The 72089-nt window shown below is 39.8% G+C and overlaps 1 protein-coding gene and 4 long non-coding RNA genes across 6 annotated transcripts; all 5 read right to left on the reverse strand.

The window, feature by feature from the left end:
* Positions 1-13813: 13813 nt before the first annotated feature.
* On the reverse strand, positions 13814-14754 carry LOC124287204. The gene is made up of 2 exons (XR_006901220.1): positions 14718-14754; positions 13814-14024 (listed from the first exon to the last, which is right to left on the reverse strand). It is a non-coding gene; the product is annotated as an uncharacterized LOC124287204 (long non-coding RNA).
* Positions 14755-14784: 30 nt separating this feature from the next.
* On the reverse strand, positions 14785-16737 carry LOC124287201. Its single transcript, XR_006901217.1, has 3 exons — positions 16659-16737; positions 15407-15525; positions 14785-14886 (listed from the first exon to the last, which is right to left on the reverse strand). It is a non-coding gene; the product is annotated as an uncharacterized LOC124287201 (long non-coding RNA).
* Positions 16738-18739: 2002 nt separating this feature from the next.
* On the reverse strand, positions 18740-21829 carry LOC124287198. Its single transcript, XR_006901216.1, has 3 exons — positions 21743-21829; positions 20287-20360; positions 18740-18973 (listed from the first exon to the last, which is right to left on the reverse strand). It is a non-coding gene; the product is annotated as an uncharacterized LOC124287198 (long non-coding RNA).
* An 8596-nt stretch (positions 21830-30425) lies between these two features.
* LOC124287187 lies at positions 30426-53418 on the reverse strand. 2 transcript variants are annotated; one of them, XR_006901214.1, is made up of 6 exons: positions 53338-53418; positions 35437-35510; positions 34184-34488; positions 32764-32882; positions 32086-32254; positions 30426-30637 (listed from the first exon to the last, which is right to left on the reverse strand). It is a non-coding gene; the product is annotated as an uncharacterized LOC124287187 (long non-coding RNA). The 2 variants fall into 2 exon arrangements; XR_006901215.1 differs by lacking the exon at positions 53338-53418 and adding an exon at positions 43629-43689.
* A 6797-nt stretch (positions 53419-60215) lies between these two features.
* Positions 60216-69281, reverse strand: LOC124287211. Its single transcript, XM_046723713.1, has 10 exons — positions 69135-69281; positions 67904-68002; positions 66575-66685; positions 66283-66328; positions 65330-65373; positions 65074-65160; positions 63499-63544; positions 63243-63286; positions 63014-63094; positions 60216-62568 (listed from the first exon to the last, which is right to left on the reverse strand). The coding sequence occupies exons 2-10, from the start codon at positions 67983-67985 to the stop codon at positions 62468-62470; spliced, it is 642 nt and encodes a 213-aa protein (XP_046579669.1). The 5' UTR covers positions 67986-68002; positions 69135-69281; the 3' UTR covers positions 60216-62467.
* Positions 69282-72089: the final 2808 nt, after the last annotated feature.

Genomic DNA, 72089 nt, shown 5'->3' on the forward strand with positions numbered 1-72089 from the left:
ATTAGAACCAGAGGTTACGTAGGAAAGATGTGACAGGAGTAACCTCTGTGGGAAGAGAATGCTGAACCGTATGATCCTGAAAAAACGACAAAATGATTGGAATCCATGTTGATTTATGATGATAATTGCTAATTTAAAAGCCCAATCATTTTCATACAAGACAATGTCTACAAGTATGACCCTGGAATGTTTAATGTTGAATTTATTGGTGAATGTCAATATTCAAAATGTCATTTTGTGTGTCTTACACGATTCAAGGTCAATATCGAGTGTAATTTGCACTTCTCCTCCTCATACCACTGTCAGCCCCTGATCCTCTAAAGGACGGTCTTTACGCCATTCCTCGTGTACCAAAGCAGCTTCTAGTTGGGCCAGGTTCTGTACAGGAGGATCCCTTTGTAAACACGACGACCAATCATGTCCCAGATATGCAGTCCGGAGGGTTAAGATCGGGGCTCATTCAATTCGTGAGATATGTCAGGGGTGCTTAACTAAGTTCTTTGTGTAAAGCTGTATTCACAGCAACAAAGGTGAGCTTTGTAAACATGGCTAAGTTGATACACAAACACTCACTCCTGGGACAGACACACATGGGCTGGCTAATCGTCTCAGGCAACACAATTCTTTTGCAGAGTTGCTTCCCCTTGGGAGCAGATTTATACACTATTCCTATGTGGTAACATGAAAGGCGACTAGTTAACGGATCTGAAGTTCCTTCTGTTGCGTTGATAGACCATGGTGTCAAACACCAGATTGTCTGGCCGGCAGTCAGTAATTTCACATGCACGCACTCACGCACAGTTCGAATAATGATGTTTAACCTTCACAGAGATACCGACATTTTGAATACCGGTATCGGTATTTCCAGTCACCACTGCCATGAACAGATGAGAGGTCTATTTCAAGTGCGCATCAACACTTCTTTCACGAGTTACTCCCCTTATAGCAGGGCCCTCTCAATATCAGTAACGTAAGTCCCAAAACTTTCAAAATTAAATTTGAGCTTTCTACCAAATTTTTTAAACGTTAATTTTTGTTCTAATTAAATTTCGGCTAAATATGTCCTACAATCGCCATCGGCTGAAGGGATGGTAAATCCATCTAGAGTCCATGTAGGTAGCAAAGGCACTGTAAGTCCCCAAAGTCCCTGATGTGATCAACCTTTCAGTTGTTGGTGATCTATAGCCTTGTTTTATATTGTATATAGTCTTACATTATAAAGTATAAGTTTTAGTTACATACGCTAGCTTTATGTCTCTATCTGTGATACACTCAGTAGTTTCCAATCTTTCATCGTAAACAGTTTTATAGCTTCTAATATTATGGATCTTTACTGGATTATTAATTGCTCCTCGCGATATGGCTGGAAATATTGCAGATGTGACGATAAATATTAACTCACTCACCAATTCCTGGCCATCAGTAAACGAAGGCGTGAGGGCGTGCGTAGTTACGCCGCGATATTGATCTGTTTCCATCAATATCATGGGTTATACTGAGAAACACAATAAACAAGTCGCTACAACTTCGATTGCTTCTTTCTTTTGTTGTTTAACTCCACACTCAGCAATATTCCATCACAAATACGACTTTCTGTAAATACTGTACTGATTACCATGATGGGCATCTATCTACAGTGAGATACGATGGGCATCTATCTACAGTTAGATACGTTGGGCATCTGTCTACAGTGAGATACGATGGGCATCTGTCTACAGTGAGATACGATGGGCATTCGTCTACAGAGATACGATGGGCATCTGGTTCACAGTGAGATACGATGGGCATCTATCTACAGTGAGATACGATGGGCATCTGTCTGCTGTGAGATACGATGACTGTTGACGATGATCCCGCTAGTCGCCCACAGCTGACATGTTACAGAACTGGAACGCATTACTTGCCACTGTCAAAATATATGTTCCTTTCCGTAATTACTAAAAATGTATCTGCGAGGAATTTACATAACGGCGTTTAACATGAACACTATATCGTAGCATACACATTTCTATATACAGTGACGATACATGTACAATGGGATTGATATATGACACAGAAACACTAACTATCGAGTATTTGTTATAAACATAAATCTGAGCATATGATCACACTCTCAATAGTTCTGTGGAGAGAGTGAAATTAGTTTTACGCCGCTTTTAGCAATAATCCAGCAATATCACGGCGGGGGCACCAGAAATTGGATTCACACATTGTACCCATGTAGGAATAGAACCGACCTTCGGTGTGACGAGCGACCGCCATCACCACTTCCGTGGTGGCTGAACTGATATGCAGGCGGTTGATCACGTACATAAAAGTGATTAAACACTTTATCTGTATCTCGCTAGACCTTTGTCGTAATATAATAAACTAATATATCAATAAATACATTCACAAAACTTCTATAATTAAATTTCAATCTGTCAGCACAGTGTTACTGTGTAAGGGAATAGATGAATGTAAGTCTTTGTTTCCATAGACATCGCCGAGTGTATTTTATCGGACTCCATGACATGTTGAACTCATGACACATGTTGAACTCATGACACATGTTGAACTCGAGGTATCTTGCAAGGTCTGGCGTACTCATCCACGAATACATCACTGGTTGACACACGCTGCTCAGAGGTACTCATGGGCTTGTATATTTGCGCATATAATCCTGGAAATATAGTAAAAAGATACATCAAAAGAAAGTGAGTGAGCGTGTTAGGTATTACGCCGCTTCCAGCAATATCACGGCGGGGACACCAGAAATGTACTTCACACATTGTACCTATGAGGGGAATCGAACACCGGGTCTTCGGCGTGACGATCAAACGCTTTAACCACTAGGCCACCCCACCGCCCCTCAAAGAAAGAAGACGCTTACGCAATTAAAATATTTCTGCGAGGAGACATGAATGTTTATGGAGTAAGTGAAGATGAGTGAGTGAGGTGGAAGTAACGCCGGTTTGAACGGTATCCTAAGTTACACCACGGCCTGCCAGCCTCGTGTGAGGGACAAGAGCCACGCTTTTAGTTCAAAAGGATTAAACTGTCTTCAAAGGGCCAAACTGAATTAGAATCAATCGAGATCGCATATGTCAAACATGTAAGGACTTTTAATTAGTAATGTTACAAAACATTGCTTGTGCGAGGGGACTACATCTGGACTGTGACTCCTTTGAGACACTCGGTGTGGTAAACACAAGTAGAACGTGGTTGTATGACGTCACAAACAAAGTGGGCGTCACATCACAGACTGTGATGTCATAGTATAAGTTTGCCAGCCAGCAGTGTGGGTTGTCCCCATAAGGTAACTAGGGGCTACCTGGGAACGCTACATCCTAACCAGTAATGATAATGACATAAATATGCTTGGTGCTGACTTTTATCGAATGCGTTCCATAAACAAATAATGATGCTTTTTTTTACAAACAGGTCTAAACGTTATATGAATGTCCAGAATTACTGATTTTAGTTATTTTGATGAAAAACACAACCAATGGCTTTATTTGAAATGATTATTTATGTTGAACTAAGTTACACTTAGACACAGGTCTATAATATTCATAGTCATGGTTTTGCACCCACTGTGCCTGTAAATCCTAACAGCTGTGGGCGGCTCTGCACACAAATTCTGATTGGTAATATGACTGCAAATATGTGCGTTAATTTTCACAAATTATAAACAGCAAATACATGAAAATTGTTAAATAAAAATCGAGTTATAAAAATCCCTTTTGTGTGTCAACAAAAATGTCTCCTATAGATATAGATATTACACAGATAATTATATCTGATGATCTGAATAGGACTGGACCATCGTCGTTGAGACTCAATGTGAAGAAATACATACATATCTAGGAAATGTAGTATAAATTGCACATTACTGAAAGAAGAAAATTTAATATGTATAAAATAAAAACATGCAGGGAAGTACAAGTGAATCTATACCTGTGTTGGTAGGGGAGACACGCTGGGAGGGTCGGGGGGACAGGACGTCAGATGACCGGAAGTAGAGCACGTTTTCCTGCATCACTGGGGGTGGATAACGAAAATAACTGAGTTTGACAATTTGAAACAACTGAACTTTTAACTCAACTGCATTTTTCAAACAAAAATAACAAACAACTTAAGTAATCTAACCACCAAACTCTAGTTGTCTACTATGTTTGAGTTCAGTTCATTCTGGGAAATGCATTTTCTCAAATTAGAGTTAAAACTCTAACTTAAGTCAAAACTCAGACTTGAGTTTGTTTCGAGAAATCTGGGCCAGATCACAAATCAGTTGTAGTAAAGCAACGCTAAGTTGGGAGAGTCCTTGGATGGGTGACTGTGTTTGGCAGCTTGACTCTGGAGTGTTTGTAGAACTTCAGTCCTGCCCCACAACGAAACACATGTGATACATATGGTCTCACCTGTCTGTGCACGCTTTGAACATGCCCCTTTGTGGTGTGGAGTATTGCGCGGTAAAAGTTTCAACTAAAAGTACCCTCGTTATTATTATGTGAAGAAAATATCAGATTTCAGTGAGCTTGTTTATTGCGTATATCAATATTGTAATAATACCATACCTGAACTATTGTCCCATGGCGTATTTACATATTCCAAAACAGTATTCCTGAAAAAAAAACACGTTAGAAAATATGATGTACTGTCTGAAGTTTTTAATGTAAAGCCCTAACAGAATGTGTAGTATTGAGGCCGCCATGTCAGTTCATAATCAGGACTATTTACACACACTGTTCAGAATTCGACAACGCCTTGAGTGTAACAATGCGAGACAAGACTGGGTATGCTAATGTTGACAGTTAACCTTATGTCTCGCATGTAGCGGGTGTGTAAAACACATAATTTCAATAAACAGGACACATTTAAGTAAATATTAAACCATACGGTGTTGAAATGAGGTACAGTGAAATAGGCTAGTTAAATATCCTATTGAAAGAGGGCGGTTGCCGCAAGCATTTATCTCTGTGGAAGGACGGACTTGGAATACAACATGGTTAACGAGTATAACTCACACATCAGTGCCCTTGTACTTGGATCTGACATCCACTTGATGATCAAAGCTCTCTGACAGGATGCCGTCACCTGTTTGTAGGGAAAGATAACCACGGTATTTATAGCAGATGACATTTTATGTCACTTACATAATGTCAGACCACGAAACTTGTATTTGTTAATCATTATTTACCAAACTGAAAAAACATAAGATTAATATTTTGTAATAACCAAGATTCAACAATTTTCATGTATTTAATATTTTTTAATGTTACGATATCAACATACTGTCAACGATTAGGTCTTAGAATCTTGAAAAATAGATCAATTTCTGATAAGCCTGATGAAGCTGTGTTGATAGGATGCGGTTCTGAGTCTGTAATGCTCGACCACCATCACATTATGATAAATACATAAGGTCTGACCAGAGACAACACTAGCTGATATTTTGACCATAGGGGATGTCAACATTTCTCCATTAAGAAGGTCATTCTACATTACAGCCGACTTATTGTCTTGTACAACTGTGGAAGAGGTTTATATATTATTTATACGTAGAGGTTAAAATATGAATTTGTTCGGTTTGAGGTATCATTTATTCATAGCCACTTCTTTCTAAGAAATACGGCCAAAACAATCAGATGTCAATACTGCGCTTAAAAACAGACTCATGGTTCTGATGACGCCATTTTCAAAGTTTACTAGGACGTCATGTTGCTAACTATGCAGATTTGAAATGTACGCGTGGATCAGCCTCTCGTGGTGGAACTGAATTATGAATCATATAATAGCAGTGATTCACCTTCACGGTGGGGACGAGTTTCGACCCTAAGGCGCGACCGATCGAATATGGTCGCGGGTTCGAACCGAAATTCACCCTCATAATGTTACTTGCTTAGCGTGAGTGAGTATGGTGTTATGCCTCTTTGGGCAATATTCCAGCAATATCACGTCTGGGGATGCCAGCAATGAGCTTCACACATTGTACCCATGTGGGGAATCCAACCCTGGTCTTCGGCATGACGAGCCAACGCTTTAACCACTAGGCTAGCCCTCCACCCCTATTCGCTTAGCACAGTCAGAGATTGTGGTTTTTGCCAACGAGGTGAACACTTACGACATTCATAACTTGCTTCCACATCAAGCTGACACGAGATGATATGGCTGAACACACTCACCTTCCCGCAACACCTCCCTTCTTCTGGAAGTAGTTCTCATTACGATGATGATGAGTATGATGATGACAACAGCAGCCACGATTATCCCTGCTATGACTGAGATGAAGGAGGTGTGATCATCATCTGTCAAGCGAAAGTAGAATATTTTGTGAATATGCCATATATACTCAGTCTGAGCGTTACGGGAATTCAAGACAACAAGATCCGTTTCTATGTCATTCACAGTTTCCCTCCCCTGTCTCTGCTGTGTAATCGAGAGTGTGACATCCTCGTAAATATAAACTAAGCGGCAAAAAGAAAGTATAGGTTGGCAAATGTTTGTTTCCTCAAAAATATGATTCACAGTGAACAGTAGGTAGTCTGACAATTGTTTCCTAAGCACAGAGAGGAAAAATGCATAGCCGAAACGCAACACAACTCACGGTGAGGTTGGCGCGAGAAATTGGTAAAACAGGTTTTAAGCCTGCAGAACGCAATGCACGTGCCTAGGTGGTGTACAAATGTGATCACCGCACAGCATGGTAACACAGCTGATAAAGAGTATGCCGAAGAGGAAAGAGAGTGAGCGAGCCATTTGTATGGATGAAATGGGGGCAGCATAGGTGCAGATTGCCAGAAGGTTTGGGTGTACGCCACTGATGGTACCCAGGCTTCTGCAAAGTTAAAGGCAGACAGGAAGGACTGAGGAGGGCCGAGAACAGGAAGACCACCAATTACAATCCAACAGGAGGCCCTGATGGAGGAGTGGCGAAGGAATCCAAACGTCATCAACTTCTGACGTCATCGATGAGACGAGTTACGGCATGCATTGAGGCAGGTGGGGTCATACGGTACTAAGACTGTAATTGTTTCTTACATGAACTTGTAGCGAACATGACAATCATGTTTGACTGTTTATATATATCGCAGGAAAACAACATTTTCGAACCCACCAATCAATGTTCAACTACTGCTCACAAGTCACGTGTTGTCAGAACCTCGTTGAAAATGTCACTGAATGGTCATTTGTAACAATTCTCCATATGATATTATGCTTGAACCCAACATCTTGTTTTGTGTCTTTTTATGGCTCATCAAACTGGACCACTGGATTGTCTGGTCCAGACTCGATTATTTACAGAACGCCGCCATAAACCTGGAATATTGCTCACTGCCGGGTAAAACTAAACTAACTCACCCATGAATGAATGTGAGTCCCTATGTAATCCCTATGTAATCATCACATTCCAAAACCACACAAAATATACCTGCCCCAATGTCGCTTGTAGACGACGTGGGTTCTGAAAGACGACAGTTATATGCTGAAACTGGGTCGAGTTTCATTAACAATCAGCTGAGATAATTATCGCTGTTGAATCAAATTCATGATGTTCTTATTTTATTCAACTATACCCTGACCGTAAGAGTGATTAAGTGTACTCGGCAGAAGGGATGTTAAAAGTGCCAGCTTACGTGTACACTGAATTAATTATAACGTAGCTTTATTCCTTCGTAAAATAATTAGTGACGTATTTCTTCAATATCACCATATGAAGTCAGGTGTTTCTTGATCAGCTGATCGACACCCTCAGCGACCCATGATTCAGCACTTTGTCACTGAAGTCTCTCTGGGCTGTTTTATACATTTACCTGATACGCCGTTTTATAAAGAAATGTACGGAATGGAAGCGGATTTAAACAACACTCACTCACTCTTACAAGTTTACACACCTGCAGAGATTGCTGCTTTGCTCACATCATTGGGAGAAGTGGATGCAGACGTGGTCCCGCTTGAAACTATTGCAGTCGTGGATGATGTCGTGGACGATGCAACTGTACTAGATGATGACAGTGATGTCGTTGTTGGTGTTGTATCTTCATCGCTGAAACCTGCAGATTGTGTGAACTGTTTAATTGTTATATATTTATGTCATACAAGAAATTATCACATTCAGTAAAACCTCGACAAACCGATGTCACCTTTGCACTCCCAACACTAACTAGTTTTAACTACATCTAAAGGGACATTGCTCTGGAACCATACCAAGATAATCTGAACGTCTCTATGTTCGGAATTCTTTGGGAAGGGAGTTTTCAGGAGTTAGGAAATGTTGCTCAGTAATAAACTCGCGCGGATAGCGTTGTGTTTCTACAGTGTGAACAATGTAAGGAAACATAAACTAGTCGATTACAGAGCGCTGGGTTACTAAAGTGTATTTAAAATGGAACATAGACTAAAGACCATACCATAGTGCTGGGTTAATACTGTGTGATAATTGAGTGAATGAGTGGTAGGTTTAGCGCCGTTGCCACTCATATCAAGGCGAAGTAGTGGAGGAAAGCACTGCGTGATGTAGGTCTTACACGTTTCCCACTTTGGGTGCAAACACAGAACGCATGTTGCTGACAAGGCTGGAAGTATATATAATTAGGGCGGACCTACATTCGAGCCCATGACCAAAGGACGCAACTCTGCACAGCGAATTGCGGTGCCTCAGACGACGAGGCCACCCGTGCTTCTACAGTGTACTAAGTAGGGCTGTAACGATGCATCGGACCATAGGCTTATCCAGAGGGGTGTGCAGGGGTGCGGTGCTCCCCGCCCGTTTGTCCTGAAAGTTTATTAAATGATGATTCAAACTCTCGCGAAAATGAAGCGTGCACCAATCCACACAACCCCCTTCTCAAGAGTGTTCAGACCCCCATTTTTTAAAGAGCTGTTTCAGCCCCTGCGAACTATCGATGGATTGTAATTGTTGAGTCTCCGATGCATCGATAGTATGTATAACCCCCGATAGTTTAATAATTGACTTCCGTTGATAAATGCACTGTGTCAGCGTAAAATTCAGGAAATACCAGATTCGTTCATCTTGATTTAGAGTTATCCGCCCCTGTTACCTCTTAAGCAAACTTGATCTGGGTTTCAAGTTTTTTGTCAGTTTTTAAAAGAGACAGACTACTTCCGCTTGTTTTTGTTTCATATAAACTAGACATTCATAGGAAAATGAATTCAAATGAGACAATTCAAGGAGAGAAAAAAACCCATTGCAATTGTGTTGCAATAGTTGGCCGCAATAGACTATCGCTATTGCAATAGTTGTTTCCCCCTCAATAGTCACCCCTAGTACTATAAGTACGTGGGACCTGTGGTAATGTTATTGACAGTATTGTTAATCTGTCAACATTATATCTCGATATTAAGGTAGCCACGATTGTTTTGTTAATACTTACTGATAGTTATGTCATTGCTGTTTTGCCTGGTAAAATCATCACTGCACATCCACACGGAACCATTGTCTATGCTGGCGTTAATGCTGATAGATAAGTTGTGTTGATAGGCGTTATGTACCACGCTGACACGACCCTCCAGATCAGATGGGGTCACTGACCCCGATGGTGAGATGAGCACGAGGCTATTGTCTCTGTACCAGAATACTTGCATAACGAAGAAGTCCCCGTCGGCTGTTCTGCCATTGTAGTTACACATGAGTGTATACAGACCCCCGTCTGTGGCTCGGGAAGGGGAGCTCGCTAGGACTGGCTTTCTGAACGGGGATACAGTAATTGCCTCTGTTGAATAAACCATCTGGTTAACGCCAGTTGTCTGTCACAGTAGTTGTAACCAGCTCATAATAACTGCTGGTTGTTACATACGAACACGTACACACCAACAAACACACGCGCGCGCAAGCACGCACGCATGCACACAGATCAACACACAATCACGTACGCACACTTACATATAAATGTATTTTATCGTATGATCAGGGGGCGGGGCGGTAGCTTAATGGTTAAAGCGTTCGCTCGTCACGCCGAAGACCCGGGTTCGATTCCCCACATGGGTACAGTATGTGAAGCCCATTTCTGGTGTCCCCCGCCGTGATGTTGCTGGAATATTGCTAAAAGCGGCGTAATATCAAACACACTCAGTCACTCACTCACTCGTATGATCAGTGTGTTATCTCAGTGACTACATCGTGCGTGTGCCAGTGTCGCAACAATGTCCCGACCAAATCAAGGATATGAAACGGGAACTTCATCTACAGAGGATCCTGCCTCCTCTAAGGACGATGACTGTGAACACTCGAGTGCCATCTGATGACACATGTAATAGTATGATATTTCTTATAGCACCGACATATAGATTAACCAATACCTTACCTGTAGATAGCCGAGTCACATACATGAATAACACTCCAATCAATGCGACTGTGTGATACTCCATGGTCAGCGGAGAGTCGTTGTGAACCAGACACAAACAGTCGATCTCAGGAGATGGGTAAAGATTCCAGCTCAGAACGTACAACAAACAAGAGTTATCAACACGTCGCCACTAGCAGTGTTAATCCTCCAGGCATACAGCCGGACATACGTGTGCATGTTGTGTTGATGTAAGGGCGTCTTCCTCAAGATGTGTCGGCTGGGATTCACTAGCTGTGTGTACATTCGAGGTCACATGGCAGTTCATTCAAATGATACAGTATTTACATTGGTGAATAGGTAATGATTGTGCTTCTTTCGCCTGATCTAACTCAAACATGTGTTGTATTACCAGTATCGTACAGCTTTCCCCATAGGCCGTGGTTCAACATATTGACACGTCATCTGCCAGACCAGGTTCAACATATTGACACGTCATCTGCCAGACCAGGTTCAACATATTGACACGTCATCTGCCAGACCAGGTTCAACATATTGACACGTCATCTGCCAGACCAGGTTCAACATATTGACACGTCATCTGCCAGACCAGGTTCAACATATTGACACGTCATCTGCCAGACCAGGTTCAACATATTGACACGTCATCTGCCAGACCAGGTTCAACATATTGACACGTCATCTGCCAGACCAGGTTCAACATATTGACACGTCATCTGCCAGACCAGGTTCGACTCCTCATGTTGTACTGTTGTTGGACACGGTCGATGTACATGTATATATTTCCCGCGCTTCAAGGCATACATTTTCTGACGAGTATTTTTTGAGTAACCAGCTAGTCACTGGAACGTTCAATATCTGTAAAACTTGAGGATTTTCTTTCAGCATTTTGGGGGGAAATGATTTTTGTGTCACCAGCCATAACTCATCTCAGTTCATTGTTCGATTTCTACTACATCAAAAGTATGTCTGAATCACAATCCAAAACTGTCGATAACATGTGTTCGTGAAACGGTGAGCGTTAAATTGATTGATTGTTATTTAACGCTGCACTCAGCAATATTCCAGCTATATGGCGGCGGTCTGCAAATAATCGGCTCGGGGCCAGACAATCCAGTGATCAGCAGCATCAGCATCGTTCAACACAGTTGGGATACGATGACATGTGTCAGCCAAGTCAGCGATTCTGACAAGATCCCGTTAGTCGCCTCTTACGACAAGCATGGGTTACTGAAGGCCAATATTCTAACCCGGACCTTCATCGGTCGTCATCATTTTAGTGTATACAGGATAAAATATGGTTATCCATTGAAATATACATAAACTTTGCAATTACAAACGAGGCTGGACAAAACATTTTGGTACTCACATGCATAGCTTAATATATTTACATAATTTTGCAATACTATTTTTGGATGGGTTTGTAAATAATTGTCGAATTTCAACATACTTGGTTTCTTCCAAAAATAAAGTTTAATGCGTTGTTTTCGATGAAACGAAATGATATTCATCTTCAATTACATTTACATTATTTTCTTTAAAGTAGATACAGTATCTTTTCTACCTATCAATATTTTCATAACGCCCAGTTTCATTCTTTAATTTATGACACAAAATTCGTAACATATGTCAACGCGTTGTGTACGCGTCGACTGGGGAATTAGCTCATTATTACAGATGAAGTGTGCGTTGATAAAGACGAAGGCATAGTTGAGTTCAAACGTCTTTAGTTACATGACAAACAAATACACAAAACATACCTAAGGTGAGCGGGGGTACCTGCTCAACCCCAGGGCGTTTCCAACGAGCGGCATTATCCTGCTCGTGGTCGTCCCAACGCAGACAGTCGGAATACCAGCCTCGTACTCCTTCTCTTTCACTCTCTAGATGTGAGTATACCTAGTATATATATATATATATATATATATATATATACATACAGTTTTTGACAACAATGGTCAGGCGACGACTCATCAATGGACAGACAGAAAAACAATAGTACTTCCTTGACCAGTTGATGTGATGGCAGACACGGCCAAGGGGGGATTACCAATGGAGGTTATAAATGTCAGACTCTTATACAATAATTAATGGGCTGACAAGTCAATTTACAATGCGGTAGTGATAAGGATGTACAGTAGTGATTAAAAATACAGCTTAGCGTCATTTATATATTACAATAAAGTCTCACATGTCTTGAGTACATAGTTTTGGACTTTTAAATATTTGGACGATGGCTGTCCTGAATTAGTCACTATAACAACTTCCCTCTGCTCCGTAAAGCTTGGACCCCAAGCTTAAATAAATTGAGTCCAAACTGATAGGAGTGAAGCTATATAAATACCAACAGTTCAGATCAGTAAATAATCACAAAGGAACAATTCTTAAAGTCATTGAAATCTCGTGCAACAGATATGCCTATGCCATGACAGTATAGGAATGATCATCTTGCCAGTCTGATGTGTTGTAATGTACATTTCACATGCAGGTATTTACTGCATTGGACAGATTCAATTAACATTCATTAAAAAGATATTTGAAATTATATTTGGACGATGGCTGTCCTGAATTAGTCACTATAACACATAGTAAAATACCTAACAGTGTTTGGATGTGAAGCATCTAAGTATAATTCATATCCAAATTCACATTTGATATTACTGTATAGCCATAATGTACTACCTGAAGTAATGTCATGATACCATTACTGAATAAAACAATCAATTAAACGTTTTAGACCCGTGCTAGAATCGGTCTTCAGCAACCCATGCTTGAGGCGACTAACCGGATCGGGTGGTGAGGCGCGATGACTTGGTAGACACATGTGATCGTGTCCCAATTGTTTGGATCGAAGCTCATGATGTCAATCGCTGGACTGTCTGGCCCAGATTCGATTATTTTCAGACCGCCGCGACAAAGCCGAAATACTGACGAGTGCGGAGTTAAACACTAAACAAACCTTTCTGTACATTTGTGCGTACACGTCCTGGTGATATATCATTGACGGGATAAAAGGAACATGTTTGCTGCATTCACCTTTGCTCATTGATATTATTAAAAACATATCTTGTTTCAGAAAAATAAAACGTTTCTGAAGCAGTTCCTTACGAAGACGGTTATGGTTAAACATACAGAGCAACTAAAATTGCAGAAAGTCGTACAAAGTTCGTGACACTTTATCGAGAATTTCCCATAAATCGGAAGACACACTCTCAGAACATTTTAGCTGTACCTTCTGCTCGTTATTTTAAATTCAACCATTAAGTCGCCTCGGAACCAGAGGTCATCAATGTAACAAGTTGCGTCCCATCGTTTACGTTTGTTTGGTCAGCACCATTCAACTAATCGTGTGTTTCACAAAGCGGTAATGTCTAATTATCGCGTCCCTTCAGGCTTCCTTCCAATCAAACTACCACGCCATGACGTGAATGGAACACTGATGAAGTCAAGCGTGACTTTATGTCTTTGGACGACCTCAGGCAAGACAAATTAAGCAACATGTGGAAGTCATTTAGGAACGTTTTATTGTTTCCATTGCCAGGTGTTCATACTGACTCGTATGATATCGTCTGTTCTTCCTTCAAAAGAGGTAAGCCAAGGTAATTCACAAGCCTCTAACCGCCAACATTACACCAACAACGATGACCACTGCACCACTCAACGTGGGTTCAACTGCATGACCTGTCGAACGCATGTGAGGATTCGCTTTAGGTTTACCTACAATGAGATATAAGTGGATTTTGTAATGGTATCAATTTATCAAAATAGTACGGGCATGGATCCATTACGTAAGGCAACTTCAATACTCCATGGTACCGTGCAATCTCCCAAATTATTAAGACTGATATATGAGTGTAAGTACATTATTTTTTTTGTCAAATAATACATTTACTGTCCAGATTCCATACGCAAGTCTTTTCATTTAGCAACCTCGGCTGATACCACTGTCTGCTAGGTAAAGGTTGAATGTCAGTGAGCAAACTTGGCTGATACCACTGTCTGCTAGGTAAAGGTTGGGTGTCAGTGAGCAATCTTGGCTGATACCACTGTTTGCTAGGTAAAGGTTGGGTGTCAGTGAGCAGCCTCGGCTGATACGAGAGTCTGCTAGGTAAAGGTTGGGTGTCAGTGAGCAGCTCGGCTGATACCTCTGCCTGCTAGATAAAGGTTGGGCATCAGTGAGCCACCTTTGCTCATACCACTGTCTGCTAGTCATGCAGTCATTCGTGACAAAGCCAATACAGCCACTCTCCGCTTCACACCGTTTGAAGTATCTCTAGCATATTTGTAGTCTACAAAATGTTAGCCAACTTGAGCTCTAAGTCTTCAACCCATAAGACGTTGTCCACAGGCACAAATGCACACTGGCATGAAGAGGGAAATACATTAGCCACATTGTTTCAACATCATTACCTGGGCGTGAACATACGGCTGTCCGTTGTCGTTGGGAAAGTTCGAGGCAGTTTGTTCCAGGACCAACCACACAACATGTTGTATTGACATCATAGGCTGCGTCGCGAACTGGAACTGCAACATCGCCTGTCAACCCATTATATGTCCATTCACTATCCATGAGTTTCAACTGAAAAAAGGAAAAGGAAAATTGATGTTATGTTGTCCCGAGTCAATATACCATCCGTTTGCTAGTTCTAGTGAGTGAACAGTGGCGCATCCCCCTTCCCCTTTTCCTCCGAGATTTGTTTTTCCATGTGGAGCATTTTCCCCCTAACATTTGGACTTCATGATTTATGTGCACCCCCAACCCCTTTTTCTAAATCCTGGGTCCGCCCCTGGTGTCAGTGAGTAAATACGTTTGTGACAACCCTTGCGGCTCTAGATCTATGGATAATACAAACTGAAAACCTCCCGGACTAACCAAACTAGCGATAACACGAATAACACTGTTGATACAATTTGCTGTGCAGAGTTGGGTCCCTTGGTCGTGTCAAAAACATTTGGACTGGAATACTGCATTTTGCCATTTAACATGAACATTTCTATAATACAATCAAAGTCCACACAGGATGTTACATTTATCATATGTTCATGCATGGGTACTGGTCTTTGTTAGAGACACAAATACATGTCAGAGACTGCCTCACCGTCACGTTAACTCTTGGATCAGCGCTCAACCCCGTACATGCGTCCAAAACACGGAACGTCTCATTCTTCAGTGGTGCACAATTAAGGTGCAGTCTTGATGCAACATCACCCAGGTCCTCTGAAAAATGCATCACATAGCCAACGCTTCAATAATAATTAACATGTACCTGAGTGAGTGAGGGAGTTTAGTTTTACGCCGCACTCAGCAATATGCCACCTATTTGGCGGCGGTCTGTGAATAATCGAGTCAGGAACAGACAATCCAGTGATCAACAGCATCTATCTGTGCAATTTGGAAGCGATGACATGTGTCTAAAATGTATCTGTAAGACATCACAAAAAACATTTTGAAATCATTTGTTGCAATTATATTGAAGTAAAAGGTACAAGGCTCATGGTCCTATACCAGATGCTCGAAATACATGTTGTAATTAGGTATACGCAATATGATACACCATAAACTGGAGGCAGGAGACGGACAAGTCAGAGATCATGACCTGTTGTGAGACTACCCATCTGCCTCAGCACAGTACGCATTGTTTCTCCATGGTAATACTTGCACCATAGTTTAATATACTGATAATGTTTATTGATTTGAAAACAAAGTTACTTCCGATGTTACATGACACATTTTATGGATAACAGTTCCTTCATTAAGGAAAAGTATCATCAAGCTCTGAAACGTCTTATAAAAAATAGTGAATGAGTTTAGTTTTACGTTGCAGTAAAGCAATATTCCAGCTTTATGCCGGCGGTCTGTATATAATCGAGTCTGGTGTCAACCAAGTCAGCGAGCCTGACCACCCGATCCCGTTAGTCGCCTCTTTCGACAAGCATGGGTTACTGAAGATCAATTCTAACTCGGTTTTTCACAGGTGAGTGAGGGAGTTTAGTTTTACGCCGCACTCAGCAATATTCCAGCTATATGGCGGCGGTCTGTAAATAATCGAGCCTGGACCAGAAAATCCAGTGATCAACAGCATAAGCATCGATCAGCGCAATTGGGAACCGATGTACTGTCATGTACGCATGTTCATCCAACTTCTAAATGTCTTACAAGAACGACATTTGCAACTTCATAAGAATAATTTGTTTGTCAAGTTGATTTGATAAATATTTTTGTTTCTTCTTTTCATCTCTCACATCCTTTAACAAATCTATCGTTAATTATTTTACTGGTCTACTGCTTCAAGTACATACATCAGGTTAAATAACAAGCTCAATCTGGGCAAATTTTACAGTTGGGCTTACCATGTGCAGTCACGTGACAAGTTTTCTTGAGAGGATTCGTGCCATCACGACAATTCCAGGTACCTGAATCACGCGTGGAGTGAGTGAGTGAGTTATTATTTAACGTCACATCGGCAATATTTCAGCCATATCGTGACGAGAACATTTGACATTGTAATAGAATATATATAGTTATTATTATAAAAACCTGCCGACGAAGGACAGTAAAAATACTAGACAATCACAGCTATCAATATAAAACTAGCGAACAAAGCTAAAATTTTCCAATTAAAGAAGACAATACAATGTAAAAATGGGCTATAGATCGCCAACAACTGAAGGTAGATCACCATACTAGGAACCATGGGGACTTACATTACTTTTGCTACCTGCATGGACCCTAGTTGGATTTACACCATCCCTTCAGCCATTGGCGTTTATACTGAGATTTAGCCATACATTAAAATGACAAAAATACTACGATTAAAAACCTGGTATGCTGAAATTTACTTGAAATGTTTTGGGACTTACGTACCCTCTCAGGAGGACAATAATTTTACGCTACGTCAACCCCCTTCGAGGGCACAGCCACTAACAATCTAAGTTAACAATCTAAACTACCAATCATTAAAATACATCTACTTACAGAGCATATTAATCAAAAAGCAGTGATCAAATCAATTTCTTTTAAAAAACCAAGAATTAAATGAACATGAACAGTGTTAAAAAGATCCTTAACAGTTTTAACATTAAAATATTTATCCCTTATGATGGAGAATTCGACACAGTCAAGCAGGAGATGCTTGACTGTGACTTTCTCATCACAAGGGATACAAAACGGAGGATCTTCACCTTTCAACAAGTATTTGTGAGTATACCTTGTATGGCCAATGCGACATCGTCGCATAATGACCTCTTCAAATCTGGACTGACAACCCAAGTGAGTGTAACCAATATAAGGTTTTATTTCATGTAGTTTATTAATACCTACTTGAGTGTCCCACTTCTTCTGCATCAGATCACGGATGTAAGTTCTAATGCAAGCTTTGTAATCAGAGTAAGGAAGAAGAAGTGGTGTCACAGATTTGTTGAGTGCTGCCTTAGCAGCAAGATCAGCCATTGTGTTCCCAGAAATGCCAACGTGGCTGGGTAACCAACAAAAGACGATGTCGCATTGGCCAGTAGCAAGTTCATTATACAATTCAATAATTTCTAATAAAAGTGGATGTTTACAAGAAATATTTTTAATAGCCTGAAGGCAAGAAAGCGAATCTGAAAAGATGATATATTGTTGATATTTAGTGTGTTTTTTAATATATTTTAAGGCTGTTAATATGGCGTTTGCTTCAGCTGTAAAAATAGAGCTGTTATCTGGTAAACGAGAGGAGATTGTTCTGGATCCAATGACAGTGGCACATGCCACCGCGCCACCATCCTTGGATCCATCTGTAAATAAGGATTTATATGTATTATATTGACTTTTTAATTGATGATATTCTTGTTTATATTGTAATTCATTAGTTTCTGCTTTTTTAAATGCTGTTAATGTTAGGTCAACTTATGGCCTAACCAATTGCCAAGGCGGAGAAGAAAGAAGACGGGAAGGAGCTATATTTTCCAGCTCAATGCCGGCAGCAGAAAGAAATGGTTTAATTCTTAAACCAAGAGGCGGAACAAGAGAAGGCTTTTTGTTGTACAACTCCTCAGAAGAAGGATTGAAAACACAGTTAAATGCAGGATTAGACTCGTTAGAATAGAGTTTTGTTATATACTGTAAAGAGAGTTTGATACGACGTTGGGTAAGGGATGGCTCATCAGCCTCAACATAGAGACTATCAATAGGAGAAGTTCTAAAAGACCCAAGACAAAGTCTCAGACCTTGATGGTGGACTGAATCTAAATGTTTTAAGTTGCTTTTACAGGCTCCACCATATACGATGGAGCCATAATCAAGCTTCGAGCGGACAAGTGATCTGTAAAGGTGTAGGAGCGTAGCTTGATCCCCTCCCCACCTTGAATTAGACACGACTTTCAATAAATCGAGTGCCTTCAGGCATTTAGTTTTTAGGGATTTAATATGCGGAAGAAAGGTTAAAAATCACGCGTGGAAAACTCCTTGATGCGAAGTATGTGTTTCTCATCGGAAACTAAGACTGTCTCATAATTCGGAACGTTTATGTAGCATTTACCACCGTTCCGCAGGCAGGTTACCACTTCAATATTATCCGGCCGGGACCACCCAATAGACTCGTATACTCCTGTGATGTCACACGTGATGTTGACAGCCTGACCGATACAGGCAGCGTTGGGGCAGGATGTACTTGTTTCTGATGCGTCTGTGAACATTTCAGTCTTGATAATACTCACGGCAAAGGTACTGAGAATGACTTGAATGGGAATTGAAAATACTAAATGTAATGAAAATACGATGTCTAAATATAGGTATAATTAATATTATGTATATACTTCAGTTCCCATAATGGAATGATAAATTACGAGGATATATAACGCTATGGTTTAATATACTGATGCAACCATATTTAATTTGTAATTCGGTTTGTCATTTAACGCTGCACTCAGCAATATTCCAGCTATACGGCGGCGGTCTGTAAATAATCAAGTCTGGACCAGACAATCCAGTGATCAACATCAAGAGCATCAATCTGTTGGAATACGATAACATGAATCTGCGAGCCTGAACCCCCGATGTTAGTCGCCACTTAGGACAAGCATGGGTTGCTGAAGGCCAATTGTAACCCGTATGTTCACGGGTCTACTCAATTTCAATTTCAGGAGGGTGCGCACCAACCCACCCCCTTTGTCCTGAAAGATCATTAATTGAGGGGTGAAAATGATGAAGTGTGCAAAACCAACCCCACCCCCACCCCCACCCGCCTATCTGTACACTCCCACCCACCCCCACCCCACCCCAACGAGTGGTGCAGGCTTCTTTGTCATTAAAATAATCTATAGATCTGCATACTTAGCTGCAGCAGTTGTAGTTGTTAAATGTCAGATACAGTCAATGACAAGATCACCATCCGAAGGTGGCGACTGTCACGGCAACTAAAAACAAGATATAATATCACTTTCCGGAGATCACCGGTTTAATAACAATTCACCTTCAGTAAACAGTGTTTCATAACATCACATGCTGGTGGACCATTTATCATATTCGATCGTCTGTAGCACTGTGTAACTGTACTGCAATGTCTAGTCCTCGATGGATAATTTACTCCCAACAGACACGATAATTTTTCACAAAAACTCACTACTCTTTCATCTAAAATCGATATCATTCGCTGAACAGAGTTCTGAAGCTAGACTTTCCCTTCAAAATTCTATAACCTTTTTTGGACAGTACAACGTAAAGGCTGCAGTCACAGAAGAACTGATGCGCCACCTTAGGGCATTTTGTTTTCCAGGTATCCCGCATGGCATGAAGTAGACACTGCTGTGTATACTTGACAGCTGTACTGCAATGATCGCTTCACTTGCATTTTCAGTAATAAGATAGACAAATCCTACCTCAGTCTTCACTTTCGAAAAATCTGTGCTGACAAACATTTTTTTCAACTTCGGATGAATGCATTCGTTTTATCACATGAAATGTCTCCAACTGTAGATCAAACAGAAGATGACACCTTACCTTCCACTTGTATCGCGAAAACCATGACAAGGACATGTGCCAGTGAGGGGAACAGCCTCATCCTGTACTCCACCCTAACAGACAAAAATACGAAAAGGCAAATCTTGAATGGATTCTTGTACATTTTTGATGATTTTTTACATCTGTGAGGAGATAAAATACGAACACATTCCGAAGAAGGAATGGCAATGACATCAATTATGATGAATGTATATTATACAGAATCTAAACATGTACACAGAACTTTGTGTGTTTCCTTTACAAAATCAAGAGTAGATTCAACAAGATGTCTTCCCTTTAAAGACACATGTAAGACCTTCAAGGTAACCTTACTGTCGGAACGAAATGAGTGGAATGACCCAGTACTGACAAAGAAAAGGATGGAGGGTGAATTATACGATGAAGATAACAAGACAAGTAAGACTGCTATCTATATATAAACTGTCATCAGTCTGTGTCACTACTTTATCATCCGTCAACTGGTGAGAAACGCCTATCAAACAAAAACTACCAGTCAGTTAAATATGTGGTTGTCAATTTTGCATTATGAAATGTTGTAGATAGCATCGTATACGGGCTAGTATCGACCTATTTAGCTGCTGGGTATCATTAATGTAGTTTATGGGGATTTTTCATTAGGAATAAGCTATTATAGGTCATTATTGAAAAATAACTCAATCCAGATACGTATCGTTCCCCATAGATTACTCAATGGTCACAGGCAACACGTACTTGAGTGCTAATGTTGATTAGCAGATGAGTGAGTGAGTGAGTGAAACTTTAAAGTCACATCGGCAATATTTCAGCCATATCGTGACTAAAACTAGTTCTAAATGTATAATACATACAGATAATATATAAAACCCTGTCAACGAAGGACAGTAAAACCACTAGATTATCACAAAATAAGTTAAAACTAGCTAGCATATAACTTTAAAAGTACAAAACTATTTTTAGACAATACAATGTAAAAATGGGCCAGTAATCGCCAACAACGGGAGGTAGATCACCATACTAGGGACCATGGGGACTTACAGTGCCTTTGCTAACTACATGGGCTGATTAGCAGATGAGATGAGGTGAAATGAGGCTTGAGGCTTTATCGTTCAAGAACATTGCACACCCGCAGTTTATCATTGATTACCGATTAAGAATCTGTATATTGACCAGTCCTTGCTTTTCGTTTTTCAAAGTCGAGAGCCAGACAGGGTAACAAGGAAGAAGGTTTGTAACGCTTTTTGCCATGGCTCTGTCGAGGATCGAACCACCCACCCTAGAGTATATGCTTTCAAAGATATTACGAATATCTTCGAATTAGTGACGTATGTTGAACTGTTTCACTGATTATCATAATCACGTGATCAATATTATTGAAACTGCACGTGCAAGTGCGTGTATTCAATCCAGTTATAACATTCCTATATGTAGCTGTGATAATTGTTAACGAGTGACTTACCCCAACAGTTAGTTGATATCCCTCTGGTATATACCCATTGCTACTACTTGTCGTGTACACTGTTTCTTTCTAAAAATATTTGTCAGGTACAATCTGTCAATCACATTTGTATGACGTAACGGATGCTCTTGCATCCTGAGTATCTATATGTACAGCCGAGATTAAGACAAGGTCACTACGCAGGTTCACAAAACAGGATGTTCCATGTTGTTTTGTTTTCCACTGTTGCTTTTCCTGTTACATATGAAGGTTTCCATCTGTAACCTACTTTAAATACACATTTATATTGCATTTTAATTATATGTAGGAAATTAGATCAGTTATATTTCTCAAGAGAGAGAGAGCCCAAGTTAGTATGATTAAATTATTCGATGATGATTGATATTGTACAGTATAGACTAGTGGTGGGTTCTTTTGTTTGACTTATTCAAAACAAATCTGCCAACAAGTTTTTAAAGATTTCTACCCGTGAAGGTCCGGTTAGAATGAACCTTCAGTAACCCATGCTTGTCGTAAGAGGCGACTAACGGAATCGGGTGGTCAGGCTCGATGGTTGGTTGACACATGTCATCAGTTCCTAATTGCGCAGATCGATGCTCATGCTGTTGATGACTGGATTGTATGGTCTAGACTCGATTATTTACAGACCGCCGCCATATAGCTGGAATATTGCTGAGTGTGGCGTAAAACTAAACTCAATCACTCACTCACTAACAGATTTCTTATTCTTTAACAGTTCTTTGCCTATACAATGCCAAAGTCTCTTTGGTAGTGTCTCTTCTTCTCTTGATCTGCGGTGATATTCATCAGGGCTTGAGGCGATGTGGATAAAAATACCATTTAAAAAACAGAATTATCTTATGGGAACGATTTTGCAGACAAAGCAGAAGCTTACTGGGATTTAATAGAGGACTCTATCATTCTATCAATAACTCTGCTAGACCTAATATGGACACAATTGTAGTTGGGTGACTTTAATAATGATCTTTTCACACATAAAATACATCAATTACAATTGTTATTTGGACTAACACAACTTATAACTGACTAATTAATTGATCTTATATTTGTTTCAAGTTTTAGAGCTGCACAAGAATCGGGTGTTCCAGATCCTGCTTGGAGCGATCATTGCCCTGTATGTGTCACTATCATTGCCCTGTATGTGTCACTATCATTGCCCTGTATGTGTCACTATCCTTGCCCTGTATGTGTCACTATCATTGCCCTGTATGTGTCACTATCATTGCCCTGTATGTGTCACTATCATTGCCCTGTATGTGTCACTATCATTGCCCTGTATATGTCACATTGTATGTGCAACATTGACTAATTACAAGATGAAAATATATAAAAATGTTATACTCAAGCTGATTTTGACGGAATTAGCAATGCTTTATATACTCTTGATTGGCATGTTGTCTTTGCCTCTGAAAATATTAACCGTTTCGTTAACTGGGCACTTATCACGTTGAGTAGAAAAAGAGTTATACCCGCTGCAAGAAAAGCAAAGAAGGTGTACATGAATAAAATAGATGAACAGATAAACGATGAACATGGTACAAAAGCTTGGTGGCGTTTAGTTATAAGAATTATATATAAAGTAAACATACCGCCACTATTAACAGTTTTCCTTCGATAATCCATAACGATAACCTATATGATGATAATGCTGAAATAGCAAACATAATGACTGACGTTTTTACAGATCAGGCAAGAGTAGCAGCTCCAAATAGAGATATTCCTGAAAGTTGTTCAGAGGTAGATAGTGCATTATGTGACTAGCACTAGTTAACTGTACCGTTAAAAGGTTGCATCCACGGTAAACTGTCTTAGAGGTATAAATATCATCTCTCACGTAAAAACCCTACAAACCATGTACAATATATTTTGCCTATATTCGATTATTGTTGTCACATTTTGGACAACTGTACCAAACAACAAGCACTAACACTTGAAAAACCTAATCTTGATGCGGTGATGTTCGCAGTACCAGTCATAACCAAAAAAATTGATGAGACAAATTTCTAAGCACTACGCACGCGAAGATACATCCAAAAACGAACCATATTTTTATAAAATGAATTACAATTTAACACCAAAATATTTGAGTAATCTCGCCCATCCTAAGGTTTCTGCCACTACAAACTACAATTTCCGAGACCGTTCGAAACTTCAAACTATCGATTGTAAAGTGCACATTATACCAAGTCATTTCAACCAGATGCAGGAAAACTGTGGAATTCTTTGGCTACCGATCACAGAGAATCGACTATCCTGAGTGGTTTTAAGAAACAAATTAATGTGTCAAATAATAACAGTCATAACCACTTCAATGTTAATTTTGGATCAAGACTTTGCAAGATTATCCATTCACGCCTCAGGCTCGGTTGCAGGGATCTATACGCACATGAATATGAACGATTTATATCTTCCAATCTCTCTTGTTCTTGTGGATAGTGTTATGATGACCCAATTCATTATTTCTTTTCATGCGTTAATTACACTGATATAAGAAATACAATGCACTTCTATGCTAAAGGATATGACATTATTTCATTACCATACGGCCACTCTAATGGATCTACTAAAGATAACCTTGAAATATTACAATCTATCCATTCTTTCATTGTATTATCAGGCAAATTTGTGTTGTAAGTAGTTAAAACGAAATTGCACTATCAGTATCTAGTACTTTCCGACAATATACCCGTGAAGGTCCGCGTTAGAATACGGATCTTCAGTAACCCATATTGCTGAGCGCAGCGTAAAACTAAACTCACTCACTCACTCCGGCAATAACAGTTCTAATGTTATAAGCAGAAAGCTATCGTTTGTTTTTTATTTGCATGTTTTTCTCCTCATGATTGTAATCGTCATACCTTAATTGTACCCCGGAGCTGTGTTCAGATAAGCAACATACTGCTTGTTTACCAATCCGGTTCCACTTTTGAAAATACGTGTACATATGTTTAAACCAACCCCGGACGCTCTATCTACTAAACCACGGAGGCTGCCCTAAACAACGCTTTCATTAATTTGACTACTATATTTACCGGAGACACCGTAAGTTTTAATCATATATATATATACCAGACTACACTTTGACGGTGTTTCATTATTTGTACCATGCTTAACGGCATCGTCCATCACACCTGAAGCCAGACATGTGGTAGACTTACACGTTTCTCCGGATGGCGTTGATTCTCTCTTGTTGCACATCAAGCACAGATATGTCATTAATGTGTTTACGCATATGGGCCCAACGTATCCTCAGTTGTCAACAATGTTAATATCGTATACAGGTATTTTGCACGTAGCAACTATAAATCCACTTTATTATTGCGTCAGTCTAGTTTATCACAGTTTACCCCGAGTATTTCCAGTGTGAGATGTTGTTGTAGACTATATACATGTGTACACTCTACGTAAAAATAACCAAGCATCGGAACAATCATCCTGGCTCGGCCAAGGGCTGCAACTCAGTACAGCTAGTTCGGCCCACACTGTCCCACCGATACCACTGATTCATACACGAATGCCTTGGATCCAATACACACCATTCCTGACAGCGATGATGTCCCCAGCACTGCCATAATAACATGGATTAGCATGTCATGACTGATCGGACTTTCCTTTGTGTTTACTCAGACAAAAGCCTCGTCACAATCTCGTATATGTATGTTCTGTCTTCTGTGAGAGGGTGTGAAAGGCGAAATAAATCGAATTTGGCAGTGAAAACATTGATCAGGAAGTTATTTTATCGAGTGTGAAACATAGTGTCAGGGAGTGTAAATGTTAATGTACCACAATTTCTGTTTACTGAAACGAAGGCATAAGCCCGACTGCAAAGGCATTTTGGAAATATTCGGACGTGAAACATTTATCTTTCAAAACTATTTATGTGTGCACTGCAGCGTATGAAAAAGCCAACTTTGACTAAAAATATAAATAACGAAAAGTGCTGAAAGAAACCTGCATAAGTGAAGCGTCTGTTAAAACTGTGGGCGTAGAGGTAGCCTAGTGGTTAAAGCGTCGGCTCGTCACGCTGAAGACCCGGATTCTATTCCCCACATGGGTACAATGTGTGAAGCCCATTTCTGGTGTCCCCCGCCGTGATATTGCTCAAATATTGCTAAAAGCGGCGTAAAACTCACTCACTCTTAAAACTGTGCAACAATTTGTAAAATGGTAATGAATAAATGAATAAATATCAAGTCCACTATACCGTAAATGTATGAGGTATACATGTACCACGTGAGCCAAGGGGGTAAGGAAGTTATTGCCAGCAACGGTATAACAATATACTATCATGAAAGTTGATTTAATAAGTGAGAAAAAATAATTTTAAATAAACATAAGGTTGGTGGGAGTATCTCAAACATGGAAGCATGAGAAAATCTGTCGGAGCGAACTTGAAAACTGGTTCATTTAAGGCACAGGTCTCGAAACATTGTGAATAGTCTCGCGAGACTTCATAACAGGATGGGGAGCGTCGCAAAATGAAATACAGAGTAAGCCTATATTGACAACATCGACGACCTAAGACAGCTTATTATTTTAGTACAAAGCAGAACATAAAAGCATTGTGTCATATCATGTGTGTTATAGCATTATCTTAAGACACACGGCAGTCACAAGGCCACGTTTCACAAAGCTATCGTAGCGCTACGACTGTCGTAAGTCAATGTTACATGGAGTATACCCACATCACCTAATATTCCTGCCTAACCTTCTCCCACATCAGGGTCGGTGGGGTAGCCTAGTGGTTAAAGCGTTGGCTCGTCACGCCGAAGACCCGGGTTCGATTCCCCACATGGGCACAATATGTGAAGCCCAGTTCTGGTGTCCCCCGCCGTGATATTGCTGGAATATTGCTAAAAGCGGCGTAAAACTAAACTCAGTCAGTCAGTCAGTGTCTCCCACATCACCTAATTAGCAGAGAGCCCAGAACACCTAATATCTGTAACCACTGAACCGTGGCGTCTCACCGGAGCAGGCTAAGTTCCCAAGTTGGGGTGTCCTTCTCCACGTTCTCCATTAATTCTTACAACAACATCTAACAATAATAATGATAATTCAGTTTATATAACACATGAAATCTTGTTACTGCAAAATATGGGAATCATTTAGATATTACTTTTGAAATACAATGCAAGTCCCTTCAAAATATCAACATTTGTTGAAGGCATAAGTTGTTGTATTTTTTCCCGGGAAGGATAGCGATGAAAATATTTTGGAATTAATTTATTTCTGCTACTATTATAGTAAGGACAACCCAAAATGAAAGTCATCATCGACAGCCATATTGTCACACTTATCACATATTAGGGCAGATCGGTCAACTCTTTCTTTACTTTTCTTACTCTTAATATTTTAGTGTCAAACATTTTAGTAACTGTTTTAAGTGATATATCAGAATATTTACTGAATATACTAAATATAGGAAAACACGCTTTCCTGACTTGCAAAGCAATAGTCTCACATGCACGTGACCATACTAGTCTAGAAGTGAATATTATACCAAGGTATTTATATTGTGTAATTACTGACATCTCCATATCTCTGTAGAACCATTTTTCAACCTTTTTAAGATAACCACCATTGCGATAAAACATATTTTGACTCATCTGAATTTACTTCCATGCCCATATGCACAAACGATTTTATACATGTTTTTGATTACTTGAAATAATTGACAATTTAAAACTGAGTTCTCACAATCCAGTGTGATTTTGTATGTCTCTATGCCACTGATACTTGTATGAGCCGGCGATGAATAGCAACTGAATATATAAAATATATAGAAGATATATAAAATATATAGAAGATATATAAAATATATTCATTAATTCTATCACTGCGTTTTGTCATTCTTTAACCCCTGTGGTTGCTAAACCCCCTCTGATCACAATATATGGACTCTCCCATACCCACTTCACCTAATCCTGAGTAATCAACCAGACATGACATTACGTAATAAATTTTCCGTACCTAACGGGTAAAAATAGGTGAAGTGGGAGGACACCTTCAGTATAGGAGGTACGACAGTCGTAGCGCTACGATAGCTTTGTGAGACGGGATCCCAGCAGGTGCTGAAACACGTGTTGTGACTGGAAGATACAGTATATAGCAGTACCAGGAATACCCTAGTACCAAGAAGAGAAATCCCTTTTGGGTGCTGATTTTGTATTGGTGCGTAATACGCTTAGAACAAATAAACTTAAACTTAAATCCTTCCACTTAGGTTGCCCCGTCAGATATGAATGTGACGACACTTGGGTCATACTTCTCGTCCCAGGTGCAGCACTGACTTACCATGCTGAGAGTCCGGGGTAAGTCATATTAAAGTCAACTTTCAACATCATCAATGCAAACTCTTACATACATACATACTAACATTTGTATAGCGCCGATATCCAGCTCAGCTCAGCTGCTCAAAGGCGCTTTGTTTTTCCCTCGTTCACTGGATGACAATCTCAACGGCACATCGTATTGTCAATCTCAACTCCCTGGGGAGCATACAACTCTTGTAATTGTGGCATACGCTGTTTCATTAAAGAAAGTCGGGTCTACACTGGATATGTGCACAATGTTTGCTATTATATGGGGAACTCAGGACAAAACATGGATTCTTATTTCATGTGTTTACCAAACGGATGGAAGTGTGCCACATAAATCTGGAAAAATGCGTTAGAATGTATAATACTAAAACCTTAAATTGGAAATCAAGTTATGAAATGGTTATGTTTCCTTTCGTAAAAATCTGATGAACTTACGGAGAGATGTGTTGGTCAAGCAAACTCGATGTAGCGACTAGTTACGGCGATATGCCGTGTGTAAATAGATAGTACAGACTTCCTGCCCTCGATGTAAGCATATTGTACGTCAGAATTTGGCTGAATTATTTCTGCCTCTTTATCTGGTTCAAACAGACACGGATACATGTACATTCCTTAGATTATACTGAGTAGGTGGATGTGACGAATCATACATTCAAGTCGCTAGAGGCGGACACAAATTATACAACTCCTTTGAACATGAGACAAATATTTTGAATCACATGTCGTTATTTGAAATCACTGTAACAAAACTATTTCATGAGTTTGGACTCAGCGGGACTGTGGACTTCCCCTGCAGTCAGTCGTGGGTTTGACCTTCTGCGTCTTAGACTGGACCGTTGTTGATTTAGTCGAGTGGTACGAAGTGTTTCTGATTTCTACTTCCTCGGTTTGAAGTGGAATATGCGACAGGGCGATTCATTACAGATGTGACGTATGTCGAATATTTAACAGGGAAACATCAAGATTACATAGTAGCATAATTCACGAGCAACATCTCATAAATAGAGTCAGTGATTGTGGTTTTACGCTGCTTTTTGCAATAACATGACAGGGGACTGACTCAAATGTGGTTGAATCAAAACTGGGTCTTGGCGTGATTTGGTTGGTTTGTTGGTTTTTATCGCCGCAATTCAGCTATATCTCTGCGGTCTGTAAATGATCGAGTCTGAACCAGACAATACAGTGATCAACAGCGTGAGCATCGATTTACGCAACTGGGAACCGATGACGTGTCAACCAAGTCAGCGCACCTGACCATCAGATCCCGTTAGTCACCTTTTACGACAGTATGTTTTGGGCAAATTAAAACGAAATGATATTCATCTTCAATTACATTTACATTATTTTCTTTAAAGTAGATACAGTATCTTTTCTGCCTATCAATATTTTCATAACGCCCAGTTTCATTCATGACACAAAATTCGTAACATAGTTAAATACCTAACAGTGTTTGGATGTGAAGCATCTAAGTATAATTCATATCCAAATTCACATTTGATATTACTGTATAGCCATAATGTACTACCTGAAGTAATGTCATGATACCATTTCTGAATAAAACAATCAATTAAACGTTTTAGACCCGTGCTAGAATCGGTCTTCAGCAACCCAAGCTTGAGGCGACTAACCGGATCGGGTGGTGAGGCGCGATGACTTGGTAGACACATGCGATCTTGTCCCAGTTGTGTGGATCGAAGCTCATGATGTTAATCGCTGGACTGTCTGGCCCAGATTCGATTATTTTCAGACCGCCGCGACAAAGCCGAAATACTGACGAGTGCGACGTTAAACACTAAACAAACCTTCCTGTACATTTGTGCGTCCACGTCCTCGTGAAAAATCATTGATGGGATAAAAGGAACATGTTTGCTGCATTCACCTTTGCTCATTGATATTATTAAAAACAGACCTTGTCTCAGAAAAATAAAACGTTTCAACAGTTCCTTACGAAGACAGTTATGGTTAAACATAGAGTAACTAAAATTGCAGAAAGTCGTACAAAGTTCGTGACACTTTATCCAGAATTTCTCATAAATCGGAAGACATCCTCTCAGAACATTTTAGCTTTCCTTCTGCTCGGTATTTTAAATTCAACCATTAAGTCGCCTCGGAACCAGAGGTCATCAGTGTAACAAGTTGCGTCCCATCGTTTACGTTTGTTTGGTCAGCACCATTCAACTAATCGTGTGTTTCACAAAGCGGTAATGTCTAATTATCGCGTCCCTTCAGGCTTCCTTCCAATCAAACTACCACGCCATGACGTGAATGGAACACTGATTAAGTCAAGCGTGACTTTATGTCTTTGGACGACCTCAGGCAAGACAAATTAAGCAACATGTGGATGTCATTTAGGAACGTTTTATTGTCTCCATTGCCAGGTGTTCATACTGACTCGTATGATATCGTCTGATCTTCCTTCAAAAGAGGTAAGCCAAGGTAATTCACAAGCCTCTAACCGCCAACATCACACCAACAACGATGACCACTGCACCACTCAACGTGGGTTCATCTGCATGACCTGTCGAACGCATGTGAGAATTCGCTTTAGGTTTACCTACAATGAGATTAAAGTGGATTTTGTAATGGTAACAATTTATCAAAATAGTACGGGCATGGGTCCTTTACGAAAGGCAACATAAATACTCCATGTTACCGTGCAATCTCCCAAATTATTAAGATTGATATATGAGTGTAAGTACATGATTTGTTTTGTAAAATAATAAATTTACTGTCCAGATTCCATACGCAAGTCTTTTCATTTAGCAACCTCGGCTGATACCACTGTCTGCTAGGTAAAGGTTGAATGTCAGTGAGCAAACTTGGCTGATACCACTGTCTGCTAGGTAAAGGGTGGGTGTCAGTGAGCAATCTTGGCTGATACCACTGTCTGCTAGGTAAAGGTTGGGTGTCAGTGAGCAACCTCGGCTGATACCACTGTTTGCTAGGTAAAGGTTGGGTGTCAGTGAGCAGCTCGGCTGAGACCACTGTCTGGTAGGTAAAGGTTGGGTGTCAGTGAGCAACCTCGGCTGAGACCACTGTCTGCTAGGTAAAGGTTGGGTGTCAGTGAGCAACCTCGGCTGATACCACTGTTTGCTAGGTAAATGTTGGGTATTAGTGAGCAACCTTGGCTGATACCACTGTCTGCTAGGTAAAGGTTGGGTATTAGTGAGCAGCTCGGCTGATACCACTGTCTGCTCAGGTAAAGGTTCTGCTGGGTAAAGGTTGAATGGGTGAGTCAGTGAGCAACCAGTGAGCAATCTTGGCTGATACCACTGTCTGCTAGGTAAAGGTTGGGTGTCAGAGAGCAACCTCGGCTGATACCACTGTTTGCTAGGTAAAGGTTGGTGCTGAGACCACTGTCTGGTAGCAACCTCGGCTGAGACCACTGTCTGCTAGGTAAAGGTTGGGTGTCAGTGAGCAACCTCGGCTGATACCACTGTTTGCTAGGTAAATGTTGGGTATTAGTGAGCAACCTTGGCTGATACCACTGTCTGCTAGGTAAAGGTTGGGTATTAGTGAGCAGCTCGGCTGATACCACTGTTTGCTAGGTAAAGGTTTGGTGTTAGTGAGCAGCTCGGCTGATACCATTGTTTGCTAGGTAAAGGTTGGGTGTCAGTGAGCAACCTCGGCTGATACCACTGTTTGCTAGGTAAAGGTTGGGTGTCAGTGAGCAGCCTCGGCTGATACCAGAGTCTGCTAGGTAAAGGTTGGGTGTCAGTGAGCAGCTCGGCTGATACCTCTGCCTGCTAGGTAAAGGTTGGGCATTATTGAGCCACCTTTGCTCATACCACTGTCTGCTAGTCATGCAGTCATTCGTGACAAAGCCAATACAACCACTCTCCGCTTCACACCGTTTGAAGTATCTCTAGCATATGTGTATCCTACAAAATGTTAGCCAACTTGAGCTCTAAGTCTTCAACCCATAAGAAGTTGTCCACAGGCACAAATGCACATTGGCATGAGGAGGGAAATACACTAGCCACATTGTTTCAACATCATTACCTGGGCGTGAACACACGGCTGTCCGTTGCCGTTGGGAGAGGTCGAGGCAGTTTGTTCCAGGACCAACCACACAACATGTTGTATTGACATCATGGGCTGCGTCGGGAACTGGAACTGCAACATCGCCTGTCAACCCATTATATGTCCGTTCACCATCCATGAGCTTCAACTGAAAAAAGGAAAAGGAAAATTGATGTTGTGTTGTCTCGAGTCAATATTGTTAAATTCCGTACCATCCGTTTTCTAGTTCTAGTGAGTGAACAGTGGCGCATCCCCCTTCCCCTTTTCCTCCGAGATTTGTTTTTCCATGTGGAGCATTTCCCCCCTAACATTTGGACTTCATGATTTATGTGCACCCCTAACCCCCTTTTCTAAAGCCTGGATCCGCCCCTGGTGTCAGTGAGTAAATACGTTTGTGACAACCCTTGCGGCTCTAGATCTATGGATTATACAAACTGAAAACCTCCTGGACTAACCAAACTAGCGATAACACGAATAACATTGTTGATACAATTTGCTGTGCAGAGTTGGGTCCCTGGTCGTGTCAAAAACATTTGGACTGGAATAACATTTCTATAATACAATCAAAGTCCACACAGGATGTTACATTTATCATATGTTCATGCATGGGTACTGGTCTTTGTTAGAGACACAAATACATGTCAGAGACTGCCTCACCGTCACGTTAACTCTTGGATCAGCGCTCAACCCCGTACATATGTCCAAAACACGGAACGTCTCATTCTTCAGTGGTGCACAATTAAGGTGCAGTCTTGATGCAACATCACCCAGGTCCTCTGAAAAATGCATCGCATAGCCAACGCTTCAATAATAATTAAAATGTATCTGAGTGAGTGAGGGAGTTTAGTTTTACGCCGCACTCAGCAATATGCCAGCTATATGGCGGCGGTCTGTGAATAATCGAGTCAGGAACAGACAATCCAATGATCAACAGCATCGATCTGTGCAATTTGGAAGCGATGACATGTGTCTAAAATGTATCTGTAAGACATCACAAAAAACATTTTGAAATCATTTGTTGCAATTATATTGAAGTAAAAGGTACAAGGCTCATGGTCCTATACCAGATGCTCGAAATACATGTTGTAATTAGGTATACGCGATATGATACACCATTAACTGGAGGCAGGAGACAGACAAGTCAGAGAGATCATGACCTGTTGTGAGACTATCCATCTGCCTCAGCCATCCCATCAAGGACAGTACGTATTGTTTCTCAATGCTAATACTTGCACGTTGGTTTAAAATACTGACAAGTGATGTTTATTGATTTGAAAACAAAGTTACTTCCGATGTTACATGACACGTTTTATGGATAACAGTCTGTTTCTACTCTTTATACGACGTTTCAGAGCTAATTCCTGTTCCTTCAATAAGGAAAAGTATACTCATGCCAATAATGGTTGTCACAACCTTCAATTTTTTAATTGGAGAGGGGGTGTGGGGTGGGGTGGGGAGAGGGGTGACAACCATTATTGGCATGAGTATATTATCATCAAGCTCTGAAACATTTTATAAAAAATAGTGAGTGAGTTTAGTTTTACGTTGCAGTAAAGCAATATTCCAGCTTTATGCCGGCGGTCTGTATATAATCGAGTCTGGTGTCAACCAAGTCAGCGAGCCTGACCACCCGATCCCGTTAGTCGCCTCTTTCGACAAACATGGGTTACTGAAGATCAATTCTAACCCGGTTTTTCACGGGTGAGTGAGTGAGTTTAGTTTTACGCCGCACTCAGCAATATTCCAGCTATATGGCGGCGGTCTGTAAATAATCGAGCCTGGACCAGAAAATCCAGTGATCAACAGCATAAGCATCGATCAGCGCAATTGGGAACCGATGTACTGTCATGTACTCATGTTCATCCAACTTCTAAATGCCTTGCAAGAACGACATTTGCAACTTCATAAGAATAATTTGTTTGTCAAGTTGATTTGATAACTATTTTTGTTTCTTCTTTTCATCTCTCACACCCTTTAACAAATCCATCTTTAATTATTTTACTGGTCTACTGCTTCAAGTACATACATCAGGTTAAATAACAAGCTCAATCTGGTCAAATTTTACAGTTGAGCTTACCATGTGCAGTCACGTGACAAGTTTTCTTGAGAGGATTCGTGCCATCACGACAATTCCAGGTGCCTGAATCACGTGTCGAAAACTCCTTGATGCGAAGTATGTGTTTTCATCGGAAACTAAGACTGTCTCATAATTCGGAACGTTTATGTAGCATTTACCACCGTTCCGCAGGCAGGTTACCACTTCAATATTATCCGGCCGGGACCACCCAATAGACTCGTATACTCCTGTGATGTCACACGTGATGTTGACAGCCTGACCGATACAGGCAGCGTTGGGGCAGGATGTACTTGTTTCTGATGCGTCTGTGAACATTTCAGTCTTGATAATACTCACGGCAAAGGTACTGAGAATGACTTGAATGGGAATTGAAAATACTAAATGTAATGAAAATACGATGTCTAAATATAGGTATAATTAATATTATGTATATACTTCAGTCCCATAATGGAATGATAAATTAAGAGGATATATAACGCTATGGTTTAATATACTGATGCAACCATATTTAATTTGTAATTCGGTTTGTCGTTTAACGCTGCACTGCAATATTCCAGCTATATGGCCGCGGTCTGTAAATAATCGAGTCTGGACCAGGCAATCCAGTGATCAACATCAAGAGCATCAATCTGTTGGAATACGATGACATGTGTCTGCGAGCCTGAGCCCCCAATTCACGTTAGTCGCCTCTTACGACAAGCATGGGTTGCTGAAGGCCAATTGTAACCCGTATCTTCACGGGTCTACTCAATTTAAATTTCAGCAGGAGGCACGCACCACCCCAACCCCTTTGTCCTGAAAGATCATTAATTGACCCGTGAAAACGGGTGAAAATGATGAAGTGTGCAAAAACGATAATTTTCACAAAAACTCACTACTCATTCATCTAAAACCGATATCATTCGCTGAACAGAGTTCTGAAGCTAGACTTTCCCTTCAAAATTCTATAACCTTTTTTGGACAGTACTACGTAAAGGCTGCAGTCACAGAAGAACTGATGCGCCACCTTAGGGAATGTTGTTTTCCAGGTATCCCGCATGGCATGAAGTAGACACTGTTGTGTATACTTGACAGCTGTACTGCAATGATCGCTTCACTTGCGTTTTCAGTAATAAGATAGACAAATCCTACCTCAGTCTTCACTTTCGAAAAATCTGTGCCCGACAAACATTTGTTTCAACTTCGGATGAAAGCATTCGTTTTATTACATGAAATGTCTCCAACTGTAGATCAAACAGAAGATGACACCTTACCTTCCACTTGTATCGCGAAAACCATGACAAGGACACGTGCCAGTGAGGGGAACAGCCTCATCCTGTACTCCGCCCTAACAGACAAAAAGGCAAATCTTGAAAGGATTCTTGTACATCTTTGATGATGTTTTACATCTGTTAGGAGATAAAATTCGAACACATTCCGAAGAAGGAATGGCAATGACATCAACTATGATGAATGTATATTATGCAGAAGCTTAACATGTACACAGAACTATAATTTGTGTGTTTCCTTTAAAAAAATAAAGAGTAGATTCAACAAGAGGTCTTCCCTTTAAAGACACATGTAAGACCTTCAAGGTAACCTAACTGTCTGAACGATATGAGTGGAATGACCCAGTACTGACAAAGAAAAGGATGGAGGGTGAATTATACGATGAAGATAACAAGACAAGTAAGATTGCTATCCATTTATAAACTATGTCATCAGTCTGTGTCACTACTTTATCATCCGTCAACTGGTGAGAAACGCCTATCAAACAATAATTACCAGTCAGTTAAATATGTCGTTGTCAATTTTGCATTATGAAATGTTGTAGATAGCATCATATACAGGCTAGTATCGACCTATTTAGCTACTGGGTATAGTTAATGTGGTTTATGAGGGTATTTCATTAGGAATAAGCTATCATAGGTCATTATTAAAAAATAACTCAATCCAGATACGTATCGTTCCCCATAGATTACTCAATGGTCACTGGCAACACGTACTTGAGTGCTAATGTTGATTAGCAGATGAGATGAGGTGAAATGAGGCTTGAGGCTTTATCGTTCAAGAACATTGCACTATGTGTCTGGTTGCTTGTACTCTTAAAAACGGAAAGAGTGTTAAGCCACGGAGATACCACACCCGCAGTTTATCATTGATTACCGATTAAGACTCTGTATATTGACCAGTCCTTGCTTTTCGTTTTTCAAAGTCGAGAGCCAGACAGGGTAACAAGGAAGAAGGTTTGTAACGCTTTTTGCCATGGCTCTGTCGAGGATCGAACCACCCACCCTAGAGCATATGCTTTCAAAGATATTACGAATATCTTCGAATTAGTGACGCATGTTGAACTGTTTCACAGATTATCATAATCACGTGATCAATATTATTGAAACTGGGAATATTAATATTCCTATATGTAGCTGTGATATTTGTTAACGAGTGACTTACCCCAACAGTTAGTTGATATCTCTCTGGTATATACCCATTGCTACTACTTGTTGTGTACACTGTTTCTTTCTAAAGATATTTGTCAGGTACAATCTGTCCATCACATTTGTATGACGTAACGGATGCTCTTGCATCCTGAGTATCTATATGTACAGCCGAGCTTAAGACAAGGTCACTACGCAGGTTCACAAAACAGGATGTTCTATGTTGTTTTGTTTTCCACTGTTGCTTTTCCTGTTACATATGAAGGTTTCCATCTCTAACCTACTTTAAATACACATTTATATTGCATTTTAATTTATGTAGGAAATTGGATCAGTTATATTTCTCAAGAGAGAGCTCGCCCACGTTATTATGATTAAATTATTCGATGATGATTGATATTGTACAGTATAGACTAGTGGTGGGTTCTTCTGTTTGTCTTATTCAAAACAAATCTGCCAACAAGCTTTGAAAGATTTCTACCCGTGAAGGTCCGGGTTACAATGAGTCTTCAGTAACCCATGCTTGTCGTAAGAGGCGACTAACGGGATCGGGTGGTCAGGCTCGATGGTTGGTTGACACATGTCATCAGTTCCTAATTGCGCAGATCGATGCTCATGCTGTAGATCACTGGATTGTATGGTCCAGAGTCGATTATTTACAGACGCCATATAGCTGGAATATTGCTGAGTGTGGCGTAAAACTAAACTCACTCACTCACTCACTAAAAGATTTCTTATTCTTTAACAGTTCTTTGCCTATACAATGCCAAAGTCTCTTTGGTAGTGTCTCTTCTTCTCTTGATCTGCGGTGATATTCATCAGGGCTTGAGGCGATGTGGATAAAAATACCATTTAAAAAACAGAATTATCTTATGGGAACGATTTTGCAGACAAAACAGAAGCTTACTGGGATTTAATAGAGGACTCTATCATTCTATCAATAACTCTGCTGATCCTAATATGGACACAATTGTAGTTGGTGATCTTTTCACAGATCCTGCTTGGAGCGATCATTGCCCTGTATGTGTCACTATCATTGCCCTGTATGTGTCACTATCATTGCCCTGTATGTGTCACTATCAAATAGACGATTGCAAAATTGACTAATTACAAGAGGGAAATATATAAAAATGTTATACTCAAACTGATACTGACGGAATTAGCAATGCTGTATATACTCTTGATTGGCATGTTGTCTTTGCCTCTGAAAATATTAACCGTTTCGTTAACTGGGCACTTTTCACATTGGGAAGAAATAAAGTTATATCCGCTGCAAGAAAAGCAAAGAAGGTGTACATGAATAAAATAGATGAACAGATAAACGATGAACATGGTACAAAAGCTTGGTGGCGTTTAGTTATAAGAATTATATATAAAGTAAACATACCGCCACTATTAACAGTTTTCCTTCGATAATCCATAACGATAACCTATATGATGATAATGCTGAAATAGCAAACATAATGAATGACGTCTTTGCAGATCAGGCAAGAGTAGCAGCTCCAAATGGAGATATTCCTGAAAGTCGTTCAGAGGTAGATAGTCCATTATGTGACTAGCACTAGTTAATTGTACCGTTAAAAGGTTGCATCCACGGTAAACTTGTCTTAGAGGTATAAATATCATCTCTGAGAGGTATAAATATCATCTATCACGTAAAAAAAACCCTACAAACCATGTACAATTTATTTTGCCTATTTTCGATTATTGTTGTCACATTTTGGACAACTGTACCAAACAACAAGCACTAACACTTGAAAAACCTAATCTTGATGCACTTAGAACTATTTGCGGTGATGTTCGCAGTACCAGTCATAACCAAAACATTGATGAGACAAATTTCTAAGCACTACGCACGCGAAGATACATCCAAAAACGAACCATACACTCTTGCTGCCACAAGGCGCACCGAGTTATTGCGGCTTTCCCTTCCTAACGAGGTACCCATTCACAGCTGGGTGGACTGGGACACATAGTCACAGTGCAAACATTTCTGACACACCACTTAGACGTGTTTGATGTTAATGACCATCAAAGACTTTTTCAAGTTATAAATTATATATGTTATGATAAACGCCTGATTGTACATTAGACGTCCACATGTTATTATGGAATTAGTTGTATGGAAACGGTAACATATTCAACATCCGGGTCATAATGGCTGCTGATATGCGGTAAAAACAAACGTGAGTTTTGTGCCAATGTGGTCATGAAATAGATATGAAACTGTTCGCTTACGTGATTATATATGTATGTTATGCCATCTATGAATGTTAATAAATGATAACAAGTATGTATTGTTAGTATTTTTTATTTCTGTGAATATTTTTACGTACGATGAAGATAACTAGATCTACCATTTCTGATATGCATGCAACAGTATGACGATCATGACATTTAGTAAACATTGATATTTTCACACAAATACATTAATCCGACATTTTCATTAATCCGACATTTCCGTTAATCCGACATATTTCTCTGCAACAACAAGTGTCGGATTAACGAGAGTTGACTGTATTTTGTCCAAGTTCATTGCACGTTGCTGTACCCGCAACTATAATAGGTGTTTGCACGTATTCATGTGGCCACCATCTGGTCATATACCAACAGATACGTGAGCTCTTTAAAGTGCACAGGGTTGTGTAGTGTACACTAGGGGTTGTGACAACACTGAAAGAGTCTGCACACAAAGTGGACTCCAAGGTATTTTACACCCGGTCACAGGTGGGCTCGATCCCGGCACCTCATGCTCACTGGATCACTAGCCTGGCGCCTTAGCCAGCTCGCCCACCACGTCGCCCAACCACCACCACCCACGTCCCCAGAACAAAGAAAGAGTCATAGGTAGCTAGATCTCCTATCTTGCCATGGGTTTAATGTTTAAGAGATTTTTAAATTCTTATAATATTTGCTGAAAATGTTACGCATTCTACATGATTTGATTCAATGTCTGTCAAACGGTGATTCCTCAACTACGGGCCACTATCTGTTCTGTTGTTTCATGCTCTACTAACAGTGTTGGGTCAACAGCCCGTTGCGAGTAAGTTGTTTGAACTTACAATTAAATTTATGATACTCTTTTTTAACACACATTCCGTGCATTTTAGCGGGATAAGGGTAGTTAAACTGACCTAGGGTTTCTGCAAATGACAATGCCCTGAAAAATAGCGTTACCCCAATAGTGTAGGGATACATTCAAAGGTTTTGATGAATAGGTTTTCAAATTGCGACCGTATATGCTGATTATACGGTCGGAAATTTATAGCATTGACCAATCAGAACTCGTGTTACATACTAAGTTGAATTAGAATTACCTTTAGCATTACCACAAGAGTCATCCCAGGGTAAGCCGATCGCTGTTCACAATAGGCTCAAGGTCAACACAGATGTACTCCAACTCCGCGTATGTAGGCAATGTGATCGCTCGTGCGTCGAGGTTGAGATACATTTTTTGACTGAATGCGAATATTATTCCGATCTACGATATGATTTTTCTACAGACCGCTTTTCCAGCATTTATTTCCTTAAATAGAAGAACAATTCAAAAACATTATGCAAAATGATAGTTAAGCTATTCCCGTAGCCGCAGTTGTTACTGCTATGTATAAAAGGAGAAGGTTTCATTGTAACTATTGCACTTTTGACGCTTGTCACTGATTGTTTTTTTGTTTTGTTTTGTTTTGTTTTTGTTTTTTTGGTTATATTTTATCATACAGACTTTAAAGCTACATTCACATTGTAACATATGTTATAACTGGCATCACATGACTATAATCCCATGAAGCTACTGAAGCCTCGTGTCTCATAGACCTTTCTTAATGAGTCCTGATGAATATTCATATTTATACCAAAACGAGGCTAAATGAGGCAAGGTCACATTCGCATAATGGCGACAAATGCGAAAAATCTCAATGTACTTCCTGATTTCAATTTTTCCTTCGTGGAACGGTACATACAGAAACTGTCTGGTAGTTCAGGAAAATCGCAAATGGGAAAGGGCTACAAATACTTTTCTTAAGCATATATCCATGGACTGAGGGGTGTGTAATGACTGTTCTTCACGACACATCACGATAAGTCATATGACTTAGTTTATCTACATCAACGTTTACCATGTTGCGCAGCAGGAACTGTTATTAAGGGAAGCTACTCTAATGTCACAGTAGTGGAAACATTACCAAGGGAAGTCATTCACGTTTACTTTATCAACATATTAAAAATGCAAAAGGCTAAACTTATTTCGTGACCTGTGTTCAAATCATCCACTTCCACATGGGAGTAGTGTTGTTAATTCTTGAGCCGGACAATCGAGATCATAAGTAATATATGTCGATCAAGATAGCTCTCCTCGAGTGGATCTCGATCAAACAAAATTGTATTATTCACGTGATCAAATTATGTGTTTGGTATTTTTTCTGCTGAATATGTTTCTTCCTATCGAATGTGTTTTATAGTTATTGGCATGCAGTAGTCAGTGTTTCCGGTGAGTTTCTGAATTTACCAGTCCATGGGACTGGTAAGCCTCAAATATACCAGTCCCTTATTATTTTCACCAGTCCACTTCTTTTCCATGTTAAATAAAGATAACAACAAGAATGTGTGTGTGTGTTTGTGTTTCATTTTTAATAACAACAAACGTATCAAACTCATTCGAACATGAAATGTGAAATGACGTCACATGTTACTAGTAAACCGCAAGTTTGTTTGGCAGTACTTGTACAGTTATCAACTGTTAATTACACTTTTCTTTTCTTGGTTTTACGGAATAGTTCGGATGCTCTGAACATCAACAATATCACTGTACCCTTGCCAAGAGTATTTTCACAGTTGTAAGAAGCGATTTTATTGGATAAAGATTGGTTTCTAATGACGCTTTTTCGCCACAGTCTGCTATAAGGGTCGTCATTGGTCAAAATCAGACACGTGACCTAAGGCAGCCAATCATATTACAGCAATGGATACCGTCCTCGTAAACGAAAACTTTTAGATTTTGACAAAAGTTTTGGGTAAAATAATGCTATTCTGAACATATTAAGCAAGAAATCGCTACCTATACGTAAATTATGGAACTTATTGGACGTATCGCGCTTGGTTATGACCTGTGACAAAAATGCTTCATGTATGTATTTTCGCATTAAACATCGTGTCCGAGCGTGAAGATTGAGGCGGCGAGAGCCGAGATGTCACTTGTCAGTGACTTGACTTGCATTACATGATCGCACAAAAAGATGGAAATAGTAATTTTATATGTACGTTTGACAACTTTAATGAATGCTGTTGTTGATTTTATTCATTAGTTTATTCAATTTATTTAATAATTTCCTCGAAACATCGTTACTTTGCTCTTTGACAATGTTATTGTAGACCCGCTGCCGAAGCATGTGTCCGAGAATCGTTGTTTTCAAGAACATTGCGAAAAATAGTTTATAATTTTAATTCTGCTGATAATATATGATAAATTGAAATTTAATAAGTGTTTTCAGACATTGTGAAATGTGATAGATTTGATATATGAATCAAAAGTCCGGTAGGTTCCTAAAATTATGTCTCATTTTGACGTGACTACTGCCTGGCCGATTTATCGGCCTCCGGTGTCTGGGGACTCATAACGTTGTGGCCGATTATTCGGCCTGCGGTGTTGAATGGGTTAATATGTCCATTCCCCATCGTAAAGTTGTCTTACTATTGGCCCCGATAGAGTATTGAAATCTGATGCATTATAACCTCACGCCAAAATGCCTCTCATCTGGATCGAGGCTAAGCGAGACGTCCAGCCAATGACAATAATCGCTTGGGACTGTTACTAAAAATAGACACGGAATTCCTTACACGTATCGCATATGGTGCAGATCGAATTTACATGGAAGTTTCCTTTATCTAACAGTTGCTGGTAATTTGTATTGCCAATTTGGAGGAAATGATTTAACCGGGTGTATTTATTGCCGGTCCCCAGGACTTGTTTGCCATAAATATGCCGGTCCTTTGATTTTTTTACCGGTAAAATACCGGCATATGCCGGTAAACGGAAACACTGCAGTAGTCTATATAAAGTATCCATTCAGGCATATTTTTCAGTTGTACCTACTGGTAATGGCGATGCTCGCGTCACTGCATTGTGTTACCGATCGCAAAGGAAAAACGAATCGCCACATCAAGTGGAGGTACCTGTAATTGCTTATCATTAGAAGACATGTATAAGGGATAGGCCTTCATACATAGTGTAGTGTATAGTTATGTATCGTACCATCAATACCTTGTCACGTGTATTATGATTAGACCAAGAGGTATGTTTTGTATTTTCCAATTAAGTGCTAATAAAAAACTCAACATGTTCAAATCAGCCTATTTAAGCCTCGCTTTCGATTTGACCTCGAGGTCATGCATATGGGCTAAGAATGGTCTATAGGCCTGTGTAAGTACACATGTTTGTATACCGCGTGGCACGTACATAAAATATTTACTTACCTACTGTATTACACTACTCTCATTAATACCCGTAACAATGGCACATGTTTACACTTCTATTATTAGACCGATACAAACCTATCGTATCGTAGGCCCTGTCAGTGTTATGCTTGTGTTACGCTTGTGTTACATGATAGGAATCACACAGTCATATGATAATTTGGGGCAAACATACCAAGCTTCATTGTGCACACGGAAGTGTAACGTTATCTCCACGGAAGTTCTTTTCCTGATATAAAGTTCACCATTTCAAAAGTTATTATGTTAGAAAGTTACACTAAATTTCAAAAGAGTTTCATCATTTTCCAAACTCCGACCGTTAGTCAATCCGCATCTCCATAAATATTTGAGGTGACCGAGGATTTACAAGACAGTTCTGACTTATCGTTTCCGGACCACTTGCCCTTGGCCAGAGTCCAACACAAAACCGCTTCCTGAAACCCTGAACCACCTCCCATGTAAACATGGACACAGTTTTGGTGTTGTTGCCATGCTTCACTCTCCATGTTGTCACAGCTAAATCAACATTTGGTGAGTAGACAATTAAACTTCTATTTTACCTGCTCTGCATGGACATAAGTGAATGGTGTTGGGATGGGATCAAACATGACACTTCAGATGTCACTCGCTGCATTTATAAACCTATCTCCGAATTTCTCTGCAGTAAAGTAGGTTCCTTCCAGAATCGGGTAGACCTCTGCACCGATTATTTCTAAACCCAGGTTTTGAAGTACAAGTTTCGAAACCTCATATCAGGTTAAATTTCGACCATTTCATAACCTAGGTTTTGAATTGGTCGTTATTTAACCTGCTATGAGGTTTTGAAATGACCATTATTTATGACTGATACAACTTTGTCTTGCTATGACTGATCGTAAAATATCACATTATTGAATCTTCCAATATTTAGTGGCGATAACTGGTTTCGAACCCGCAACCCATCGCTCTCTAGCTTTACGAAGAATCTATGTGAGGAATGAGATTGTTTGTCAGTATGAACCATGTGTTCCTCACAAGACAGGTACTACGGGCAGCGCACGTGCAGGACACGGGTAGCGCGTGCAGAGCACGAGCATTGCGCGTGCGGGGCAAGGTGTTGGCTGCCAGTCGCATCCCAGTTGACACCGGCTGTTCCATCATTTGCGGGCTGTTCCATCAATGTTGTTCTACTCAGTACATGCACAAATTGAAAATAATACATATTTGTGTTTTAAATTCATGACGGTTCATAAGTCGGATAAAACACACACACACACACACTCGGTCTTGGTCGGGATTGTAAAACCTAGGGCGAAGCGGTTTTACAAGCTCCGTCCCTGCTGCTCTCAGGTTTTACAATCCCGACCAAGACCTCGGAGTCGTGTTTTATCCTTTACATAACACTACCATGTTCATTTAATTTATCAAAACACCTCAAAGTTCAGACGTCTAAGAAGATGTGCGCTCCTATAGTAGTGGGTGTGAATCCCAGGACGTGCGTCATTTCGGTCTTTCCACCCCCACCACTTACTTTTTTATCACGAGACATATATATGAACCAAAGTATTTTGGAAACGAAAACGCCCCACACATGAGAAGAGATCAAAGTCCCATACGAACGCTGTGCAGGCATTCATAGTGTGTAAGGTTGGACTCTCACTGTTGTTGGGATAAGTTGAAACGTGATGAAGGTACAGCTGAGGTAATCTGTGTTGTAACTCGACCAACAGTGAGATAAGCAGTGTACAATTTCGTAAAATCCCTTTAACTGCCATAATGCGTACGATCAAACTCTAAAGTGTATGGCGTTTTATATGCAATATATGACTTAATTTATAGCTTTATGAGGAAACATACTGTGGTGGGGCGGTTGGGTAGCCTAGTGGTTAAAGTGTTCGCTGTCACGCTGAAGACCCGGTTTCGATTCCCCACATGGGTACATTGTATTGAGCCCATTTCTGGTGTCCTCCGCCGTGATATTGCTGGAATATTGCTAAAAGCGGCCTAAAACCATACACACACACACACACACTCACTCACTCACTCACACTGTGGCATACGTATTTTGTACATAAAGAAATAAGTTCCAAATTACACAAAATGTTAATAATATACAATAGTTTTAAAAGAAAATTCTTAAAACAATTAAGGATGAGTTTGTACATCACGTGTGGTCACAGTGTTACCATGGACATGTCCACGTTACATGAACAAAAGACACTGATCTGATGATTCTGGAATACATCTATTGTGCCGTGGGGAGTATATGAACCGTGACTGACAGTAACCAATCCATTTAGCTTATGTTTTATCTGTACCTGTAAGTAATCCTCCATATTCAGATGTTCGTTGCCTTAAGTGAAATCCTGGGGCGTATTGCAAAACTATGTAATCATCACTAACTTAACTAATGTACAAATTGTAACTTACTGTATTACTCACATGTGGGTAGATTTTATAGATCCACTTTAAATAATTCACCCAAACACATCTTCAGATGTCACATCTTTACTTCTGCTGTATTTAAACATATTATTCCTACGTCTTAAATCAGTTTACTTTTATAATGTTTGCCACGATGGTTTGAGAGAGTGGGTGTGCTTTACGTCGCTTTTTGGAAACATTCCAGCAATATCGCAGTGGAGGACAGCAGAACTGAGCTTCACACATTGTACCCATGTGGGGAATCGAACCCGGGTCTTCGCGCGAATGCATTAACCGGCCCCCACAGGTACAGGTACAAACCCAAACTACTATACCTGAACATGACTTGCCTCAGTCAAGCATCCGAATACTGCAATATTAATACCTTTTTTAACATACCGAGGATGATATTGTTTCCATGCAAAACGAAAGCTACAGAGTATGGACGGTAAACTTGAACCAATATGTCCTGTACACCATTTCTATTGATCGTAATGTGGAGGGGGCAACGTGTTATAGATATCACTGAGAACGAAACACGGTACGGAGACGGGTGTTCAAAAAGGATGGTTACATATTTGTTATATGATAATTACATTATCAAGAATTAAAGGAGAGGCGAGGTGCATATCGTACGTGTGATATACATCACTCAAAACGGTAAAAACAAAAGGCGGGGTGGGTATACTGGATATGTTGGATACTTTACTGAGTTGGATTTGACGTTACATACCCATTGTATTTTCGGGTGGAATAAAGCATGAACAGTTTCAGGTGTGAAACGATCACCACTTTGTTGAAGCCCATAGATACAGTTATGGAGCTGACGCCCCGAGACGCACGCACGCCCGCCCGCACGCACGCACGCACGCACGCACCAAAAAAAACCAAAACAAAACAAGGGTGTATAGCAGATATGTTATTAAGGCCATTTAGAACAATAACCTGGGAGAGTACATAGCAGATGTGTTATATGTATAGGAGAAACCACGACTACGAGGGTTTACTAGAGATTGGTTTCTCCGACATATCAACCGTTTTTGCGTAAAATATCTTTTAAAATAATATATAACGATCGACATCAATACGCCCCGAGTTAACAACATTGATGGGACAGCCCGCAAATGATGGAACAGCCGGTGTCAACTGGGATGCGACTGGCAGCCAACACCTTGCCTTGCACGCGCAATGTACGTGCTACCCGTGTCCTGCACGTGCGCTGCCCGGAGTACACGGAGTACAGCGATCCTTCGTAGCCGAGTGGATAAAACCGCAAAGTTAGAGTGGGAAGGGTTGCAGGTTCGAAACCAGTTATCGCCTCCATATATTGGAAGTTTTCAATAATGTGATATTTTACGATCAGTCATAGCAAGACAAAGTTGTATCAATCATGAATAATATCCTAGGTTTAGAAATGATCAGTGCAGAGGTCTGGGAACCCACTTTACAATACACATACCGGGGATTTACAATACACATCTCTGATTATATAGTCTAACCATATGATACGATTTTGAAAAGACTGTCTGAGATGACCGTTATACGTGAGGTAGGTTGATAAAGGTCATTTAGAACAATAACCGAGGAGGGTGTACAGCTGATATGTTATATAGGTCATTCAGAACAATAGCCAGGGAGGGAATATAGGACAACTGCTACATAGATCATTCAGAACAATAGCTGGGGAGGGTATATAGCAGATATGTTATATCGGTCAGAAGCATAACCGGTGAGGATTTATAGCAGACATGTTATAAGGTCATTCAGAACAATAGCCAGGGAGGGTGTATAGCAGACGTCACATTTTATAAAGGTCGTTCAGAACAATAGCCAGGAGGGGCATATAGCAGACATGTTATGTCGTTCAGAACAAGAGCCATAGTGGGTGCATAGCAGATATGTTATAACATCATTCAGAACAAGAGCCAGGGAGGGTGTATAACAGATATGTTATAACATCATTCAGAACAAGAACCAGGGAGGGTGTATAACATATGTTATAACATCATTCAGAACAAGAGCCAGGAGGGTGTATAACAGATATGATATAACATCATTCAGAACAAGAGCCAGGGAGGGTGTATAACATATGTTATAACATCATTCAGAACAAGAGCCAGGGAGGGTGTATAACAGATATGTTATAACATCATTCAGAACAAGAGCCAGGGAGGGTGTGTAGCAGATATGTTATAACATCATTCAGAACAAGAGCCAGGGAGGGTGTATAACATATGTTATAACATCATTCAGAACAAGAGCCAGGGAGGGTGTATAACAGATATGTTATAACATCATTCAGAACAAGAGCCAGGGAGGGTGTATAGCAGATATGTTATAACATCATTCAGAACAAGAGCCAGGGAGGGTGTATAACAGATATGTTATAACATCATTCAGAACAAGAGCCAGGGAGGGTGTATAGCAGATATGTTATAACATCATTCAGAACAATAGCCAGGGAGGGTGTATAACATGTTATAACATCATTCAGAACAATAGCCAGGGAGGGTGTATAACAGATATGTTATAACATCATTCAGAACAATAGCCAGGGAGGTGTATACAGATATGTTATAACATCATTCAGAACAAGAGCCAGGGAGGGTGTATAACAGATATGTTATAACAGCATTCAGAACAATAGCCAGGGAGGGTGTATAGCAGATATGTTATAACATCATTCAGAACAATAGCCAGGGAGGGTGTATAACATATGTTATAACATCATTCAGAACAATAGCCAGGGAGGGTGTATAACAGATATGTTATAACATCATTCAGAACAATAGCCAGGGAGGGTGTATAACAGATATGTTATAACATCATTCAGAACAAGAGCCAGGGAGGGTGTATAGCAGATATGTTATAACATCATTCAGAACAAGAGCCAGGGAGGGTGTATAGCAGATATGTTATAACATCATTCAGAATAAGAGCCAGGGAGGGTTTATAACAGAAATGTTATAACATCATTCAGAACAATAGCCAGGAGGGTGTATAACAGATATGGTATAACATCATTCAGAACAAGAGCCAGGGAGAGTGTATAACATATGTTATAACATGTTATGAGGTCATTCAGAACAATAGCCAGAGAGGGCCTACAGCAGATATGTTATATAGGTCAGTTAGAACAATAACGGAGGGTGTATAGCAGATATGTTATAAAGGTCGTTCAGAAGAATAGCCAGGAGGGTGTATAACAGAAATGTTATAACATCATTCAGAACAAGAGCCAGGGAGGGTTATAGCATATATGTTATAACATCATTCAGAACAAGAGCCAGGGAGGGTGTATAACATATGTTATAACATCATTCAGAACAAGAGCCAGGGAGGGTGTATAGCAGATATGTTATAACATCATTCAGAACAATAGCCAGGAGGGTGTATAACAGATATGTTATAAAGGTTGTTCAGAACAATAGCCAGGGAGGGTGTATAACAGATATGTTATAAAGGTTGTTCAGAACAATAGCCAGGGAGGGTGTATAACATATATGTTATAAAGGTTGTTCAGAACAATAGCCAGGGAGGGTGTATAACAGATCTGTTATAAAGGTCGTTCAGAAGAATAGCCAGGAGGGTGTATAGCAGATATGTTATAAAGGTTGTTCAGAACAATAGCCAGGAGGGGTGTTTAAATGATCTATTATAAAGGTTGTTCAGAACAATAGCCAAGGAGGGTGTATAACAGATATGTTATAAAGGTCATTCAGAACAATAGCCAGGGAGGGTGTATAACAGATATGTTATAATATCATTCAGAACAATAGCCAGGAGGGGTGTATAACAGATCTGTTATAAAGGTTGTTCAGAACAATAGCCAGGGAGGGTGTATAACAGATATGTTATAAAGGTCATTCAGAACAATAGCCAGGGAGGGTGTATAACAGATATGTTATAACATCATTCAGAACCATAGCCAGGATGGGTGTATAACAGATCTGTTATAAAGGTTGTTCAGAACAATAGCCAGGGAGGGTGTATAACACTAACAGATCTGTTATAAAGGTTGTTCAGAACAATAGCCAGGAGGGGTGTATAAATGATCTGTTATAAAGGTTGTTCAGAACAATAGCCAGGGAGGGTGTATAACAGATATGTTATAAAGGTCATTCAGAACAATAGCCAGGGAGGGTGTATAACAGATATGTTATAATATCATTCAGAACCATAGCCAGGAGGGGTGTATAACAGATCTGTTATAAAAGTTTGTTCAGAACAATAGCCAGGGAGGGTGTATAACACTAACAGATCTGTTATAAAGGTTGTTCAGAACAATAACCAGGGAGGGTGTATAACATATATGTTATAAAGGTTGTTCAGAACAATAACCAGGGAGGGTGTATAACATATATGTTATAAAGGTCATTCAGAACAATAGCCAGGGAGGGTGTATAACAGATCTGTTATAAAGGTCGTTCAGAAGAATAGCCAGGAGGGTTGTTATAGCACATGAGAGACAGCGGGAGTGATCTATACATCAAAGTTGAGATAGCTTGACTAACAAATGAAAATGAGAACATTGCATATTATAGATTTATTGAGTCTTAGACCAAGCGATAACATTGTCCAACAATCAATGTTTACCCAAAGCTACATAACAGCAAACCACCTCTTTTCATAATACAAGCTTCAAGGCGGTGAGGCCTACCTGTATGAAGAAAGTGAAAAAGTAGTGTGACTCTAACTATTTTACACCACCATGATATCCGTGTGCCTTCCGCATCGAAGCAATGTCCCATCCCTGCTTTCATATTAGATATATATATATATATTAAGGCTGTAACGATTCACTCGCATATTCGGTGAATCGAACCGTAGCCCTTCATGAATTCAATTCGTTATTCGTGGTCATAAGAACCGAATATTCATGAATATTTACAATTTTTATAAAGGAGTGTGTTTTACTTGAACCATATGTCCTTTTTCAAAACGAGATATGCAAGAATGCAATATGTTCTATGCTTGTAGTAGCCCAAGTCATGTTAGTTTGCCAAGGCTGCACATGTTACTGTCAACTATAACTATTACATACAAAATTTGAGTGTCATGAGATGACTGGTTATTGCTGAGACAAATTAACACAGTCAACATTGGCATTCAATACTGTGCATCAATCATTTAACTACAATATTGTATTCATGAATAATTATTCGTATTCGTTACCTAATATTCATGATACGTATCACATTCGCAACATAGTGTATTCGTTACAGCCCTAATATATATATATATATGGTTTTAGATTCTTTAAGCGGCTTGAGGTCCACACTCTTAACCAGAAGTGAAACATTAATATGTTTCAGGTTACACATTTAATCGTGGAAAGCCTGTTCTCTCTGCAATGACCGTTGCTGTCCATGCTGCTTTATAGTATAAATCAGGATTTAGTCTTTCTTGATTGCGAATTTGCAGTTTCAACAGCTGGCATGTATTCTATCTGCTATTTTCTCTGGTCATCCTTTACTAACATTACACGTGGAGTTGTCTCCCTTTAATCAAATCAGAATAAGATCCACTCACAACTTTGATATGTCAATTGTTGATAGCCTAAACAGTATGAGTTTGTTTTTTTTTTCAATTTCGGGTGCATCTATTAAGAGTAATAGCAGAAGAGGGTGCATATCGAGTATATTTTTTATCATTTTTATCATTTAGAATAATAGAGGGTAAACGTGTATTGAATATTAAATAGAAGGAAAGTCCTGGGAGGGATACATCAGATATGTCACAGACTGCACAACATGACAATAATAAACTGTCATCTCCAAACCCTTCAGCCTTGCTTAGCGATGTTAGCAGAAAAGAAACACCTAGGACTGACATCATGCAATTAAAATTAAAGGAAATTTTATATCCTTTTGCTCTTCATCTAAATGTGAGCAGGATCTAAATTCATTGGGTCAGTAGTGACAAATGTTTAACACTATCATCACACATTCATAGCTGACTGCAAATGGGAAATGATAATAAAATCTACAATTATAGAATCTTCAGAAGTCATTTGGTTCTTGGGGTTGCTGATAGTAAATCACTTTTCAATTTTTTCAAGTAGAATCTAGTAGAATTCAAGGGGTCAAAGACTCTATAGTAATAAGCTAAAGGTATTTTAACAACATTATTATGATGTCACCAGATTTTGAGTAACACCTTTAAAATAGAAAGGTTTCCTTTAGATGCTGATGTAAGTCACATTTCAAATTTTCAACTTCATGCACAATTGGAATTTAATGGGTTAATCAATAGTGATGATTTTAAGATATTTTTGAGTAGATTATTACACACATCCATTAAAGAAGAGGGATAATGCCTCTAAATATACAGTTAACAGAATCGTTTTGGTTGATGATAAAAAGTCACATAGCAAACATGTGAACAGAATATGGGTCAAAATTCGGGCTGTGAGGTGTAGAAGAATAGTGTAGATTAAAATGGACTCAAGTAGAATCATCCTGACACATTCAAACCTATTTACCAAATAAAATAGATATTGCTTCTTTGATGTCTGTGTTTCAATGAATGTGAAATAGATCGGAAATGGTAATATCCAATATGCACTGTGAAACTTCAAACTTAGACATCTAAAGTATAGCTAGTAAACCATACAGATTGCAAAGGACAAGTTTTCAATACAGGGATTGGGATAGAGAACTTTGACAATGGGACATTTTCAGGATTATTAGCCATTTTCTGAATTTAGAATTGGCCACTGCCCTTGTATCAATAGTAAACTTCAAACTTTTAGTGGGCTATTTTTTATTCTAATGTGGAAAATGGCCCATGGCCCCTGCCTTCCCCAATCCCTGTCAATAGAATAACTTCTGAGTGTTTTACTTCTTTCTCATATTGTAAGAGTTGACTTCAGAAGAATGAAACAAATTACAGTTTCTATTTTCTAACCTCATCAGGACCTTTGATATCCTGTGTGTATGCATACCTGTATTATTTGAGAGAAAACTTACATGAACTAAACTATTAGAATAAATATGAACAAATTGAAATAAGAGTTATTCCCCTTACTTAAAACAGATTCTGTGCATCAATATATTATTCGGGGCCAAAATGGTCTTTCTAATACATTCTTTACTACATTATTTCACACATATGTATGTAGATTCCGAATGCAATGGACCAATATTGTGTATCTATAATTATGCCACCTTTGACAGTATTATTTACACAAATTCCAGTGATCACATGAGGCAAATATTGTTTTGTTTGCTGTTGTATTTAAAACATCGTTAGAACAGATTATTGGCAATCAAATTTAAGGCCTTTTAAGGGCTCTTCAAGGCTCAATCAACAACTCTAAGGAACTATCGAAACACATGTAACACATACTAATGTAGCTGAATATATACACAAGGTTGGTCAGATGTGGGAGTGACAATATGAGGGAAATAACTCTTAGCAACATCGCTGAACTGGGAAAGGTTTGATGGACATTAACGATTGAGATATAAGATCATAACTTGACAAGTTTCCTATTTATAGGGCATTGCTGGGCAGATCACTGACAGTAACGACCTTTTCAAGGCTAAAATGGATTTAAGAGCCTCTTTAGGAGAAATGTCCAATTTCAGGCTTTTTTAAGCCCGTGCGAACCCTGTAAATCACACAATATGATATTCAAGCTACATGACGTTGATCTGTAAATATTCAAGCCTGAAAGATATACTAGACTGGACCAGATATCATTCAATAAGCAACGCGCCACGAATATGGGACACAATGGCGTGCAACCGTCACATACCCCGGCCTTCACATCAATGTATTTTCCTCTCTAGGCCTCTAACGACAAGTATTGGTTGCTAGGGACAGAAACCACGCAAAAACGTACAAAGCATAATAACTGACCTTGACAGTCTCATCTCAACGTCATTCGCTTGGAGCTATTATATCACAAAGAGCAGACGTCCATTTTGATCTTGAGTTGTCCAGGGGGGGACAACTCTTGCTGCTGCTTTGTCGAGCAGACGTTAATGTTACTGATGAGAGAGCATGGGGTAGTGGGTTCGATTCTGCATTAACTATTGGGATTTTCTTAACTCAAATTATATCTCTATATTATTTATATAATTACGTAACCTTTCTAAATAATAATTAGATCGCGTTATTGGAACGCAGGTCCCCGTTTCACAAAGCTACGACAGTCGTAGGGCTACAATAGCGTTGTGTAACGGGACCCAGGCTAATATGCTTAAAATACCACTTAAAGCTTGTAAGCTTGAACACACACACACAAACACACACTTATACACATAATTAGATATATATGTCTATGTCAATAGGATCAGGCTACTTATGAGTTGTTTTCAAGCCATGAATCAACATGCCTTTTAGAAGTGGTAACATGTAACATGTTAGCTAAGATACATAGCGTTCACTGACATGTCAGTGAACGCTATGTATCTTAGCTAGTAACATGTGTTCTATCTGAGATAACACTTTGTTGTCGGGGAAAATATGCACCTTTCCTTGCAGACGGTGAATTCGTAAAGTTTTTAATGTAGTAACATAATAAATGAGTACATATGTATTTTGGAAAAAGTTTTGAACTGCAGAACAAATTCTTCAAATACTCATTGCTCCCCTGACAAGGCAAACCAGGATGTGTTACATATTCGTTTTTCGGTAGCAAACGAAACTGTCAAATCCCAGTGATCCGAGCAGTCACATTGTTCCGATGTTTGTGTGTAACAGTCTCGCTTCGGCGTTCGTATCGATCACTGCAGAAACCCATGTACCAGTGTGCGAAATAGCCACTGGCCCGCTAGCCCGTAGCTAGTAAAAATCCAGTCAGGCCAGCAAATCTCCACAGTCACTGGTTCGACTGGCTAGTGAACTTTCATGATGTCATTTTGTGAATATATCACTCTCTCCGACTTGTTAAGTTATAATACACTTTTAAATCATGCAAGATTATGGCCTGATAAAATGTTCATCATATTAGCAGCTTAATGATGAAACCCGTGTCATGCCGACAATATCTTATCCTCATCTATTCTATAAATCTTTTGCTCAGTTACTACGCTCAAATTTTGGGCTTGTGAATTATTTTGTGGGCTAGTAACTTTCAGGCATAGCTAGCGCGACTACTTCGCACACTGCCATTTCCAACCAGGCTAATGAATATAATGAGCTCACAACGTGTGACCTGCCTGATTGTGTGTCACGGCGACCTGATGACGAGTTTTCGACAATGTAACTGGATGGTTGCTGTGGTTACTATCGGTCTGGTATGTGGAGAAGTGACCGTACTAAATAACACTCACTCACACATTCCTAGCTACTTCATCTTGACTTTCTCTGTTGGTCATAGCTTGCGAAACAAAACTTTAATTAATTTAATTCAAATTTAAAGGCCTTTTAAAGGGCTCTTCAAGGCTCAATCAACAACTCTAAGGAACTATCGAAACACATGTAACACACATTCTAAAGTAGCTGAATATATAAGGTTGGTCAGATGTGGGAAAATATGAGGGAAATAACTCTTAGCAACATCGCTGAAGTGGGAAAGGTTTGATGGACATTAACGATTGAGATATAAGATCATAACTTGACAAGTTTGCTATTTATAGGGCATTGTTGGGCAGATCACTGACAGTAACGACCTTTTCAAGGCTAAAATGGATTTAAGAGCCTCTTTAGGAGAAATGTCCAATTTCAGGCTTTTTAAGCCCGTGCGAACCCTGTAAAACACACAATATGATATTCAAGCTACATGACGTTGATCTGTAAATATTCAAGCCTGAAAGATATACTAGACTGGACCAGATATCATTCAATAAGCAACGCGCCACGAATATGGGACACAATGGCGTGCAACCGTCACATACCCCGGCCTTCACATCAATGTATTTTCCTCTCTAGGCCTCTAACGACAAGTATTGGTTGCTAGGGACAGAAACCACGCAAAAACGTACAAAGCATAATAACTGACCTTGACAGTCTCATCTCAACGTCATTCGCTTGGAGCTATTATATCACAAAGAGCAGACGTCCATTTTGATCTTGAGTTGTCCAGGGGGGACAACTCTTGCTGCTGCTTTGTCGAGCAGACGTTAATGCTAATGGTGAGAGAGCATGGGGTAGTGGGTTCGATTCTGCATTAACTATTGGGATTTTCTTAACTCAAATTATATCTCTATATTATTTATATAATTACGTAACCTTTCTAAATAATAATTAGATCGCGTTATTGGAACGCAGGTCCCCGTTTCACAAAGCTACGACAGTCGTAGGGCTACAATAGCGTTGTGTAACGGGACCCAGGCTAATATGCTTAAAATACCACTTAAAGCTTGTAAGCTTGAACACACACACACAAACACACACACATAATTAGATATATATGTCTATGTCAATAGGATCAGGCTACTTATGAGTTGTTTTCAAGCCATGAATCAACATGCCTTTTAGAAGTGGTAACATGTAACATGTTAGCTAAGATACATAGCGTTCACTGACATGTCAGTGAACGCTATGTATCTTAGCTAGTAACATGTGTTCTATCTGAGATAACACTTTGTTGTCGGGGAAAATATGCACCTTTCCTTGCAGACGGTGAATTCGTAAAGTTTTTAATGTAGTAACATAATAAATGAGTACATATGTATTTTGGAAAAAGTTTTGAACTGCAGAACAAATTCTTCAAATACTCATTGCTCCCCTGACAAGGCAAACCAGGATGTGTTACATATTCGTTTTTCGGTAGCAAACGAAACTGTCAAATCCCAGTGATCCGAGCAGTCACATTGTTCCGATGTTTGTGTGTAACAGTCTCGCTTCGGCGTTCGTATCGATCACTGCAGAAACCCATGTACCAGTGTGCGAAATAGCCACTGGCCCGCTAGCCCGTAGCTAGTAAAAATCCAGTCGGGCCAGTAAATCTCCACAGTCACTGGCTCGACTGGCTAGTGAACTTTCATGATGTCATTTTGTGAATATATCACTCTCTCCGACTTGTTAAGTTATAATACACTTTTAAATCATGCAAGATTATGGCCTGATAAAATGTTCATCATATTAGCAGCTTAATGATGAAACCCGTGTCATGCCGACAATATCTTATCCTCATCTATTTTATAAATCTTTTGCTCAGTTACTACGCTCAAATTTTGGGCTTGTGAATTATTTTGTGGGCTAGTAACTTTCAGGCATAGCTAGCGCGACTACTTCGCACACTGCCATTTCCAACCAGGCTAATGAATATAATGAGCTCACAACGTGTGACCTGGCTGATTGTGTGTCACGGCGACCTGATGACGAGTTTTCGACAATGTAACTGGATGGTTGCTGTGGTTACTATCGGTCTGGTATGTGGAGAAGTGACCGTACTAAATAACACTCACTCACACATTCCTAGCTACTTCATCTTGACTTTCTCTGTTGGTCATAGCTTGCGAAACAAAACTTTAATTTCTTATCGTAGGTCCTGGTGTATTGCGCCATTTTATAATGGTACTTGGGTATGAATAGTAAACGAATTCTCACTCTTCTTAAATTATTTGTGGTGTGTGGTCCTGTGCATATAACCCAGGCCACAAATCAGGTGATGTTAAGTTGGTCACGGAGAGTCCTTGGATGGGTGACTGTGTTTGGCAGCTTGACTCCTGAGAGTTTCTTGGACTTCAGTCTGACCCCACAACAAAGCACACATGACACTTGTGGTTTCATCCTAGTTTTTTTTTTAAAATGCCTCTGTTCACCCAGCAGTGAATGGGTACCCGGTGGGATAAGGCATATGGCTGTTAACCTTCTAGCGCCTCACCTGCAGCTAGGGTTACCCGGGGTAATAATGTGTTGGCATCTAGAGCATGCACAAGTGCGTGGATACAGGCGTTTTATAAATAGAACTTGTTATTATTATATTATGATCAACATATATAACTGATTATATATATATACTTTGTATGATTTATCTCAGGGAGAGATTACGGTAACGCCACACCTTCCACATCATCAGCCACACATCTTGAGGACCCTCCCTACTCTGTGCTGGGTAAGTCACTGAATACATATAGAGGATACACACGAACACATGAAGTCTCGTATCCGATCAACCTCTCTCTACCACAATGTCGAAACAATAGCCTACCAGAAGAGAGACTGAGTTTAACATTACTTAGATTTATTTCTAAAAATCTTAACAGTCTTCCTCCATACCAAATTATCATATCAGTGTTTTTCTGTATCGTTTTCAGGTTTCACAGACCGAGATATGTATAATTACGTCATGTTTGGATCGATATGTGGCTGTATCTTCATCCTGGTCAGCGCAGCATTTATATTTACAGCGTGTTATCTGCACAGAAAACCAGGAAGTGGCACAGTCACCTCAGACTAGAAGAAGAACGTGACAGACAACCCGTGTTTATGATACACTACACGGGTACATGTGATACACCTACAAATTCACACAAAAAACCAATAACGCTGTCTACTTCACCGAGCTGCCGCATTTCTTCTTTGCTGAAATCCATTGGAAACGCATCTCCCTATTATCATTATTCATATGATATTCAAAACGAAATTTGAACCCAAACTGTGTTTGAAGTAATCTGACTATGACAGATAAACGTGATGCACACCGAGAAGCACGTGCACCCCTGTGTGATCACGTGACCCACCATTTGCTAAAATGGAAATCGCGTGACAATGCATAAAACGTGGCGAACCCACAACACGAACCCACAACACAGATAATTCAGCTGTGTACCAAAATCACACTTGAAGTTTGAACAGCACTAAACTGTCGACTTTAAATAATGCCACGTTTATCAGCCCTTGAGAGAGAAAGCGCTGTTGTGTTCCTTGATACTGGTTTGTCTACAGGTCAGTTGGCCAGAGGTTTAATTGTCACAATTAAAAAATCGCCAGGTTATCACAGCACCTACGACAAACTGGCTCGATACGTGATCGACCACACCCAGGAGTACCACGTGTCACGATAGTCGCCGTCCAGAACGGCCGCTACCAGCCGTGGACGACGATGTATCATCAGTCCCCAGACAGTGCACGGCGATGACGTCGAAGATGTGCAGCTGTACTCGACCTTCCATTGACTATGTGAAAGTTTTGAGAATGTGTGAAATTTCAGTTTGACTCCCGACGTTGTTATCGTTAATTTATGGCTGCACTAAATAATGACTGCCTTTGCCTTTTGTTCTGTGTATTTCCGTCTTGATTGGCAATTTCAGTGTCAGTTGGAACAAGTTCTTTATTTATTTACCATGGACATGAAACGTTTTATTCGGCTGGTGATGCGTTTCTAATGGATTTCAGTATATTAGGTCATGTGTTAATTAATTAATATCCAGTTATGTCTCACGTGTGTTCACCCACTACTGTATATGGTGAAGGTATTAAAATATGTTAACTTCAAACAATGTTGACATGTGATTCAAGGGGCATGTTGGCCAGCCGGTATTCAGGGTTTGGTAAAGAAGAATCTTTGCAGGTCGTACGAGGCGACCAACTTGAAGGATCGATACAGTGAATTGTTCGATTACGTATCACCATGACCCGAAGGTGTCGATAGTGGCTCACAATATCAATCACTGGATTGTCTGGTCTGATTGTTTACAGTCAGCTGTCATAAACCGGGAATATTGCAAAGTTAAACAACTTAAAAAACATCCGAACCAGTCACAAGAGCGGAAGGTCGCGGGTTCGATTCCCGGCCGCGTCATACCAAAAGACGTTAAAATATGGTACTTGTTGGTCCCTGCCTGGCACTCGACATTAATGGGTACAACAAGGACTGGTCGGCTCGGAGTCAGTATAATGTGACTGAGTGGGGTGTTCATGCTTAACTGCGGCATGGTATCTCAGTGAGCTGGCACTATAAAACCAGCTTAAATCTGGGCTAGTACAAGCAGCCGCACATACACACGCATGCACGTCGTCATATGAGCGAAATATTCTCAAGTACGACGTTAAACCCCATTTCAACTCACCTCACCGATCCTGTCACCTCTAATAATTATGTGTTAATGAAGGCCATTACCAAGACGACAAATATGTGCTCCTCAAGATCTGTACTAACCGGATCTTCACGATCTGCGTCATCACAGAAGGATATGGCACACGGGCGTGCTAAAACTGGCTGCAGGAAGTGGAAAGTTTTGCTGCAAATGTGTCGAGGTGTTGGGCGAGAAATACTGAACTTGTTCCCTTGTTAACTGGGAACCTGGTTTCTGATCATATTTTAAGTCTCTGGAAGGACAAGGTGCCATGACAAACTCTCAGTGCAGGAGTCTGCTGTCTTTGTTCATGATAACAAGTTATGGATCATCGCGAGTGCGGTGCTTTTTAGGATTTATTAAAGTGCATGAGTGAGTTGGTTTTTGTCCCGCTTTCAGCAGTATTCGGACAATATCACGCTGGGGGACACTTGAACTGGGCTTCGTACATTGTCCATTTATGGTGAACTGTGGTGGTGTGTGGTCCTGTGCATAGAGCTCAGGTCACAAAGTAGGTGAAGTTAAGCAACGGATGGGTGACCGTGTTTAGCAGCTTGACTCCTGAGAGTTTCTTGGACTTCAGCCCCACCCCACAATGAAGCACATGTGATACATGTGGTCTCACCTTAGTCAAGTGAGTTTGTCCACAATTGCTTCCGTTAACCCAGCACCAGCGCCAGGTAATCTGTCAAAATCGATCCAGGTGTTTCCTCATGGCAAAAATATAAGCAAAATGAGTATGATGTATTAGTTACAAGACAATATCGACTGATTTTGACTGATTTATTGATCGACACCATCTGTATGCCAGTCAGATCAGGCAGTCATGGTCTGTTCAGTGTCAACATACAAACAAACACATATGTTTATGATGGCACTATAGTAAACAGACTGATATCCGTTTGTAAACAAAGGCGGTAGGTAGCAATCCCAAAACCTGTTGTTATAGGAAAAAAAACTTGTTTTAGTTTATTTGGTATTTATTCTTTCACAGCGCAGTTACAATGGCTAACATGTTAAAATCGCTCAACAATCTACACATAATGATTCGCTGATGATGCAGCATTGGTAGAACTTGTTATGGAATCAGAACTTAGTTACAGAGCTGACATTTCAAAATTTGTAGAACGGTATAAATCAAACTTTATATTTTTGAGTGTGCAAAAAACCAAAGAAATGATCAATAAATGCTGTAAGTATTGAAGTAATAAAATAGAAAGGGTAACTGAATACAAATATTTGGGTACTGTCTCAGATTCAAAACTCTCCTGGAACGAAAACACTGAGAAATTATATAAGAAAGGACAACAACGCTTGTATTTTTTGTCGAAGTTGAAACATTTAAAAATCGGCCAAACTATCATAATGTTATTTTACAAAACCTTTATTCAAAGTGTCATAACCTTTAATTTCTTCAGTTGGTTCTGGAACCTGTCTGTCGAGAATAACAGCAAATCCTCAAAAATCGTAAACACTGCGTCTAAAATTATTGGGCTTCCTATCGAGAGTATCGGCAGTTGATATGAGCAGCAAATTTAAAAAAGGCAAACAAAATTTTAAGTGATCCTACTCACATACTCTTTTCTGAATATTCATCATTACCTTCTGGACGCAGGCTGCGTATGCCGACTTTTAGAACAAACAGGGTTCGCCACTCATTTGTTCCAGCTAGTATTAGATGTATTAACAACTAATTCAATGAATGACTTGTCTTCAAACTGTCCAAATTCAAGTCAATATCAATGTTTGTGTACTAAATTGATGTATTTATATCTTGATTATTTTAAACAATGTTTATCACTTGCAGTGTTATATATGGCTGCCTTTTGAAAGATAAACTGGAGAACTGCGTATGATGTAAAAGAAATTTCCTTTGGGGATAATAAAAAAAATCATCTCATCTCATCTCATCTCAGTTTACTCTACAATATATTCCAAGTATACACATGTTAGTCAGTAGCAAGGATGATGTGGCAGGGTGACAACGTGTGAAATCCGACTGACAGCAACTTATTTGTTAATATCTGTGTCCACCGATTTTGTGTACGTGAAAACATATTCACAGCGAAGGTCAGTGGAATAGCTCCGTCCAATAAAGTTGTCAATTTTCAAACACAATCACGCGCCGCCAACCTGTCACAGTCCAAACCAGGATGATTTGGTTTCGGGTGTGGAAGGCCAGGCAAAAGGACGACTTTTGGGGGTGACATGGTGCAGAACATGAGGTTTGAGAGGGGAAGATGCGTGGACTGTGTCAGAGTGGTGGAGATGTGGTTTGGATCGTGTCAGAGTGGAAAAGATTTGAGTTTGACCGAGAAAAGGAAATGTTTTGGGTGTGACAGTGTCAGGAATCGGTGTGTTGATTTGTGAAGAAGAGAGTTGTGGTGTATTACTTTGTGAGGACGGGGGTTTTAGCGTGTTGGTCTGTGAGGAAGGTTTGAGCTTGAAAGGTTCCGACGATGTGGTTTTGAGCAACTTTCTAATAATATGGAATAACACGAATGGACGTCATTTATTGCACGCAGATTGGGATTCGAACCCGGATCTTCGACATGACCCACTGCTCCCCAGTCACAGTTCCAACGACTGAAATCCAAGTTTGGACTTTAATACTGTTACCACCGATTTTATCAATCATTATAAATAAATTGGAATAATGTTGAACAATGAACAAAAAAAACTGCAAGTTACAGCAACTGCACTTAGAACACATTTCCTGGGTGTCAATTAAAATTAATAATCAAGTAATGTCTGTAATTCTTAACAATAATATTTCGAATGGAGATTGTAAATTGCATGGCACCTGTGAGCGAAAATACACTCTTGAAGAGGACTTTGGGATTTGCCTTTTCCATTTATAAAGACCAGATTTGTGAATGTCACCATCCATTGCAGATACTTCAAGACGTTCCGTCGCAAGTCACTTGTTCAAGCGAACCGCCATGTCTAAACAACATGGGTTATATTAAAAGGACCCAAGTAATATAAAAGGGTCAAGTGAAGGAGTACGTCAGCAAACTTTATATCGGCCGAGCATCTCCAGAGTCAGGAATGGCGGTAACAGGAACAGGGTCGGGTTGTGTTGTTTTCTCCTGAACTTTGTTCAACCTTGAAACACCGTCTGAAACAACATACATGGATAGTATGTACACATTACACAACATACATGGATAGTATGTACACATTACACAACATACATGGATAGTATGTACACATTACACAACATACATGGATAGTATGTACACATTACACAACATACATGGATAGTATGTACACATTACACAACATACATGGATAGTATGTACACATTACACAACATACGTGGATAGTATGTACACATTACACAGGCGTGGCTCCACGGCCGGTTCAAGCCGTCTGAAACAACATACATGGATAGTATGTACACATTACACAACATACATGGAAAGTATGTACACATTACACAGGCGTGGCTCCACGGCCGGTTCAAGCCAATTCACGTGTTTAACAGTCTTCCATAACTAGATGGGTGCACGTGATAACTTAATATGTAGTTAACCTCGACAGAGTAAGTAACGTCTGCAAACCTGTGACCCCGTCTGTGTTCCCCAGATCCCGAGTGGCTTGACTGATCACATCAGATGACCTCTCATACAAGTGATTCTCCACTGCAATACAACGGAATTGTTTTCAGCTCACGTATGTGTTAGATATGTTTGCCAAAACATCAATATCTCAGCACTAGGTTTCGTTGTATTCACTGAAATATGGTATGTACCTAATTACTCATCTGGAAATCTAGAGGAATGTTCTCACCCATTATGTCGTCGTCACTTGAGTCGTGTTGGAGAGTTGCGTTACTGAAAGAAATATAATTTATAAATATATATCAGCTGATGAAATATACAAATATTTATTCTCAACAAAAACATGCAGGTAACTTTAAAAGCAAGGTTAAATTTTGTCAATTCATGGAATATAAAGATAGTTGTTGGGTGATAATATATATCAATGTGCTTATTGTTGATAGTCACATCGAGTTTGGAATTCCCAACAATGGTAAATTACACACCTGTTTCCATTCCAAATGTCTGGTGGCCCCTCCTTCACAGCGTATCCTAGAGAAACATACGGACAGTGTGGCAGGTGACAACAGGTGAACTCTAGGACACATGGCAGTCACTTCCTAGTCGCATCTGTGATCAGGGCTCCAGTGTATGTTATACAAAAACAGATACCTAACGCCATTGGAATGGATATCATTTGTATGGCGGATATCAGAGACGAGTGTCATCTGTTATTTATATGTGATGCATATGGCGATTTAAGAAAGGAGTATATTCCACACTTATCAGATTTTTATCACCAGAAGACGAATCTGTTTATTTAAAATTAGCCCTTCTTTAAAGTGGCATTTTAGAAGTTGGGAAGTACAATATAGAACAAACTTTTTGGATAACAGCATGCTTGACAACGGTTATGGGGCGCGGAGGGCGAGCTGGCTAACGTGCCAGGGTAGTGATCCAGCGAGATTGAGGTGCCGAGATCGAGCCCACTTGTGACCGGGTGTAAAAACCTTGGAGTCAACTTTGTGTACAGACTCTTTCCGTGTTGTCACAACCTCTAGTGTACAGTACACAACCCTGTGCACTTAAAAGAACCCACAAATCCGTTGGTATATGACCAAATGGTGGCCACATGAATACGTGCAAACACCGGTACCTAGTTGCGGGTACAGTAACGTGCAGTAAACTTGAACAAAGTACTGTGACTAGTTGTCCCTGTCCACCCAGCTGTGAATGAATACCTCGTTAGGATGAGAAAGCCACAATAACCCGGTGCACCTAGTGGCAGCATTAGTTGTATACTCCCCAGGGAGTTGAGATTGATAATACGATGTGCCGTTGAGATTGACATCCAATGATCGAGGGGAAAAAATACCAGCGCCTTGAGCATGCACTAGTTGCCTGGATATGTGCGCTATATAAATATCCTATAATAATAATAATAATACAAGAATCTGTATCGAAACGTCGCACTCACGAAGAAAAGATGTTGTTATCCATAACGTTTGTTCTACAAAATTAGCCCTGTCCTTAACACATTCGTTGACATTAAGAAAAGTTTGATTTCTTGTGGCAACTAATTACACAATGCGTTCCACTATCTGCACAGTCCATACTTTGCCTGTCATTATGATATTATGTCTACGGGCCGGAGGCCTTATGCACAATAAAACTATCTTGATCTTGACAGAGATAACTGGATGCAATGTCCATATTTCAGCCCCAGTCAAAGTGAAAACACAAAGTGGAGGAACAGTGCAATAACATCACTGCTTTGTCTTCTAAAATCCTGTCATGACCAACGTAAATCCTGCGCTACCATTGCTCTGGTTTATTTTGGGTTGTGACAGTTAACGGAAGGGTTCGTGTTGACATGTGACAAGGTAGGGAAGGGCTCGTTCTGGGATCTGACAGAGTAGGGAAGGATTCCTTTGGCATGTGACCGGGTACGGGAGGGCACGTTTTGGAGTGTGACGGGGTAGGTAAGATGTATTTTTGAACAATATTCCAACGATATCACGGCCTGGAATACCACGAATGGACGTCACTCATAGCACTCATGTTGGTAATCAAACACAGACCTTCGACTTGACGATCGTCCGCTTTCCCAGGATCCTGAGTAGCTGGACTGATCACATCCGCCGACCTCTCATACACATCATTCTCCACTGCAACACAACGGAATTTTTGAGCAGTAACGCACATATAATATATATGTATGTTAAATATTTACCAAAATTGGTATATCAACACTCGGTTTTGTTGTGTGTAGTCCACATATAGAAGGACATATGCACAATTATTAATTGTATTGTAAAAACTATAAACTGTTCTCACCCATTATGTCGTCGTCAATTGAGTCGTGTTGGAAGGCTGTGTTTCTGAAAGAAATATCAAATTTCAACAATGCCATCATGCTATGCAAAATGAAGACCTAAAAAGACATGTTCAATGCTATACAAACTTTCAAATGAAGGTTAGAGCTCATACATTAACTGGCTCTGCAAGGACATAGTATTTAACCGTGAGGTGATTACTTTGATCTAGAAGTAGTCCAGGAAGAGTGGAAGTATATTGACCTATAAAAATATATACACTAGAACGTATATACATTAGAACGTATTTTGGCAACATTGCCTATTGTCGAGTGCCAATCATGATAATTTTGAACAAACTTGTATATTTATTACAGCAATTTTCATTCACACACAGTTTCACTTTCAGAAAAGGACAATAAAGGTATTAGTTACATGTAACCATGCATATGTTCAAGTAGCTAGTCTGATGGAATATCAAAATATGCAATTTAACATATTTTTTATTAAATGGTTTATCTGATTTCATAATGATACCAAATTCGCAACAGTGACTAAATCGGACTTTTGAGCACTTACTTCAACCATAGCTTGGATCATTCATACAGATTTTCCAGGATATATCCCGACTGATGGTCACTCAACATAGGGTCACTTTACCTTGGCTAATGTACGACCAGACACTGTTAACCATTGTTGGGTAATACACTAGTACTGACTACACGTCAATGTTTAGGTTGTTTAGAGTCTTTGAACGGCATTTAGAAGTGATAAATATAAAGGCGAGCATTTATGGAGGTCAACTTCTTTATTTTGGGGGACACGACTTTTCGGAGTACATTGTATATTCTTACTCCTGCGTCATTCAACTGATGAAAGAGTAAAGATATACTCCGAAACGTCGTGTTCCTCAAAGTCCAGGTTGTTACCAATCACATAGAGTCTGGGATTCCCAAACAAGGGTAAAAAACTCACAGGTTTCCATTCTCAATGACTGGGCGATCCTCCTTTACCGAGTGTCCTAAAGAAGTATACAAAGACTGAGTTTGAATTGTTTGTACGGTTTTAAAATGAACGTTCATGAATTACTTTTGTTTCGCATAGGGAAATGATTTAACAAGATACACACAATTTTGAAAAGAATAAATGTATTTGACATTGAATATGAGTAGCAGTTGTGATTTGATACCTCTGATCGACTGATCAGAACAGTAACTTTCACACTGATGAGAGAATGTGTTTTATGAATGAACATTTTAGGCGATACCTTGACGATGTCTCCTTTTCTTGAGGCACACGACTCCAAGGATGCAGACAATGATGAAGGCACCTCCCCCTCCAATCGCAATGTAGACATATTTGATGCATACTATTTGTTCTGTGGCAGAAGATACAACTTATAAATGGAAAATTGTAAAAGAATCAGAATTAGAAAATAAATACAAACAATTACAGTTTAAAATTCTTTACTCAATTTGCTTTGAAATTTATATCTGAACAAATTAAATGTTAAAGATAGTAAACTGTGTGAACACCGTGGCAATATCGACACAATCAGACTTTATATGTTTTATTGCTCTCATGTTTTACAATTCTGTCTTTCCTATTTTAAAATGGCAAAAGCAAATATTCAGATAAGGTATATCCAAATTACAGAGATGTTGTATTATATGGCCTTAATAGAGACTCTGAAGACTGTAAATTATTTAATTTTGTATTGATGTTTGCTAAATTTATAGTGTATCGCTGCAAAGTCACTAGAAGTGATTGTAATTTTGACACTTTCATAAAGATCTAAAATTACATTAAATAATACTGAAACATACCGGAAAAAATGTAAGTGAAAAAGTAAAATCTTTATGTGCATAGTCTTTCCCACTTATGACAACTGTATTATCTATTATGACCTATCATTTTTAACACCAACACCCTGGTATGTCCATCCACGTGACACTGTACAGGGGATGTAAACTCGTGGAATCTGATTGTTAATAAATGATGCTAAAAACTAAAGATAAAGGGAATTTTACACTGATGACGGTTGTGTGATATCCGTGGGGGATTTAATGCAACCTGATATTAAAATACATACAAACTTCACATGACGTTATGTTTATATATATGAACCAAAGAAGTTAGGTTTGCAACACCTCTAAAACCAAAGGGTGAGTGAGTGAGTGAGTTTAGTTTTACGCCGCACTCAGCAATATTTCAGCTATATAGCGGCGGTCTGTAAATAACTGATTCTGGACCAGACAACTCAATGATTGTCTGGCATGAGGGATACGATGACATGTGTCAGCCAAGTCAGAGAGCCTGACCACCCGATCTCTTACGACAAGCATGGGTTACTGAAGACCAGTTCTAATCCGAATCTTTACGGGTGTAAAACCAAAGGCTAAACAGTATATGCACGTAACTGTAAAAAGTGTGCATTATATTTGCATGCAAAGTCTTTCTCCTTGGGTGTTGTCATGATCATGCTTTTTGTTCATCGGATTCAATGTAACATTATTGTCGAGATATGACACTAACATAAGATGAAATGAAGATATTTTAAAAGGTAAAAGAAAATGTAAATAAAGTCAGAACATACTGTTTTGTATATCTGGTCTGCTGTTGTCCGAATTTGACGTCAAGAACGTTGATGTCGGCGTTGACGATCCATATGTCGACATACTTGTAGTCGTTACATCTTACAAACAAAATCAGATTGTTATGCTTAACGCTATAGTGACGACAGCACAAATACACTCTGACAGAAACAAGCATAAAACAACTCGCAACAGTTGAAAAATTAGACGAAATTCTGCTGATATGCAACCAAAATGAATACAAAATATGAACTTCTCATGTCTGTATGCATTGGGACTATTTGCATGCGTCGGGAAAGAATAAGTGCGACCAAGAGCTACTGAGAAAGTGGGGGAAAGGCCACCATGTAGAAGTATGGCGGCCAAACAAACCAATATCAGATAAACGTGTCACATGAATGGTTTGGATATGAAAAGATGGATTCTCATCTGACGGTCATCTTCACTGTGAAGCAAGTGAAAACTGACAGAAGCTCAGCCCGAACAATGTCATCGGTCGATTGCAGACAGGCGACTCGGCTTCGGTCGTAGCCAGGTTTTTGCACGCATCGCTTAACACCATTACAAAACTATAGGACCTTATCACTTTCTTGGAACCTTCATCCGCATTGTCGTCAATGGGACTTCACTGGTGTCAACGACACAGAGTATGGCCACAGCATCGATGGAGACGTGTTTGACTTAGTGATGTGTTTTGTGACGGAAGACGTCGTGTGTACGAGGAAGCCCAACACCCAAGTACTGACATGACCTCAAGGTCTCCAGATCTAAATCTCATCGAACATTTTGGGGATGTTCTTGACCAACGTCTGTGATCACGTCAGCAACAGCCACAGAAATCCAACAGTTGGCACAAGCACTGCAAGAGGTGTAGGTGAACACTCCACAGGCCACAATTCGTAATCTGATTCCAATGGGCGCTGATGCAATGCAGTTCTTGACTCTCATGGGAGCCATACACGATATTGTTAACAGATGACCTTCACCTTGACATTCGATGAACCTCGGTCAGTCAAAAAGCCAGATTTAAACAAAGCAGTATGGTCTGTTGATTATTTATACAATACATAAATTATACATCTGAAAACCACTTTTGCGTTACGGTTTTTGAACATTATAATATATTACAATCACTGAACAATGAAAGATGGAAGTCCAGGTCAATTGCGTGACTCACTCTCACTGACACACAGCGACGAGCAAAGCGTTAAGAACAAAGGATAAAGCACTTACTGATAATCAATTTGACACTCGTTGCTCTTGTAACTTGTCCTATGTTACTCACAGTGTTGTTCTCACAGAACCACACAGATCCACTGTCCAGGGTAGAGTTTAGTGTGAGAGTTACATTGTGTTGGTGGACATCACAGCTTACTGTGACACGTTCTGCCATGTGCGTGTGTGGAGATTGGCTTAGCTTCCCTAGCGTGCAGTCGTTTTTTGATCCCATCTCATAATTGGTAGTGAAAAACATACTATCATTCAGATACCAGTTGATACTACGGCTACCACTACTTCTGTTGCCACATGTTAAGGTGAAGAGGTCACCTTATGTTGCTGTAGATGGGGAACCAATCAGATGCAAGCTGCCTGCAACATAGATCCCTTGACAATGAAGATGATGGACAATGGACAACCACTAGTTGATCATAGCTTATTACTGGCGCTGCAGGAAGTCAAATGCCCTTAATATATGCTGGATATACTTCAGATGAAACTACGCATAACATCGTACCGTTTCCGGATTGGTTGGGCAAGTACATACAAGTAATTGATACACCGCATTTCTAATTTAACTGAGAAGCAGACAATTATTTTCCAAAATGTTATGTGCTATCAGCTCAAAGGTTTATTGCAAATGAGGTTTCAAAATAAGTATCTTTTCCTTTGACCGTACATACTGTGTAATATAAAAATAGACCCACTATGTGTTGTGGTATTTACCAAAGGAAATATATTGACTCTCACCTCCTTTGGAGAGAACAACGAAATTACATAGCAGCATAACTATCAGTGGGCTCTCCATCTCCATCCGCATTAGTTCCAGACTGGCACAGCACATTGAGTCTATACGATCAGATTGAACGGACTGAGGTACACATATCGCTGTTTTACATCAACACTTGATACTTCTTATATTCCAACTCCTGAACTTGTCACAAGAGAGGTCACCGTCTCAAAACATTGTCAGTGAAACTACATCTCCTCTAATGAATCCAGGGAGAAACACATTTAAAAGGACAACACAAACACTGCTAGGTTAGTGTGTCACATTTCACTTGAAGCCGTCTTTTTCTATGTTCTTCGTGGTTTGTTCAAACCATATACAGAGCCAGCCAGAGCCTGTAGCAATGAAAACCGTTATCAGTGGCTCTCTCGTGTCATGTTCACGCATATGGTACGTTAGTAAATAAATCATGGTCATTCACAGAATGAATACGAACAAGGATTTAATGTCCTTAGTTGAATAAAATATCGCCCGGAAAATATTTCTATAAAGAGGGGAACGCTATGACGAAAACCGGCTATTCTCAATAACCAGCACACATAACCAGGAACTACGACAAACGAGGGCAGTGACAAACAGCGTCATCAAAATAGAACCCGGTATTTCAACTTAACTGACTGAAACGAGGAAAGATATATCCTGCACAGGACTGTGGGTTCCAGTGGCTTTTGCAAATTATGGTGATCTACCCGGCAACTGCCACAAACTTTACTTCTCCCAAAGAAAGGTAATTTGACTAATTCTAAAACCTTCCTGCCTTGTACGTGTCTGAATACACAATGCAAACTATTTACAGGGTGTCGTACAGCAGCCCGACCGTCAGGAACGGTCTGTTTTCATCTCGGACGGTCAAATTTCAAAAGTAACCTCTCCGGTGTTCTGGTAGATATTTGTACCCCTAACAGTAAATATTTCATAATATCAGACAGGTTCTCTTGTCGTCAGTTTGAGGTGTTTAAGGTATTATGGTGATTATGTTAAACTACTTACGATTGGACAGTTTATGTTACGATAACCAATTACAACACGCGTACTTTCGGTTTACCTAAACTCGGTGCATTGCCTGTTAGTGCAAGTTTGTATGCTGACTGGTGATTGTTTTAAGTTACCAGTCCGTCTGTCTAGCTTGGAATTTTTGGAGTTTTAAACACTGCTTACAGGCCTTGTAGCATCATACTACACCTCCAACGAAGACGGAGCTCGACGAAGGAGCTGTGATAATTAATTGTTGGCAGAAACGTTAACCTCTAAATGTGTTGGGATAAATTATGGTAAAAAATATCATTCTGTACCCCACGAATGAATTTTGAGATCACTGGAATATATTTACCTTCCACTGATACTTGAACTCAAGTCTTTAATGAATTAGTGGGCAACATAACTTGAGATGCTGACCCGGGAACCTGTTTCTATTACAAGTATATTACAAGGCGATTCTTTGTGTCGGTTACTTTTTTGCTTGTCATTGTACGCCTGTAAATCATTTCTGCCAAACAAAGCGGAAGGTTATAATCACAAAACGATAACATTAACAATAAGAAATACAAAGTTCAAACGCAATGATTTATTCACAGGTGGACACAAATTTGTGTTGAAATGGTTTCCTTTAGCTTTACCCTGCATTGTATGAGCTGTATGCATTTTGAAGAAAAAAAGAAAATATCTTCAGTTTTGTTACGCATTTATCGATGTAATGATAATTAACAAATTGGACATTTATATAGCGCATCGTATCCAGAGATATCCCTGCTCAAGCGCGCTTAAGGATGAGGGGATATTTTGGGGCCCTTTATCAATTGTTTACGGCTGTATTTGTGTCCCATAGGCACTCTGTTTGTATTATGTATTATTTATGACACCCTTGGCATGATAACATCAATAATATCTCTTGCGACGCAGTCCTGGTTAGAGTGTGTATGTCGTTTCCTCCATTTGTTATAAGATTTATACATGAATTTTTTTCAAACACATTTACAAGTTTCAGAATTCCCCCTGTTAGATTTTGATATCCTGAATTCTGTACACTTATTACATGAGGTGAATTTGACAGATGTTAATATTGTTTTAAGTTCCGACTCTGGAATTCTATTTGTATCATTGTTACACTGGCCATAATAAAATTCAGGAAACAATAGTTAAGTCGTTAATTTGTACCATAATTCACAATATTAATTCTTTTA

The sequence above is a fragment of the Haliotis rubra genome, unplaced genomic scaffold, assembly GCF_003918875.1.
Source record: "Haliotis rubra isolate DU_JTF1 unplaced genomic scaffold, ASM391887v1 Scf1106, whole genome shotgun sequence".
Lineage (NCBI taxonomy): Eukaryota > Metazoa > Mollusca > Gastropoda > Lepetellida > Haliotidae > Haliotis > Haliotis rubra.

What these genes read in the sequence shown, in the direction of transcription:
- LOC124287211 (XM_046723713.1), bottom strand. Translation starts at nt 67,985, where the DNA reads ATGTCGACATATGGATCGTCAACGCCGACATCAACGTTCTTGACGTCA. An exon ending in AATTGACGACGACATAATGG is followed by an intron (nt 65,161 to 65,329) that starts GTGAGAACAGTT and finishes GTTGTGTTGCAG; the next exon opens with TGGAGAATGATGTGTATGAG. An exon ending in GACATTTGGAATGGAAACAG is followed by an intron (nt 63,287 to 63,498) that starts GTGTGTAATTTA and finishes TATTTCTTTCAG; the next exon opens with TAACGCAACTCTCCAACACG.